This window comes from Notolepis coatsorum, assembly GCF_963971535.1.
Source record: "Notolepis coatsorum genome assembly, chromosome: 1".
Lineage (NCBI taxonomy): Eukaryota > Metazoa > Chordata > Actinopteri > Aulopiformes > Paralepididae > Notolepis > Notolepis coatsorum.
Window position 1 is genome coordinate 13,662,543 of NC_140165.1, and position 71,898 is coordinate 13,734,440.

Genomic DNA, 71,898 nt, shown 5'->3' on the forward strand with positions numbered 1-71,898 from the left:
ACGCGTTTGCTAGGAGTTGGTGCCTGCCGGGACATCATGGGTGACACATCGATGCGAGTGGCATGCGACACGCAGGCCCATGATGGAGACATATTCAACGCGCATAGAGCGGCGTTGTGGTACAAACTCAGGAATCAATATCCATCACGTATTAATCCGGCAAAACTGGCAGGCAACCCCATAATGGAGACGGAAGGGCCTGGCGCCTATGTGAACAAAGTACTGAAGGAGTGGAGAGGTGAGCTAGGACACAACCCAGAGATTGACCCGTTGCAGAGAACGATGTTTAGAGAAAGTGTGATGAGAGGGCTTCCAGAGGTGGTTAAGAATAGACTGGAAGACGTGGTGGGGTTAATGGACATGACTTATCCTTTGTTCTGTGCACATGTAACACATAGTGTGGAGAAGCAAAGGGCTCAGGAGCAGAAACTCAGGGATCAGGATAGAAATGACTCAAGGAAGTTAACTCAGCAACAACTGCAGCCCCAAAGGAGGTTGCAGGCAGTAATGGTGTCATCTGCGACCTCTCCACCCATGCAGGACCAGGGACCCCCGCCTGCACCTCAGGTAGTGAGAAGCTATGGCTATAGTTCACAGAACCAGGCGTTCAGGCGGCAGGCAGGGAATGGGCAATCAGGCCCACGGTTTACACAGGGACCGGGGAACGAACAACAGTTTCCCCGTTTCCACTGTTGGAACTGCGGCATGCAGGGACACAGGGAAATGAGATGTAGGCAACCATACCGTCCCGGCTCGGAGTATGGAAGACCCGTGCGCCAGGGGGAGTCACAAGGGCCCCACGACCAGGGGGAGACAGGAGGGCCCCGAAACCAGGGGGGTAATCACTAGGGGTGCCCAGAGAATGCGACGGGGGGAAATCAAATGATTGTGGTTTCCAAGGGAGCTGAGCAAGAACCTATTCTGCAGGTCCTAGTGGAGGGCAAATTAACAGAGATGATGGCAGACACTGGAGCAGGTTTTTCCTGCATAAAGCAAAAATACGCCGCTCACTTACCCCAGTCTGGACAGTATGTTCGGACGGTCGGATTCTCGGGAAAAACACAATTAATACCCACATCAGATCCAATCTCTATGACGTATAACAACAAGACCATAACAATACCTGTATTAATTTCGGACAGCACCCCGCGCAATCTCTTGGGACGAGATGCAATGTGTAAACTAGGCTGTAAAATCCTATGTACGCCTGAGGGGATTCAAATTGAACAAGACGTGTACCAAATGATGCTACAAGGGACGGGGGAGAAAGAGGCCACTGTGTTCTGGCTGGGCAACATAGATGCAGAGCTGCAAAGGGTCTGTGCCCCCTGGGAGCCATTTCTGAAAACCCAACTGCCTCAGTCTAGACAAACAAACATGGAGGCACATTGCACACTACAATATTTGACGAATAGTGACCTAGTTAGGAACAAGGCATGGTTGCAGGGACAGCCCGAGCAGGTGCAGATTGACTCATCTGCGATAATTGTAGGGAGACAGGGCGCGGCGTTGAGGGTTAACACGGGTAAGTATCTACGGGAACAACATAGACTAAGAGACGCCGCCCCACACATCACTCTGAGAATAAATCCTGGTTACGAATCCGAACATCTAGGTTCAATGATACAGGAATCCGAGACTCAAAGGTGGGTCTCCACGGAATCTCCGCTAATTTGGAACAGCGCAGATGGGAGTTTCATAAAAATAATGATTTCCTTTTCAGTTTTGGCAAAACCGCAAGTAATCAGATTACCAGGAGACCCTTGCGTTATTCCAGAGGCGGATGCTTTGCTGGAACAGGACATGTTGGCGCGCACCCCGGAACGGTTGTGGTCAAAACACGACACAGATGTGGGTCTAATATTGTCGGCACAGCCAGTGAAGGTCAGGTTAAAGAAGGGTTGTAGACCACCCTTTATCAGACAGTATACAATGAAGCCAGAGTCGGATGAAGCTATATCACATCAGATTGAGGGACTGTTAAAGGGGGGAGTGCTCGTCCCTTTCAAATCCAGATGTAATACACCTATCCACCCAGTGCTAAAGGCGGACAGGGCTAGGTACAGACTGGTACACGATTTGAGGGCGGTGAACGACGTGGTGTCTGGACCAGAGGCGGAAGTCGCTAATCCACACACCCTCCTGACAAACATCCTGAGTAGCTCGCAGTACTATACGGTCATTGATCTCACGCAGGCATTCTTCAGTGTTCCATTGGAAAAAGAGTCTCAGTATCTGTTTGCTTTTACCCACAGGGGGAAACAATACTCTTACACCCGGTTGCCACAAGGGTTCGCGCACTCGCCGCATTACTTCTCGAAGGCGCTCAAGGAAGACTTGCAAGGAGTGTGCGACACACTACTCAGCACGGTTTTACTGTATGCAGATGACATTCTAATCTGCTCGGATACACGTCAGCAGTGCCATGAGGACTCCATCAAAGTTTTGAGTGGATTAGCCGTGGGAGGCCACAAGGCATCCCGTTCAAAACTGCAGTACTGCCAGCCAAAAGTTGAGTACTTGTCTCGCGTCATTCAAAAGGGCATAAAAAGCATCTCACCCACGCAGCTCGAAGCTGTATCCAAGGCACCTAGGCCATTGACGGTCCGACAGATGATGACGTTTTTAGGGATGACTGGGTACAGCTCTGAGTGGGTGGAGGACTATACGATAGCGACAGCGCCGTTGAGGATGATGATAAAAGAGGCGGGTACAGACAAGCTTCGCGCTCCCTTGACATGGACCGAGGAGGGGGAGGACGCGTTCATAAACATTAAGCGTCTGTTGTTACAGGCCCCTGCCCTGGCGCTGCCGGATTATGAGAAGTGTTTCCACCTATTCGTCTCACATAGAGCGCAGCATGCGACAGCTGTCCTGACTCAAACACAGGGGGGGAGTGGGAAAAAACAACCGATAGCATATTACTCTAGAGCTCTTTCGCCGGTAGAGCAGGGTCTGCCACCTTGTTATCAGGCCCTGGCCGCAGCACATTTGATGTATGAGAAGGCAACGGCCGTGACAATGGGATATGACATTTGCATTTGGACACATCACAAATTGGCAAACTTGATTGAAAGAGGCAAATTTGTTCTGACCAGCCAACGGCAACAGGCTTACATGAGGCTCCTGCAGTACTCGGACGTTACGATAAAAACATGCCACGGCAGTAACCCGGCGGATCTGGTACCACTCCCGAGCGAGGGTCAACCGCATGAGTGTGAGGTGGAGGTACAGGCTTTCGTGAAACTCCGTCCTGATTTGGGAGTCGACCCGCTCGCGATAGCAGAACTCTCACTTTTTGTGGATGGGTCCTGCTATCGGGAGGGGGAAAATTTAAGGTCAGGATACGCCGTCGTACAGTGCAAACCTAACGGAGAAACACTAACAAGAAAGGCCGAACAATGCATGCAACCATGTTCGGCCCAGCTTGCAGAACTAATAGCACTAACAGAAGCATGCATAATAGCTAAAGATCGCACGGTTAACATCTTTACAGACTCTGCGTATGCGCATGGCGTATGCCACCTATTCGCGGCCATTTGGAAGGCAAGAGGCTTTAAGAAATCGGACGGCTCACCGATCCTTCACCACAAGCAGGTTGTGGCGCTTATTCAGGCTGTAAAGTTGCCCAAAAGCATTGCTATCGTAAAGTGCCAGGCACACAGAAAAGACCTGTCCTTTGTGACGACGGGAAACAACGCGGCGGACGAGGCCGCGAAGGCGGCGGCTGCGGTGCCGTCCACGGCTGTTCTGATGTTTGCGGCCGAACTGACGACTGAGGTAACTGAGGATAATTTGAGTGATCTTCAGGACTCAGCCACGCAGGCCGAGAAACAGTCGTGGACGGAGAGGGGGGCTGTAAGGGGGGCAGATGGTCTGTGGAGGAGTCATAACGGTTTGATAGTCGCCTCCATCGATCTTCTGTCCTTAGTGATACCTGAGGCTCATGGGGTTGATCACTGTGGAAGAGCAGAGACCCTGAAACGAATCACGAAAATGGGATTTTGGTCCCCAAAGCTTCAGGCACAAATTGACGTTACACTAGCCAGGTGTTTAACATGCTTACAGGGCAATGTGCGCAAAGGAGTACCGACAGTGGCGGCTTACACACCCCTCCCTGAGGGACCATTCAGACATCTGATTATGGACTATACAGACATGATAACGCCAGTGCAGGGCAAACGATACCTCCTGGTAGTAGAGGACTGCTTTAGTCGCTGGATTGAGGCCATTCCATCTAAACACAAGAACGCGGACACAGTGATCAAGTTCCTGTGTCGCGAGGTCATTCCGAGATTTGGAATTCCCACGATATTACAAAGCGATAATGGCCGCGAGTTCATCGACAAGGTGGTTAAAGGGCTGATGCAGAAATTAGGTATAAGACAGCGCCTTTCCTGTGTCTATAGTCCCGGGTCGCAGGGGAAGGTGGAAAGGGCCAATCTGGTCATTAAAAACAAACTGTTGAAAATCTGTATGCAAACTAAGCTTAACTGGATTGATGCTTTGCCACTTGCTCTGATGGCTATTAGAAGCAGCGTAAACCGCCAAACACAGCTAACACCGCATGAAATGCTTACAGGCCGCAGCATGCCAGCACCGCCATTTAGACACCTGGCTAGGGGCCCGGCATTAGATATTTTTGAGCAAGATCTGAAAAAATATCTTCAGCAAGTGACTAAAATACATGAAGCTGTGTTTCGACAGGAGCAGAGAAAGGAGAAAAAGGGGGTGAAGGAGGCGGAGAAGGAAGCCACCAAACCGAGACTGATCCCTGGGGACTTGGTCTTCGTAAAGGTCCACAAGAGAAAGTGGTCATCACCCCGGAGAGAGGGCCCGTACGAGGTGATCCGATCGACTGGAACGGCAGTCCAAGTCAAAGGATCAGCGACCTGGTTCCACTTCAATCACTGCATAAAGGCCAGCGGCGATCTCTTGGGGGATACAATCGATCGCAGTTATGCAGAACCCGACATGGAGGGTCCGAGACGGCAACTGGAAGGTGCAGTGCCTGCTGATGCTCCCGCAGATGTTGGCAGCAGTGTGCGGACGGTCGGCCGGGCACAACGACGTCATTGAGAACCGTCACGGTCGACCCGTCCTTGAGGATGACGGGTTTGAGTGGGTAGGAGTCCCACAGGGTCCCGCTCAGGCTCAAGTACCAGCAGGCTTTCATGACCAGGCTCAGAATCAGGGGCCCCCTCTTCCCTCCATCGAGGAAGGGGGGGAGAAGATAAGACTACAACCAAAAGGGGTGTTTCCCGTAGGACCGCAAGGGCATGTTTTTGATTTTGACCATTCCCCCGTTACAGGCGGGGATACTTACCATTATACTAACGAGGATCGGGTTGTGGGGGTAGATAGGAGGGTTGAGCCTGTCCCGAACCAATCACAGGGGACAGGGGTGAGGGGAAAAAGGGAGGTCAAGGACACTGAGTCGGAAGAGGTGGGGGGACAGGATATGTTCCAGAGGACAGCCGGAACGTTGAGGGACTCAGTGGGCTCACTCTGGGCCAGGTTGAGGGGTTTGCTTCCTTCCGGGGAACAAGATGGGGGCGACTATGACTATGACGAGGAAGACCCGGAGGCTGACCCGATGTATAGGGCGGCTTTAGGGAATGAGTGGTTTAAGTGGGTCCAGTACACGAGCGCGCAGAATCAGATAGAGGATTGTTATGTCTGCTCCAAGGCACGTCCGGATAGGCTGCTGGTGAAGGGCACGAAGTTCAGTTGGGCTCAGTGTGACAGGGACGCAGAGGCATGGGAGGGGCCCCATAATAGTCGCCCTTGGTGCGAGGCAGAGTGTTTGGGGTTTCTCGGCTCTAGTCGTTTTAAGGCGGCAGGAAACGTCACGGATTTCAAGGATGTCACTATGCAGGAACGTTGTAGGAAAGTGGATGTACGTGTGCAAGGGGTAGCGACGGGGTTGCCAATACCCAGAGGTGTCAAACTATGGCTGACCAAGGATTTCGAGTGCTTGCAAAAGGAGGGGACCCGGGATGTAGGGGAGGTGGCAGAGGGGCGGTGCACTACTATTTGGAGCATCACGACTAACTGCACGAAAGAAGGAAAGTGTGGACACGGGGTCGTGTTAAAGGGAGTGGATACCAACCCACGGCCTGTAGCTTGCCCTTTTCATGTCCAGGATATGGCACTGGCGGACCAATACTGGCTCTGCGGCGGTAGGAGGTTGAGGAATACACTTCCTTTAGATTGGTCAGGTAGATGTGCCCGGGTTCAGGCGATCATGCCAATGGTGGTCCTACCATTATCAGTGACGGAAGGACCTTCTGAGTCTCCTATCTCTCGAACGAAGCGTAGCTACAAGGCAGACCCAAGGGTGTATCTGGACAGCATAGGACAGCCAAGGGGCATTCCAGCCGAGTTCATGGCTAAGAATGAGATTGCGGCAGGGTTTGAGTCTATTCTGCCATGGATATCGGTCAATAAGAACACCGGGTGGATCAACTATTTGTTTTACAATCAGCAGCGGTATCTCAACTACACCGAGGAGGCGTTGGATGCAATGGGGGACCAGATGCACGCAACCAGTACGGTGGCGTGGCAGAATAGACAGGCTCTGAACTGGTTAATGGCGGAGAAGGGTGGAGTCTGTTCCATGTTTGGACAGTACTGCTGCACATTCATTCCGACGAATGTGGGGCCAGGGGGAAAGTTCTCCGAGGCCATGGCTAAGCTGAAGGATTTGAGGGAGGAGTTGAGGGGGAATTCTGGCCGGAATGAAGAATGGTGGGGGAGTGGGGTGTTGGAAAGATTGGGACAGTGGGGAAGCATAGTGATGCAGACGGGGATATCCATTGGGGTGGCAGGGTTGATATTGGTTCTCCTTTTCTGTTGTGGTATGCCTCTCTTGGGTAGGCTGGTAACTTCACACGTAACGAGCCAAATGCTGATGGTGGGACAGAAAGAGATTGAGCCACAAATCGGGCCATATCCTCAGCTTTATGCTGCCTTAGAGGGAGACGAGGGGATAGAGGATTAGGGGTATGGTGAGGTAGGGACATTTTCTTTTTGTTGGTTCTTTCCTTTAAGAGTGACGGGGGATGGTCTGAGTGCAGTTTTGTTGGTTTATTCCTTTAACTAGGAATTTTAGTCTGATTTTCTAATGATCCTTCGGCATAGAGATTGCAACCATTGAAAATCATTGCATTATTTTTTATTTTTTTTATTATTATTTTTTGTTTATTTTACTCGTGGTCCTGGTCAAACCGGAATGGGAAGGGGCATCGGCAGAGTGTCGGTTCTGAGCCTGAGGAAGCATTGAGAAGAAGTGGTCTGGGGATCGGTTCTGGGGACTGGAGGGACAAAGGGGGGGGCTAACGCAGTGGGCAAGATGGGCACCTCCCGTCGAAGATGGGGGGACACGTGGTGAGGTCGGTACCAGCGCCTCCCGTCCAGGCATGGGGACATGCTTCTACGAGGACTGGAGGTGTGGCGTGGTGGTTGCTGTATTGGCAAAATGTGACTTTTTGCAATACGGTGAGGAGACTATGGCGTGGGCATGGAAGGGGGGCTGAGCGATGGACACTGGGACTCAATGTTATGGAAGAGACAATGTCATTTTTTTTTTTGGGAGGGATGTTCTATGTTTAGTTCTGACGGTCAACTTCTCCTTTCCCTGATGAGAGTCGCGGTTTCCGGCCGGAACTGTGGCTCATTTGGTAAGCGGTGGAGGTTGGGGGGATTTGTCTGTCAGGTTAGGATTATAAATTGGGGTATTTTTTTTGATGTTTTATTATTACTCTTGTTTTGAGCGGTTTTGTGTTTATTGTGAGAACGGTAGTCAGCCTTTGTTGGTCCGTTAGGGGTCCAGTGAATGAAGTAAGGTTTCTTGTTTAGTTAGACATTTAAAATGTATTATATGGCTAGGTTTCTTGTTTAGATCAGCCATTTAAACTTTTATTATATAAATATGGTTTCTCGTTTAGTTAGACGTTCACATTTTCTTGGTTATATGATTTGGGTGGGACTAGGGATAGCCCCAAATGGGGGAATGTTGTGGAAAATGTGTATGGGGTGGACTAGTTTAATATAGGTCAACTAGCAGTGCTGAAAGACGGTCTGGCTGACGTTCTTAAAACAACTTGGACAGATGGACATTTCAGTACGGCACGTTGTGTGCTTGTAATCTCGTACATCGTATCGCTTTCATATCTTGTTCTTTTCTCTCTTTCATACATACACAGCACACACACACAGACACAGCACACACACACAGACACACGGACACACACATACACAGCACACACACACAGACACAGCACACACACACAGACACACAGACACACACAGTCACACAGACACACACACACACACACACAGACACACACAGTCGCACAGACATACACACCGACACACACACACACACACACATTCCCTGTGACACAATACACACATACAATACACATACGTCTGTACGCAGACGCACACACACACAGACACACACACACATACACACACACACACACACACACACACATCTCACTCTCTCTTCAATGTTCTTAATGTTTTACATCATATCGTGTGTGTACATCATATCTTGTTTATCTCTCTTCATGTTCTTAATGTTCTTATCTCTCTCCGATGTTAAATCTACGTATCATCTTAATGTACGTCATGTCAGATCTGACATGATATGATACGTCATCATATCTGTCATGGGGGGGCAGGACTGAGAGGGGATTTAGGGGACAGGCAGAGGGATTGGGAGTTAGAGGGTTTTTTGTTCAAGCTGTGGTGATCCTCTGCTCGATCCATAGCTTTTGCTGTTAAGAACTTCTTTTCCTAAATAAATTACCTACTTGTTACAATTGGAAATATCGTCTCTTGCTGTGTTAAACAACCATCAGCCACAACAACACCTTACACATGCAATTCTCGATAATTACCAGAACATACCCCTTAAATCCGAGTACTCAAGGAAACACAGGGGGGTTACACACATTATCCTATATTCAATACCCCACTCGCATAATTACTTTATAGATAGAAACAAAAAACGCTTTTAAACAGAATGGCTACTCTACAGATAACCGCTTTTAAACAGAATGGCTATTTTATAAATAACCGCTTCTAAACAGAATGCCCAGCTCACCGAATATCTCCCCCACGCGCTCCCATGGATTCTAGCCGTAGTTGGCAGCCAAACGGACGCTAGCAGGCGGTTCCTCACTCCCTTCCCATATGCGGGGGAGTACTGAGAAGAAGAAAGCGCTTTCCCTGAAACCCAAGTTTTCAACCTGCCCGCATAGCGCCTCGGCTCGTGGCCAACTCGACCCCCATCGCTCTAAAATATATATTAACCTAATTAAAAAAAATACCCCATAATTCTTCTCGTCGCCATCTGTAATGGGAATTATTAATGGACAAACGATGAGCCGTTTACATTAATCATTCTGAGTCACGTTTGATAATGATAAGGTTTATTTAACAAATAATAATAGAAAAGTGATTAACAAATAATAATAGGAAAGTAATTTACAGATAATAATAGAAAGGTGATTTAAATAATATAGAAACGTAATTTCCATGTGGCCACGTTGAAAGGGCAGTCACAGAGCCAGAGGCAGGTATGTCACCATTAGCGTTTGGCTGAGGACTGACCCAGAACGCTGTCCACATGCCTGTCAAATACACAGTTGCCAGACATAACAATATATCAGATATGATGACTTAAGGTAAGCAGAATGGTTTTCTCAGAAACTAGAAACAGACAACAACTCTGTTATGACTAAGATGTTAAAGAGACATGCACACATTAACCAGTGTAATGGGAATTCTCTAACCTTGGGTTATGGCTGGGCTTTATAACAGAATACTCTGTGTGTCCTTTAAAGAGACACACACACATTACGCAGATCCTAGTGTAACAGTCTGTAAAATGATAAAACCATAATGACATGATAATATTTCCACAACAATATGTAGGTTGTATATTATTAGTAGAAATGTACAGTCTCCCACCCACCCCCTCCTAATGTACAGTCCCCTCCCCATCATATGTATATACTCTGTCAGGATCTATGGGTAACAGTACTGTATATTTGAATACCGTTTATGTCACAAATGTATCAGTACTAAATACCTGTATGTCCCTATGCCATAAATGTCATGTATGTTGTGTATGTCATAAATGTCAATATGAATTGAAAATGGGGGACCCTGATGTAAGGTACATTTTATTTATATAGTGCTTTTCCAGATTAAAATCACAAAGTGCTTTACAGGCAGTAAAAGGTTAATCAGAATAGAATAACCACACATGTTACATCACATACAAGATTGTAGAATACTTCAAAAAATAAATGAAGTAAAATACAATCACACATACACACGTTATACCACATACATGATCAATTAAAATCCTCACTGTATAAAAAGGTTTTTAGACCTTGTTTAAAAGACTGCACACTAACAGCAGACCTGATTTCATAAGGTAGCTGATTCCATAGCTTGGGTGCTACGAAGCCCGGCGACGAGCTCTCCTTGGTCGGAGGAGCGGAGAGCCCTATTAGGGCAGTAAGGGGTTATAAGCTCAGCAATGTAGCTTGGGGCTTCACCCTTTAAAGCCTTGTAGGTGGTGAGCTCAATTTTAAAAATAAAAATGTAAACAAGACAAACGTCTTTCTCTGGTCTGCATCCCTTTAACAATTGTGTGTATTGAGCCGTACTGTATTGTACCCATTCTGCAACCTGTTAAATAAAGTTTTCATTAATTCCAGGAGCCATGCTGTTGTCTGGTAAGATGGAGGTCGTTGTTCCTGCTCCACCATGAATTTCAGGCCAGCACTTGTTGCAAAGAACCCGGACACATTGAACCTGTTGTGGAATATTTTAAATTAGTCAAACAGTGAAACTGTAGAAATTCAGATGAGTCAAATTGTATCAAAAATAGAATAGTTTATTATCTGTTTTTATGGCCATAGAAAGATTATGCACAAGATGTGTGTTGTTGTAGAGTGCATGAGCAACTCCATAACTCTATCTCCCTGTTTTGTTTTATAGGATAAATTACCACTATAATGACGTGCATGTGTCCAGTCTGAGGTGAGCAGCAGTCGTGACAGAAAGGCCCTAGCACTACAAACAACAGGATTGGAAGACTGGACCTCTACATGGACATATTATAGGCCTATAATAATAAAAAATGTGTGGAATGCAATTGCTTGCCTTGTATTTTTTCTACTGTTGACCAAACTTCTTTCTTGGCTTAATTGAGTAGTATCAATGGTTACAGTATGAAATGTAAATGCTAAGAAATGCAGAGTAAACAGCTTGATATGATATTCACTGCATTTTCACATGTGCATGTATGAATGTCTTATATAGCATTAGGATGTGTAGAAGCACAAGTCTATCTGCCACTCCCCTGAAATGCTATTATATATATTGAATATAAATAGCCCACATATAATGTGGGCTGATTAATACAATGATGCTTGATTGTGTAACAACTGGTGATATGGCTAATGTAAAATAAGTCAGCTAGCACAGCTAGCATTTAACGTTCGAAATTGCCATCATCGCCTAGTGATATAATGTAAATATTAAAGTAGCAGATATGTAAATGATATATCGAAACAGTGATCAATGCACATTGTATTAATAAGTACCATAAATTGCTGTAACAGTAGTAGCAGAGCCATATAATTAGTTCTGCACCGTTGAAATCAAGTTGACAGGAAGTCAAATTGGAACTACCGGTAGCTACGTGAGCCACGTGATATCCTGTCGGCGAGATCAAAGCGTGTCGTAACTCTTATTAAAGGGCTCTGCCTAAACCCTATAACCATGTTCCGTTTCCGGTGTCTGTGCAGCAGGATCTAACCCTAACACTCAACCCTTGACCTTTAACCTAACCAAAAACCTCAATTTCACTTCCAAAATCAGTTAAGCCTAACTTCAAACTTCTCCAATTTGAAAATATATTGGAGGCTCTTGTTCCACCTACTAGAGCACTTACTCCATCTGGTGGCAAAACCCAATATGCAGCATGCTTGAAATGGTCCAGGAAAAACAGAATACATAAGGAATGTGTTTATTTATTTGTCACCTGAACTGGGATAGAGTGGGTAGCTCTGATGATTATTTGCCGATTGCTGACACTTAGAATTTAGAATTACACCCCCACCCCACTCGTGAATGACAGGAACCAGGAAAAACAAATGCATAAAGGGATATGCGTTTAGTCATTAGTGACCAGAGCATGGTTGATCATTGGGATAACTCTCTCAAAACAAAGTGGGTGGCTCTGAAAAGAGCCTTTGGGTGAATACGGGTTAGATGGACAGGGAAGTTTACTTGGAGCTGGTGTACTTGGTCACAGCCTTGGTTCCCTCGGACACTGCGTGCTTGGCCAACTCACCGGGGAGCAGCAGGCGGACGGCGGTCTGGATCTCCCTGGAAGTGATGGTCCTACGCTTGTTGTAGAGAGCCAGTTTAGAGGCTTCACCGGCGATGCGCTCAAAGATGTCGTTAACGAAGGAGTTCATGATCCCCATGGCCTTGGAAGAAACGCCGGTGTCAGGATGGACCTGCTTCAGGACCTTGTAAATATAAATGGCATAACTCTCCTTCCTGGACTTTCTGCGCTTCTTGCCCCCCTTGGCGGTTGTCTTGGTGACGGCTTTCTTGGAGCCCTTCTTGGGCGCTGGCTTGGCTGGCTCAGGCATGATGATCAGTCGGGACTAAACAGCAATGAATGTGGAAACAGAAGCGCACTGCTGCCTCTTTATAGGCCAAATTATGCAAATACAGCTGCCTGGCTTCTTGTATACGATTGGTTGAGAGGCTTTGTCGCACATTTCCCGCTCACAGGAAACTATTTGCGCGCAAAGCCATGATAACCCAATTATTATTTTAGCAAAACTCCATAGCCACACTTGATATTAAGCCAAACAATAATAGACATGAAACTGCATTTTTCCAAGACAATGATTTTGTGCACATTAAATTTAGCTCTCTGGGTGACATCTGTCACTGCTGTCACTGCTTTGACTTACAATATATATATATATACAGACACACACATTCATACATATACACGTCTGTACATACCTGCATATACTCCTTTTTACATGTATTTGGCATAATTTTTTGTAAGTTGATTAATTTGATGTAATCTATATATAACCCTTACTATTTATATCGCTGTCCAGTATGACTTACTACCCATATCGTTTTTTTTCAGTCAAAATTAATCATCACTTGACCGCATTTATAATTTTATATTATATAGTTAAGCCTTCAAAAACAGGCACAAAAACACTGCAGACAAACACATTAAACATTACTTCTAAACAGCACTGTACAAGTGTAACCATTAGTGGACACGGTCAAATGTTATGCATTACGTGTTTATAGTCTTACATTTATGTCCGAGGTAGCGAGACAACAACGTAAGTTACACAACCAAATTGTATTTGGACAAACGGAATTATTGCATCTTCAAGAAGAGGTGGGTGGCTCTGAAAAGAGCCTTTGTGGAGTTTGTCGAAGAGGCTAAATAATTTACTTCTTGGCAGCCTTCTCGGTCTTCTTGGGCAGAAGGACAGCCTGGATGTTGGGCAGCACACCACCCTGAGCGATGGTCACTCCTCCCAGCAGTCTGTTGAGCTCCTCGTCGTTACGCACGGCCAGCTGCAGATGACGGGGGATGATACGACTCTTCTTGTTGTCACGGGCAGCGTTTCCAGCCAACTCCAGGATCTCAGCGGTCAGATATTCCAGCACAGCCGCCAGATAAACCGGGGCACCGGCTCCAACACGATGCGCATAGTTGCCTTTACGCAGCAGTCTGTGGACACGACCCACGGGGAACTGAAGCCCGGCGCGAGAGGAGCGGGTCTTGGACTTAGCCTTCACCTTTCCTCCTGTCTTACCTCTTCCAGACATGCTTCAGTTTATTCTAGAGATGAACACAGAATAATGTGGTAAACACACCGAAGAGCCGTCTTTATATCCTCACTAAGGTTCGTGCTTATTGGTCAAATATGGCTCCGTGCATCATCACCCAATCAGAGAAGGACTGACAGAGATAATAGGGTTTGGTTTACATAGTTGGCGAACTTTTCATACGATCTCTCCACCAATCATACACGCAAATGTAGGCGGTGAAGGAAATTATAATAACAACGTGGATATTGTTATATCAGCGTATAAGGCGCGCCCCACAGAGCCGACAATATAGAACCATGTCACTATACTATACTATGAATAATAACCTCATAGACAAGCTTATTGGAATGTCTTATAACATCTAACATAATACCAGGCCTGTTATGATGCCTTTATAGCAGAAGGAGGAGAGATGTTTTTCGACCTATTCTCATTATTGGATCAGCACTCTGCCTGTTGGACAAACCGTCATAATTGTGGGCTGACATAACATGTTGTATTAAACAAATAAAAAGTGACGAAATGCAGATACTTTCTATATACCAAATTTCAAAATCACATATTGTCAATTTTATTTGCTATAAATGCACCCAAACTATTTAAAAATGCATGTATGTCGAGTCAAGGGGGCACTTAGTGTCACGATAAAAGAGTATGCAGATTACATGTCTCGCATTAAACACAACACCAGAATTATGTTAATATTATGGAGCACACCAAGAGCTAATAACTCAAAATGATTTTTAGCAAAAGCAATTAGATTACGGAAGGAACTAGATAATAAGTTAATAACCCAACGCCAAGTCTTCATTTGAGTGGAATGGATGCTTTGTTTAAAAGTACCACTTGCATTAGAACTAGTCTTACTTTGTGCCATTGAAAGAAAATCCCAATTTGGCTAAACAAATCAACGTTCCTAATTTGTGTAGTAATTTAAGACGGTAAGGCATGTTATTTCAGTCTGTTCAAAATGTTATCAAGACTGGATTGACGTTTACATATTACAATAAATGTAATGTAATTAACTTTAACAACGTATAATTGACTCATTCGGTGACTAAGTGGGCGGCTCTGAAAAGAGCCTTTGGGTGTTAGGATAGTTGGTTGAATAGAAGTCTAGCCGCCGAAGCCGTACAGAGTGCGTCCCTGTCTCTTCAGAGCATAGACCACATCCATTGCGGTCACAGTCTTCCTCTTGGCGTGCTCGGTGTAGGTGACGGCATCACGGATCACGTTCTCCAGGAAGACCTTCAACACACCGCGGGTCTCCTCGTAGATCAGACCCGAGATACGCTTCACTCCACCACGGCGAGCCAGACGGCGGATGGCGGGTTTGGTGATTCCCTGGATGTTATCACGGAGCACTTTGCGGTGACGCTTAGCGCCTCCTTTTCCCAGTCCCTTTCCTCCCTTTCCGCGACCAGACATGTTCACGAATAGATGATGGTCCAATGTCTCAGTTCTTCTTCTTCTTCTTCAATGGTTTAATGGCAGATCGCAACCACCAAAGGCGCATGCCGCCACATACTGAACAATCCATTTCAACCATATCCTCTTCCTCCTTCTTTTGGGATTTGATGGCGCATACCGCCACCTACTGTACAACCCAGCAACTGGAGCAGATCAAGCTAGAACCCGATAAAGAAAGGAAAACAACAATAACCAAACAATTTTTAATTAAATATAATTCAAATCAAATCCTACCCCCCAAACCAATTGAAAACACAAACCCCAAAACCAAATCCCGCACCACTTTACTGCCCACCTCATCCCTCAACAATCTGCCCAACGTAAACTCTGCACCCCCCCTCTCCCTCACCTGATCCCGCAAGATCCCCCTCTCCCTCTCATACCGAACACAATGAAGCATCACATGTTCAACTGTTTCCAGCTCCCCACAAGCAGGACAACCCCCAGTCTCATGCCTCCCCACCCTAAATAACGAGGAATTAAGCCCCGAGTGCCCCAACCTCAATCTGGCCCACACAACCTCTCTCCTCCTATCCAGCCCCCCCACCGTCGACCTGAACACAGAGGCTTGACTCGCATACAGATGCCGCCCCCTCACCTCCCTATCCCACTGCCTTTGCCACTCCACCGCAGTTGCGGCCCTGATGAGGGCTTTCGCCTCCCCTTTACCCAACGGCACAACTAGCTCCCCCCCCACCATCCCAAGCGCCCGTTTCGCCAATCCATCAGCCACTTCATTTCCCCTCACCCCCATATGTGCCGGCACCCAACAAAACCTGACCCTAACACCCATCCTATCCAGCCTATAAACCGCTATATGTACTTCAGTAACCAGGTCCTCCCTACATGACACAGGGCCGGACAAACCCTGCAGGGCAGACGCAGAGTCCGAACATACGACCACCCTATCCGGCCTAACCTCCTCAACCCACTGCAAGGCCATGATTATGGCCACCATCTCTGCAGTAAAAACAGACAGGTTATCAGTCAACCTCTTGGACAACCTAACCCCAAACACTGGCACATACACGCCCGACCCCACCCGACCTGTAACCGGATCCTTGGCCCCATCCGTAAACACAGGGATAAACTCCCAAAACTGCCGACCCACATAATCATCCACCCACACACCAACATTACCAATCCCTGCCCCTTTCCTACTCTCCATCAGCCCCAAGTCCACCTCAGGTGTCAGAAAAAGCCACGGTGGGACCTGAGGCACCACTATGGTCGGCCCAAACACAATTTTATCCATACCAAACTCCCTCGCCTTCCCATTCACCGTCCACCCAAATCCCCAACCTGGCTTCACAGCATATTCCCAACATTCTCTCAGGACAGCTACAGTCAAATGACTATCCAAATGCCCTTTCAGTGTCACCCAATAGGACAACGATAGTTTGTCCCTCCTTAACCCTAACGGCAACTCCCCCACCTCAACCAGAAGTGCACACACCGGCGTAGACCTAAAAGCCCCACAACACAGCCTCAAGGCCCTCGCTTGTATTACGTCCAATCGTTTCAGTGTGGTCGGTGCCGCTGAGCTATACACCATGCAGCCATAATCCAATGCCGACCTAACCAGCGCACAATATATAGCCAACATGGAGGACCTATCAGACCCCCATTCAAACCCCGAAAGACACCTCATCACATTAAACACCCGCTTACATTTCTCCACCACCTGGCCTATGTGCACACTCCACGTTAGCCTTGAGTCAAACCATAGCCCCAAATACTTAAAAACCCCTACCCTTTCCACTGGCTGACCATACAAAAACAGCCCCCCATCCCCACCCACACGTCTCTTTGAAAAATGCACACATTTGGTCTTCGCCACGGAAAACCGGAGACCCCACTCCTTTGACCACTCCTCCACCACCAAGATAGCCCCCTGGACCTTCCTAATGACATGCGACAGGTTCCGCCCCCGCCCCCAGATTGCCCCATCGTCAGCATAAAGTGCCACTTCCACATTCTTATCCACATTCGCAAAAACATCATTAATCATTACATTAAACAAAAGAGGACTTATAACACTACCCTGCGGAGTACCATTCTCCACCACATATGCTGCCGACAGCTCCACCCCTACCCGAACCTGAATCGAACGGCCACTCAGAAAGGACCTAATCCAATTATACAACCTCCCCCCCACCCCCAATCTATCCAACTTCAACAACAATCCCTCCCTCCACAACGTATCATATGCCTTCTCAATATCAAAGAACACTGCCACCAACACCTCTTGCATCACCTGAGCCTTCTTAATGTCAGTCTCCAGCCTCACCAATGCATCCAAAGTAGAACGTCCCCTCCTAAAACCACTCTGGACCGGCGACAGCAGGCCCCTCCCTTCCAAAAGGTAAGTAAGCCTCCCCACCACCATCCTCTCCATCAATTTACACAAATTGGAAGTCAGCGCAATAGGCCTATAACTAGAGGCACTAGTAGGGACCTTCCCAGGCTTCACTATCGGAACTATTACTGCCCTCTTCCACACCCCCGGGACACATCCCTCAGCCCAAACCTTATTAAAAACACTTAACACCGACAACAGCACTTGTCCTGAAACATGCCTTAGCATTTCATAACATATTAAGTCCTCCCCCGGGGATGTATTTCCAGCCCTACCAATAGCGGCATTAAATTCAAACATAGTAAAATCCATATCAACTACACTCCCACACATCTCCTTCCTATCCCACAACCCCTTGTTTGCACCTAACATCTCCCTCCGACGCTGCAAACACTCATCACTTAAATTCACCCCATTATGCACATCAGCCAACGAGCGAGCCAATACTTCCGCTTTCTCACTGTCAGATTTGGCCACCACACCCCCATCCATCAAAACAGGGATCTGACGCATTGAACCCCCCCCTCTCATCTTCTTTAAAATGTTCCACACATCCCTCAGCTGAGTCTCCCTACCAAACGTAGAGCAAAACCCACGCCACGCCGCCCGCTTAGCCTGCTTTATAACCCTCCTCACCACTGCCCTCTTTCTCTGATACTCTATAACTGCCTGCATGGTCAGATTTTTTCTCAACACCTTAAAGGCCCGATTTCTTTCCCTAACAGCACTATCACATTCCTCCGACCACCACGGAACCGATTTCCTACCACCCCTACCTTTCTTTACAGGAATGGCCTGTAACGCAGCCCCCAACATAACACTGCACAACCTACCCACACACTCATCCACCGTACCCACCACATTAAAGTCCTGCAGCCCATCCTCACACAATTCATTAAATTTACCCCAATCTGCCTTCCCAAAACACCATGCTTGGGGCCTCACACCCTCCCTCTGATACACCCCTACCACCACTGTACAAAACACCGGGAAATGGTCACTCCCTACCGTTGACTCCTCCCACACCTCCCATTCACATCCTACAGCCAACACTTGAGACACCAGAGTGAGATCTAAACAAGATAACTGTGACGTCCGAATATCCACTCTAGTACCCCGTCCATCATTCACACATACCAAAGAGAGAGCATCCATCAGCTCCTCCACCACTTCCCCATTCCTATCAGTACGCCTACTCCCCCACAATGAATTATGGGCATTAAAATCCCCACACCATATCATATGTTTACCCCCAACCCCCACTATCCCCCTAAGCCCTTCCATGGATAACGGTTGACACGGGTTATAAAAATTAATCACCCACACTGGCCCCACCTCACTATACACCTCCACCACTACACATTCAACCTCAACATCCACCCGTATCTCCCGATATCCAACCCCCTCCCTTATAAACGTAGCACACCCCCCACCCCCCAGACCCTCCTTTCTATCCCGTCTCACTGACACATACCCTGGCAATACAAAATCCAATTGAGGCTTCAGCCAGGTCTCCTGCACACACACCACCATAGGCTGCTGAGGTGCATCTACCAGAAACTTTTTGAACTCCTGCCCATTGGATATCAGGCTACGCGCATTCCAGTGAAGGACTAGAAAGGAACCGATGCTATTCACCTCCCTGCTGTGACAACCTTGCCCCGGCCTGTACATTCAGTCTTTCATGCAGGTCCTCCACTGAAATGCCCGTGACACCCAAATATCTCACTGCCATTTCCAATACCATGCCCATCTTCTTCCCCCTACTATCAGCCTGAGCCGTGCAATTGACGACAGCCGCCACAAAAGCCACCAAATCCAACTTATTCACCAGCAACATATCAGGAGCCACAACCGCACACTTATGGTTACACTGAATAACCCCACCCCCTGAAGCACCGCCACCAGCCCCCACCTCCATCACCTCTCCCACCGGCCCCTGCTCCCTAGGCACCAACTTCACTGCTTCAGCATACGACACATTGTGGACTGCCCTAATCCTCAGTACCTCCTGAGCCTGCTTCTGTACTTTACAACCCCCGAACGCAGCACTATGAGCCCCCCCACAATTACAACACTTCAAATTCCCCCCATTGTTGCACTCCTCATATCCATGTTCCTCCCCGCACCTCACACACCGCTGCTTTGCCCTACACACAGCCGCAACATGCCCGATTCTCTGGCACTTAAAACATCGTAGCGGACGAGGCACAAACGCGCGCACCGGGAAACTCATATACCCCAATCGAATCCTCTCTGGCAAGGACCCCCCGTCGAACTCTACCAGTACAGACAAACTGTCCTCCTTACGACCATCCTTACTTCGCTGCAGCCTGTTGCACATTACTATCTCTCCCCCCCTTACATTTTCCTGTAACTCAGCCATCGTTACTGACAACGGAACACTAGCAATAACCCCCCTATTCCGAAAATTACGCGGAATACTCGCTGACTCTACTTCATGCCCCCCTAGCGTTCTACTCTTCAGTGCTTTATTTTGCTGCCTCTGGTCCTTACAAAAAACCAGTATTCTGTCGTCACTCAACCACTTGGCAGAATTAAGCACCCCAATCTCATTCTCCAAAATTTTAGACATTTTAACAGGACTAGGTAACGACTGATCCCCTTGTTTCATTTTCAACATCACCTTAAACTCCACTTCCACCTCTACTCTCGGTGCTTTCGCCCCACGCCCCTCCCCACCCCTACCACCCGAGGTCTCCCTTCGATTTGGGAAAGCCCGTTTCCCCCCACTCTCCAGCCTCCGCTGAAACTCTAAGTCAGCATCCGAATCCCCACCAGAGCTCCCCGCCATCTCCACTCCAGTTGCCAGTGTTGTACCTTCGAAAAACCTCAGTTTATTTAACCCCCAACAGCGAAACTTGCCCGCCTCCACTCAGCTAGCTCAGGCCTGAGCCAGCTGTCACCCAGCTGTTTACCAGCTGTCACACTGCTGTCCTCCTGTCAACCTGCTATCGCGAGACTTCCGACTCCACCGAGACGCGCCAACGACCGCATGGAACCCTTGCCGAGAGCTCACCCAATGTCTCAGTTGGCCAAACCATGCGTATTTCAAGCGTCTCTGAGGACGTTGTTGAGGCCAACGAGCGCCGAGACAAAGTGTGGGGGGAGGGTTTGAGGTTTGGCCAATAGGGTTCCTCTGCAAGTTTGTCTTCATGGCCCCAACATTTACACAACATGTCTAGCCCGCGTCTATATTAATCCCAGCCGAACCTGTCTGGAACAAGGCAATAAGGCGGCTAAACCACCTGAAAGTGTTCTGCAGAAGGAGGCACAGTGATGGAATATGAAAGCTGTTTTTTTTTTATATTTTTTTATTTATTAATGTATTTATTTGTACGCCCCTTCCCCAAGCATAGCTGTCTCTTAATGACACGGTACATATAGGATGTTAATTGAGAACTAGTTGTAAAATATATCTGCATATCTGTACTGTCTTGATTTTGTGCTGAATAGAAAAAATATATGAACGGGAAAAAGGATGCAATCCTAACTGCATGCATTTACATGCTTTTAACTTCTTTCATGCAACAGTTGAGTCTGTCCTTTTGTATGGCAGTGAATGCTGGACCTTGAAGCCCACCCTGCAGAAGTCCTTGGATGGGTGCTACACCAGAATGATGCGTGTGGTGCTCAACATCAACAGGGATGAGCATGTCACTAATGCAAACTTGTATGGGGGGGTGCTAAGGGTGAGCGAGAAAGTGGCAGTCAGGAGAATGAGGCTGGCAGGTCACTGCCAGAGACATCATGAGATGCCAACCAGCAAACTTGTGCTGTGGGAACCAACACACGGGCATCGATCACTAGGACGTCCCACATTAACCTACATGGACATACTCAGGAGAGATGTGGGAACAGAAAGCACCGGCGAGCTAGCCAGATGCATGGAAGATCGGGATGACTGGAAGCACCGATGGAGGGCCCGTCCGAGGACGACCTAGATAGATAAGAAGGGTCAGTGATGGAAAATGAAAAGTTAGTTTTATAATGCAATGATGGTGATACAACCAAAGCTCTGGTATAAGAAAATGTTTACTACTACTGTACTACACCCAGAGAAGAGAGGTTGACATGTAGTATATTCTGGTTTACCTGTTTATTTATTTATTTTATTATTGATTTTTGTGTGTCCCCCACGCCCCTTCCCCAAGCATAGCTGTCTCTTAATGATACGGTACAGACATGATGTTAATTGAGAACGTGATGTAAAGTATATCTGCATATCTGTACTGTTTTGATTTTGTGCTGAATAAAAAAAAATATGATAACAGAATATGAAAGCTACTTAAAACCACTGACTATTCTACCCCCACCTGGAGCAATGTGGCAAATTCACACGTAAAAAAAAATCCAAATAATACAGAATCTAGCTATAAAAAAAGACAGGCTATATAAATATACAATAATGTTCACCAGTCAACTGGGCTGAGAACAGTCAAAGAAAGAATGGTTGTCCTGGGAAGGAGATTTGCATTAAAAATCAGTTGATAATCCTCACTGATGCAACACACCAATCTCTGTTTAACAAATATGGAAACGATTACTTTAGATTTAGATACAGATTGCAGAATGGGTACAATACAGTATGGCTCAAAACACACAATTGTTAAGGGGATGCAGACCAGAGAAAGACTTTCTTCTTGTTTACATCAGGGTCCCCCATTTTCAATTCATAGTGACATTTATGACATACACGACATACAGATATACAGTACTGTTACATCCAGACATTTATGACATACAAGAACAAGAACAAAACAAGAACTTCATGATTTATTTATTCAACTCTCCCAATCTCCCTTTTTCCTTTATATCTTTAATTTTAAAATTACTAATCAATAAAGTTGTTTAAAGTCGTGATGAAGAGGAATCATCATCACAGAGTTACAGCTCATTGTAAAATTGTGCTCTGAATAATGTATTTCCCTTGCCTGGCTCCACTTCAGAGTATTATACTAACACGGAAACCTGCCACAGCCTCTACACAACCAACTGGAACTACATTGATGCTCCAAAAATAATAAATATCTGTAAAATAGCAACTGAATGAATGTTAAATACTTGGAAATAAATGTACAAGGCCGGCATGATTGATATTTTCTCCCGAGTGATGTGTCAACGTTTGAGTCTGTTAATCACATTATGAATGAAGCCACTCAAACTAGTTCAGCATGAAACCAGATGGAAATCTGTGGTCACTGAGCTGATTCCTCTCACTACCTGCCCTCAATGAGAGAAGGGGCAGAAAAAGGCTTAACTCTGAGTTATATGTATGATTGGAACATGTATAATTATGGGTGTATGGTCATGGGTTACTTTTGAGCTGTTGTTGATTGTTGCAACATTGAGTTGAAAACCAGTTTGTCATCTTGAATTTTAAACTACCAATAAATTATGTCCTATTGTCTCAGTGTATGAGTGTATTACATTGTTGCTCCTAAAATAAAATATGGGCAAAATAGCAAAGTTGATATGACATAAATTAAGCACCTCGTACAGATGGAAATGTATTGACTCCCGAGCTAATTCCTCCCACTATATCTGCCCTTGAGAGAAAATCCTTGTTAATTACAGCACCATGAAATATAAATGAAAATATAGCAATACCGCGCCTTATGGACTGCTACCTTATTTCATTGAGCTGTAATCAACACACAAGACACAGATGACCATATTCAAACTACTTTACCCGACTGGAAAACTTTGAATTTCGAGGACAATGTAATGTGTTGCATCATGGGGGTCAGCCCAATGGTCCCAAGAAAATCTGGGGCTGTGGGTCCCACAGCCCCAGATTTTCTTTTCACTCAAATTTGGGCCTATGTTCCCACATTTCTATGATGCTTCTCAAAATGAGGCCCCATGTTCCCGGACGAACCTACTACGAGGACAACCTTGTTGCCCATATGCGCATGTCCAGAGTTAATTATATTGTTTACACTGACTATTTATTAAATGTTTACTTCTCCACTGTAATATAATTCTGTGACATGTATGCATTATATTACCTGTACCTCCCCTCCTGTTATGATAGCAAATGACCCGAAGGGGATCAATAAATATGTTATATGGCAATTTGCAGTCGGTTCTGCTTTATCCCTACAGTAGCCAACAAGATTATGCTAGTCTAAATATTTTAAATATCAGAATTAAAGTGATGATTTTAGTATAACTGGCATGTTGAAATAATGAGTTAATGGAATGTACTTTTCATGATAACGGTGTTGGCTCTTAAAAGAGCCTTTGGGTTATGAATGTAGGAAAACAAAGCAGATTTAAGCACGCTCTCCACGGATGCGGCGGGCCAGCTGGATGTCTTTGGGCATGATGGTCACCCTCTTGGCGTGGATGGCGCACAGGTTGGTGTCCTCAAACAGACCGACCAGGTAAGCCTCACTGGCCTCCTGAAGAGCCATGACGGCAGAGCTCTGGAAGCGCAGGTCGGTCTTGAAGTCCTGGGCGATTTCTCTGACCAGGCGCTGGAAAGGCAACTTGCGGATGAGCAACTCGGTGGACTTCTGGTAACGACGGATCTCTCTCAGCGCCACGGTACCGGGCCTGTAACGATGGGGCTTCTTCACACCGCCGGTAGCCGGTGCGCTCTTACGGGCAGCCTTGGTGGCGAGCTGCTTCCTTGGGGCTTTTCCACCGGTGGACTTACGAGCGGTCTGCTTAGTTCTTGCCATTATGAGAAACTATATTATCTTCTTCAATAGAACAAGAATAATACGCTGCTGTGCCGAAACTCTGGCCTTATATTACTAATGTGGAGGGGCAGTCGTTTCTGATTGGTCTCCACTCTGGGAGCTCGTTATTCCGCCTACATCTCACTCGAGGATTGGAGGACTCGTCTTTTGGAAAAACCGCCAACAAAACGTCTTTCCTGATTGGGTGAGAAAACACAAGTCCGAAGATAAAACACGACTCTCCAACTCGCTGCATTCATTTTCTAACTTGTTTAGCTAAAGAGAATAATAAACATGTCTGGAAGAGGAAAGACCGGAGGAAAGGCCAGAGCTAAGGCCAAGACTCGCTCCTCTCGTGCCGGGCTTCAGTTCCCCGTGGGTCGTGTCCACAGACTGCTGCGTAAAGGCAACTATGCGCATCGTGTTGGAGCCGGTGCCCCGGTTGCGTGTACCGGTTCCGCAACAGTAAGTGACTTCCGGGTAGGCCTGATTGGCCCCGACAGGCACGTGACGCGGCAAACTCAGGACGCGCAACGAGGCTGCTGAGAGCTGTCGCGCGGAAATAGGCTGTCTATTGCCATTCTCTAACACAAACTCTAACCTTAACCAGCTCCTTAACAGCGCCTAAACTTAACCGTTCTAACCTTAACCAACTCCGAAACAATGCCTAACCTTAACCTTAACCATGCCTAACCTTAACCATAGAAAGAATATTGCCATTCTCTAACACAAACTCTAACCTTAACCAGCTCCTTAACAGCGCCTAAACGTAACCGTTCTAACCTTAACCAACTCCGAAACAATGCCTAACCTTAACCTTAACCATGCCTAACCTTAACCGGCGAAAGAATACACGTTAAAAAAAAAATCACGTTAAAAAAAAAAGATTTGATGGGATTCGAACTCACCAACAACGGACCGCAGGATCGCAGGACCGCTGCTCTGCGAGGTGAGCTATAGCGCCGAATGAGAGTCATGGCGTATTTGGACGGTTACGTAATTCCGTAAGGGCTCCGCGGAGCGTGCCGCGCGGCAGAGAAAGTTGCACGTCACGTGCCTGTCGGGGCCAATCAGGCCTACCCCGGAAGTCACTTACTGTTGCGAAACAGCTACACGCGCCCCGGTTTATCTGCCGGCTGTGCTTGAGTACCTAACCGCTGAGATCCTGGAGTTGGCTGGAAACGCTGCCCGTGACAACAAGAAGAGTCGTATCATCCCCCGTCATCTGCAGCTGGCCGTGCGTAACGACGAGGAGCTCAACAGACTGCTGGGAGGAGTGACCATCGCTCAGGGTGGTGTGCTGCCCAACATCCAGGCTGTGCTTCTGCCCAAGAAGACTGAGAAGGCTGCTAAGCCTGCCAAGAAGTAAATTATTTAGCCTCTTCGACAAACCCCACAAAGGCTCTTTTCAGAGCCACCCACCTCTTCTTGAAAATGCAATATTTCCGTTTGTCAAAATAAAATTTGGTTGTGTAACTTACTTTGTTAACTCGGGCATAAGTGTAAATAATAATAATAAGGCGATAAACACGTAATGCATAACATTTGACCGTGTCCACTAATGGGTACACTTGTACAGTGCTGTTTAGAAGTAATGTGTTGTCTGTCTGCAGTGTTTTTGTCCCTGTTTTGAAGGCTTAACGATATAATATAAAATTATAAATGGTTTGATTGATTGAAAAATTTAACAGATTGCAGATTGGGTACAGTACAGCTCAATACATACAATTGTTAATAAGGGGTTGCAGACCAGAGAGAGACTTTCGTCTTGTTTACATCAGGGTCCCCCATTTTCTATTCATCATTGAACTACCCACCCCAGTTAGGACAGCCGAAACACGCCCAATCTTTCGCCGTCGACTAAAGACACTTCTTCAACCATTATCTGAATTTAAAAAATAATAAAAATGTCCTAATAAACTAACCTACACTGTAGCACTCAACACTTTGATGAACATTGTTGCTCAGCTAATAGAGTTGTGCCCTTCCTGATGACTTGTCGTACAGAACTTGTAAGTCGCTTTGGATAAAAGCGTCTGCTAAATGTAAATGTAAATATATATGTCAAGTGAAAGTCATAGGTACAGGCGGAAGAAGTAATAATAGCAATAGTAATGAACATATAACATAGTAATAATAGTGATAATAGTAGTGGAATGGCAGCATTCAATCAGTGTATATGTATATAGTACAAGTACACACATGAGAAAGAGGGGGGCACACCTGCACACGTCAGCTAAATGACTAAATGTAAATGTAAATACCAGATTTGCAAATACAGTACTGTTTTTGATACGAAAAGAGTCCAGAAAAGAGAGTATATACATTTGACGTAGAAACCGTACATTGGAGTTGGGTGGGAGGGGGGAGGTTGGGTAGCAGGGGTGGGTGGGGGACACTGTACGGCTGTGCTCCAATTCGCAAAACTGTACATTGGAATATTGACAAAACCATACATGGTCATTTACTGTACATTGGAGGAGGTTGTGTTTGGACATTTACAGGGGCCAGTTTCAAATGTCAGTCTCCCATAGGTGTTCTTTGAGTGTTTTTGAAAGTGGGTAGTGATTCACATTCCTTTACAGCTTTGGGTAGGGCATGTCATAGCGGTCAAGTGATGATTAATTTGAACTGAAAAAAACATAAATAGTAAGGGTTATATATATATATATATATATATATATATATTACAGCATGCACGAACATAAATTGACCATAATGACACCAATTTGTGTATTTCCACAATTGTTGGGGCTCAACTCGTAAACTATCTGAAGCGGTGCGACTCATTGAGACCATTTTCTTTACCTGCCAATGTTGCTGGTCTGGATCACTAATCACATAAATAAATGGGTAGAACTACAAGTACTGTTTTGTAGCCGTGCCTGTTTCATATAAATAGTGGGGGTCCATAAAAGAGCCTTTTGTGAGACAATGTTCCACTTGTTCTGTATAATATAATGGTTGCTTGTGTAGATATTTAATGTGAGGTAGTGGGGAACATAATTATGTGCCAACATATGATCTAAACTGGTCTGAATAAATAAAATTACATTAATCTGCTGTGTCCACTAATGGGCCATCACCCGTAGTCATTCCAATAGTGTCATAGCGGTCATTTACGCACGGACATAAATGCACCATGATAGCAATTTATGTATTTCCACAATAAAGGGCTCAACTCGTTGCGGTAAAGTATCTGAGTTAGTAGGACCCACTAATCAAACAGGACTTAATAACAATCAACATTGTCCAATTAAGAACCTATATCTGATCTATATTTTATATTCGTTTTTTTGTGGTATTCTCCATATTTATATAATATATAAAGTTGCGTTTGCTTTGTTGCCGTGCTGGAAGTAACTCGTGGAAATCAACCATCCCATAAGTAATACTAAGTTATATACTTCGATAAGCCCCTTTACTTCCACACACACTAACAATATTGCTTTTCATGGAAGAGGTGGGTGGCTCTTAAAAGAGCCTTTTGTTGAATTAAAGACAACATTCTGTTCAAACGCTTATCTCTTCTTGGGAGCTGCTCTCTAAGCTGCTATGGGCTTGGCAGCCTTCTTAGCTGGGGCCTTCTTGGGTGCAGCGGGCTTTTTCACCTTCTTTGGGCTCTTGGCTGCTACCTTCTTGGGACTGACTCTTGGCCGCTACCTTCTTGGGACTCTTGGCCGCTACCTTCTTGACTTTCTTGGGAGACTTCTTGGCGGCAACAGGCTTCTTAGTTGCTGCCTTCGTGGGCTTTTTGGCCACGACAGGTTTCTTGGCTGCTGGCTTCTTGGCTTTCGGAGCGGCTTTCTTTGCAGGCTTTTTGGCTTTAACCTCAGCCTTGTTGATCTTGAAAGAGCCGGAGGCTCCGGTACCCTTGACCTGGACCAGGGTTCCCTTTGTCACCAGACTCTTGACAGCGGTCTTTGATGAGCAGAGTAACATTTCAGCCAGATGTGGAGGCTGCGTATCCTGCTAAACATGAAGGGAGAGGGGACCGGCGATGATCAGTATTGCTGAAGTCATATTTTAAAATGCTAAATAAAGACCAATAATGTATTATTGATCAGGGTTCTAATACAGCAGGTGATATATTAATTTACTGTATAATTGTGATGTACAAGCTAGAACTATATCCAATCTAGCTACTTGTCAACAACCTAAAAATCACAGGATTTTTACTAGCAAATATATAATTTGCAACATAATAGCCATCCCAACTATGATTACAGTTGCTAGTCATTTATTAATCAATGTGTAAGATATACAATTCCATCTCCCAACAGACGCCCCTACCATGATAATACCTGTACAAACGAAATGAAGGACATTTTTAAATAGAGAATTTTAATGAAATGGCCGGCAGCGTGTAGCTTTATGCCAAGCAAGCAGTGCAAAAATGTACCGTAGTGGCATGCAGTAATGCGCCTTTCATTTTCCGCCGCCCAGCGCCCAGGTCGCGCGGAAATAGGCTGTCTATTGCCATTCTCTTTGACAAACTCTAACCTTAACCAGCTCCTTAACAACGCCTAAACTTAACCGTTCTAACCTTAACCAACTCCGAAACAATGCCTAACCTTAACCTTAACCTTAGAAATTATATTGCCATTCTCTTTGACAAACTCTAACCTTAACCAGCTCCTTAACAGCGCCTAAACTTAACCGTTCTAACCTTAACCAACTCCGAAACAATGCCTAACCTTAATCGGCGAAAGAATACACGTTACAAAAAAATCACGTTAAAAAATATTTTCGATGGGATTCGAACTCGCCAGCAAACAAGCCATAGGATCCACAGCCATGTGTCCTTGCCAATTGAGCTATTTGCTAGATACTGAATAAGGGGCGGTGACTTATATATATTGAGCTCCGCTCGTGTCGCATGCGCGGGCACCTCGCGCGAGCACGCCGGCGCACGCACGCACCTGAGCGAGCACGCCGCCGCCGGTGCACGCACGGTAGCATTTGTCTGAAAAGAAGGGCGCTTTACCGCACTAGCGTGCGGTGACGAATGCGGACGCATTTTTGCACTGCTTGCTTGGCATTAACGTACAGGCTACCCGGCACTCTGAACAGCGCGATCATGTGACTAATAGGAATAAGTCTCTCACGACAGAGTGGGTGGCTCTTAAAAGAGCCTTTGGGTTAATAGTCAGTGAACAGCGTAGTTTACTTGGAGCTAGTGTACTTGGTGACAGCCTTGGTCCCCTCAGACACAGCGTGCTTCGCCAGCTCACCGGGGAGCAGCAGACGCACAGCGGTCTGGATCTCCCTGGAGGTGATAGTGCGGCGCTTGTTGTAGAGAGCCAGGCGCGAGGCTTCTCCAGCGATGCGCTCGAAGATGTCGTTAACGAAGGAGTTCATGATCCCCATGGCCTTGGAGGAAACGCCAGTGTCGGGATGAACCTGCTTCAGGACTTTGTAAATATAGATGGCATAACTCTCCTTCCTGGACTTTCTGCGCTTCTTGCCACCCTTTGCAGTTGTCTTGGTGACGGCTTTCTTGGAGCCCTTCTTGGGCGCTGGCTTGGCTGGTTCAGGCATATTCGACGGCTTATCAGAATCGAATGGTGACTGTTGCTTACGTTTCCTGCCTTATTTATAGGAGGTCGATGCAAATAGTACTGCGTGGCTTCTACGATACGATTGGTTGGGCGTGGCGCACGTGTGTAGAGCTAATATAACATGCATCTCTCTCGTGGGTAAAAAGGGAATGATAAGAAAATGTACACATTGACAATATTTTGGTTTATTATTTGGCAGTACTGGGAAAAGTATTGAGCAAAAGTACAAATACACTAATAGAATAGTACTGCAAAAAGTCCTCAATTTAAAGTACTTCTCATTTAAATAGTTTCTAATCAAGTAAAAGTATACATACAAGTATATATATAATCAAAAGTAAATATATTTATATACAAAAATAACTATGGAATAAGATAATTTTTCCAACCAAACACTAACATTTGGAACGAGATCCCATTCCACATCAGAGCAATAACCTCCATATCACATTTCAAATAGGCCTACAAACCACATCTGATGCTAGAACACATCTGTAATCATTGATCTGACTCTTTCATATAGGACTTAATCTGGTTGATACTGTCGATTTGTATTGACTGCTATGACTGTATGTTTGTCCTTGCTGTCCACAATGACTATAATGCAATGTCTTTGTCAGGATTATATGATTGTATGTAGTGCAACTGCCTATTTGTTTTGTATTTAAATTATTGTTTCATGTGCTGCAGAACAGGAACCTGCTGAAAAACTGTTTGTAACTGAGTCAGGACAGTTTAAATGTACATTGTGAAATGTCTTGCTTTTTTACCATTTCCTGTATAAATAAAGTAAAAGAAAAAAAAATGAAAAAAAATTAAATTGTATGTGGATTTACCTCAAAACTATTTAAATACCTTTAATTGTCCACATAGGTAAATTGTCTTGCACTCAGTCCTGCAGTAAACATAGTCTTATTCTAAATTTGGAATGTAAGAGATGGTCTTGGTCTATAGTCTTACATGTGAAGTGTTGATTAAAAATATATAATATATAAACTGTATGTTAGCAATGTACAATAACACTGTACACACCGTATAAACACTGTTTTTGGACTATATTACACGTAAAACGTATGTGTTAACAATACCGACCAGGTATTAGTGCCTCGCAAAGTGCAGATATGAAGTTTTCCCCTTTTTTGTATGCATTTAGGAGGTTTTGTTCTTCATCAACGATAAAGTTCTCTCCACGTTTGATATATTGGCCATTCAGACTGTAATTGTGATGGGGAATATGCTTATATTTTTGGAATCATAACCGATTAGGCCAACAATGACTTGTTAATTAAGCAATATCACAGCTATGGGGAGTATTTCGGCCCTGCGTCTTGCTGACAGCCCTGTGATATAATAACAGCATGTCACAAAGTGAGCTATTGCTTTTATAAAACGGTTACCAAGTAGCCTAATATGAAAGTAAGATTTACACTTACATTTAATTTGTTTTTATTAATACATAATAATGTTCAAAATATAATTTACTTTGATTTACATTAATCTGTATGCTGCCATTTATTGTGCACCAACTGGCACAGCCAGAGATGGTATAAACAGCAGACTTATTTCTTGAAGAGGTGGCAAGATGGTACAAGGCAGAGCAGATTGCTTTGAGCTACCCCATTTTATAATTATTGTCCATGGCCTTGGTGAATTATGTTATTTCTTAGCCAGCAGGTGTGCGTCAAAACTTTAATAAACACGTAGTTTGGCTCAAGATGAATCACCATTCTAAATTATTCTGCTATCCAACACAACCCATATAGCTCGCTTGTTCGACAGACATCTCATGGACAACTGCATGAGACTTGGATTGCAAGTTGTAAATTAGTTTGTAAACAGATGTTTTGCTCCAAATCTCCATTAACTTCAATTCATCAAGTATTTTGACCATTTATGAAGATTATCACAGTGGAGATATGCGAGAATAAACCAACATATTTATGAATTCAAGGCATCACAGTATGACTTGATAATCAAGTTATACCTTTTGGGTTTTAAGTTCTCATTTAGCCAGTAGAGGGCAGAAGAGTTTCAGCCATGAGTTTGTTCTGGTTTACTCTCTTCTCGACACAGGGCTTTCATCGAATTACATTCCAAAACTCTGTTGTACTCCAAGATGTTAAACTATTTTATATTTTAAAACTCGAGGGATGATTATCAACCGATTTAGTCTAGTTCTACATGTGTGATTTAGGAGTTATATACTCACAACTATAGTGAGGGCATGCATGCATGTAGGCCTACTACTTTGTACACCAACTCATTGTATTACACTGATACAGGCATTAGATCGCCATATATTTGTCCCTTTAAAATAAATCAAATAAACTAAAACGCGTAAACATTGTATAATAACTAAACGATGAGTTTTGTAAACATTTTAAAGAATGCGTAATATATATATATAATTGAATAAGGAATATACTTTCAGTTATTGAGGTGGCTCTTAAAAGAGCCTTTTGGTAGAGAATATACGAGGAGTATTATTTAGGCACGCTCTCCACGGATGCGGCGGGCCAGCTGGATGTCTTTGGGCATGATGGTCACCCTCTTGGCGTGGATGGCACACAGGTTGGTGTCCTCAAACAGGCCGACCAGATAAGCCTCACTAGCCTCCTGAAGAGCCATGACGGCGGAACTCTGGAAGCGCAGATCGGTCTTGAAGTCTTGCGCAATTTCTCTCACCAGGCGCTGGAAAGGCAACTTGCGGATCAGCAGTTCGGTAGATTTCTGATAACGACGGATCTCTCTCAGAGCCACGGTACCAGGCCTGTAACGATGGGGCTTCTTAACACCACCAGTAGCCGGGGCGCTTTTACGAGCAGCCTTGGTAGCAAGTTGCTTCCTAGGAGCTTTTCCTCCAGTGGATTTACGAGCAGTCTGCTTGGTTCTAGCCATTGTTATACTTCAGTTAATGCTTTCTATGATAGAAGGAAATAAAGTAACACAATACGACAAAACATGGCTTTATATTGTCGGTTCAGTGGGGGCGCGTCTTATGCTGATTGGTCTATATCTGTGTCGCCTAAATCGCCGTCTATCATTGGTGGAAAGGTTGTATGAAAAGTCCGCCAAAATGACTCAAATTCTCCATTGTTATTGCCCCAAACTACAGCTATGGAATTCTAACTCATCATGTTTAAGGCAGTTATACTTGTTTTTAACCCTCCTGTTTACAACCTTCCTCTGTCAGGCTTTATGTAGCTCATGATGAATGAAATCTACAATTACTTTCATGAACATAAAAAAAAAGATACACAAGGAAGATACATTTAACTTCCCTTTTGGGAGAGACTCGCCTAAAATGTCAAACTTCTGTGTGCTGCCAATTAAAGCCCAGGCGGAAAGCTTAACAATAAAAAAAAATACAATATGTTATAATTACATGTCAATAGTAATAATAGGCACAAGTTAGTAATAAAGCATACAAGGCATAATAACAGCTATCGCAACAGGGTAAAAAAAATGCTGTCATTACGCATGAACATTATGACATCAATTTTAATATTTTTACAGTTTATAGGACTTAGCTTGTTGTTGCAGGGTATTTTGCACTGTTGTGAATTGTGTTAATATGTCTGCTACATGTTATATCGTCTTAACTATTTCACTTGAGGATGCTGACACAGAGTGGAGTTCCAGTTGTGGGTGACCCTACAATAAATACTGTGTATGAACTGCATGCTGTACAGCAAATACATTCTTTCCACCCCTGAAAATACGCTGTATCTTTTATTTATTAAGTTCCTATTACTGCATATTCTGCACAGCAGTGACAATTCCGAGATTATATTTGTGATACTTGCCTCATTGCCTCGTAACATCACCTACAGTCTCATCATGTATATTATGGCAGTTATACTTGTTTATTAACCTCTGTCATACATGTGCTTTCATTCATCATTAATTCCTCCACACAGGACATACAATTAATGGTCGCAATTGTCATTGAATTTGAAGTGTTTTATTCAAATGTTGTAGTGTTTAAAGTTAAATCTGATCAGATAGAAAAGCAAGGGGGAACACACAGTTTAAAAACTCTTTAACACGCACACACTGTGCACTTTAACATGCACTTATGTCCGAGGTAGCGAAACGACAACGTACGTTTAGACAAACGGAAATATTGCATTTTCAATAAGAGGTGGGTGGCTCTGAAAAGAGCCTTTGTGGGGTTTGTCGAAGAGGCTAAATAATTTACTTCTTGGCAGCCTTCTCGGTCTTCTTGGGCAGAAGGACAGCCTGGATGTTGGGCAGCACACCACCCTGGGCGATAGTCACTCCTCCCAGCAGTTTGTTGAGCTCCTCATCGTTACGCACGGCCAGTTGCAGATGACGGGGGATAATACGACTCTTCTTGTTGTCACGGGCAGCGTTTCCAGCCAACTCCAAGATCTCAGCGGTCAGATATTCCAGCACAGCGGCCAGATAAACCGGAGCACCGGCTCCAACACGATGAGCATAGTTGCCTTTACGCAGCAGTCTGTGGACACGACCCACGGGGAACTGAAGCCCGGCGCGAGAGGAGCGAGTCTTGGCCTTAGCTCTGGCCTTTCCTCCAGTCTTGCCTCTTCCAGACATGTTTAATATTCTATTACGTTAAACGAGTTAGAAAATGAAATGCAGTGAGTTGGAGAGTAACCTTTTATAGCCAGGCTTGTGTTTTCTCACCCAATCAGGAAAGATGTTTTGTTGGCGGTTTTTCCAAAAGACCAGTCCTCCAATAATCGTGTGAGATGTAGGCGGAGTAACGAACTCCCAGAGTTGAGACCAATCAGCAACGACTGCGCCTCCGCGTTAGTATGGGCAGACTTTCGTCACACCAGCGTATTATTCTTGTTGAAGTGAAGACTAAAACATAGTTTCTCATAATGGCCAGAACTAACTAACAGGACTGATCTAATAGTTATCGATTACACTGCTGACAAGTAATACATATGACCATAATATATGGTTAAAAATAAATACAATCCGAACTATCATGTTTGCTCCTTGTCTGGAGTCCATTTGGGTTAAGCCTGCATGCTTTCCCCATTTCCAAAATGGTTTTCGTCAGTGTGGTCTGGTACTGTCCATGGTGCTGAAATAGGTTAGCGCCCTTTAGATTTCCAGTGCCTACAAGTAACGAATCCACGCTTCCAAACAAAAAAAAAATATTTTATTTTTTCCTTTAGGGATTTACATACCTGTATACTATATCTGTACATATTCCTTTCCTACTCTTACTGATTACCCTGCTTGCCAGTATGTACCATAGTGTCTTTATAGCTGTATCACTGTACATATTAATACTACAACTTTGTACAGTACATACATCTGCTTAGCACTATTACTCAGTTGTACTCATATTTTATAGCGAGTTTATTCACCTGTATACATAGCATATTACTATATTGCATTTAACTGTTATATTTGCACTATAGTTTGATGCCTTCTTTACATTGTACTGTAATTGCATTGTATGATGTCAATAGATTTGAATCTAATATATTACTTAAAAAGTGTTGTACGAATAATCTTGAGGCATATCAATTAAATTTTAATTATTCACATGTTCAGGAAGCCCCGCCGAGATGAGACTAGTGTACTTGTCACTGAAACGTCTTTCACTTTAGTCTTCACACTATTAAAATCACCATCAGTTATTAAGTTTTACATATATGTACACACTGTAGTTACACAATTCCAATGCAGGAATTACCTAGCAACGTCAGAAACCGTAGGCATTGCATCAGTGACTGGATTAAATTAAATGCTAAAACAACAAATTCAGTGCTATGCCTGAGACAACTCAGTTTAATACTTTTCACAAATATACGTATGTAGAGAGTGTGCTCATTCAGTGATAAGGTGGGTGGCTCTGAAAAGAGCCTTTGGGTTTTAGTTAGAGTTGAATAGAAGTCTAGCCGCCGAAGCCGTACAGAGTGCGTCCCTGTCTCTTCAGAGCATAGACCACATCCATGGCGGTCACGGTCTTTCTCTTGGCGTGTTCGGTGTAGGTGACGGCATCACGGATCACATTCTCCAGGAAGACCTTGAGAACACCACGAGTCTCCTCGTAGATTAGACCGGAGATACGCTTCACTCCGCCACGACGAGCCAGACGACGGATAGCGGGTTTGGTGATTCCCTGGATGTTATCACGAAGCACTTTGCGGTGACGCTTAGCGCCTCCTTTACCAAGTCCCTTACCACCCTTTCCTCTTCCACTCATTGTAACGTATGTAAGAAAACAAACGAATGCAGCAACTGGCTAACCGCCTGCTTCTTTGAACCCTCTCTGAGGACGTGGTTGAGACCAAGAAGCGCGCAGGGAAATGTGGAGGGAGGGTTTGATTGATTGAAAACTTTATTAACAGATTGCAGAATGGGTAAATTACAGTACAGCTCAATACGGGCATGCAGACCAGAGAAAGACTTTCGTCTTGTTTACATCAGGGTCCCCCATTTTCAATTAATCATAACATATATGACATACACGACATACAGATAGACAGTACCGCTATACATCTATACATTTATGACATACCAGATTTGCAAATGCAGTACTGTTTGTGATACAAAAAGAGTCCAGAAAAGAGAGTATACATTTGACGTAGAAACTGTACATTGGATGAGGTTGGGTAGGTGGGGGACACTGTACAATTGTACAAGCAAAACTGTACATTGGAATATTGACAAAACCATACTTGGTAATTTACTGTACATTGGAGGGGGTTGGGTTAGGACATTTACAGGGGCCAGTTTCGAATTGCAGTCTCCCGTAGGTGTTCTTTGTGAGTGGTTTTGAAAGTGGGTAGTGATTCACATTCCTTTACAATTTTATTTTTATTACAATATTTTCTTTTCTACTTTATTTTTCATTTATTTTAGGTATTGTGCGGTTATATGTAGTCATGTATTGTATGTATGTTTGTGCGTATGTATATAATGTTGTTGAACCTTTAAAAAACCAATAAAAACCATTTAAATAATACCTTGTTGTTGTTGTCCTTATAGTATGCTATGCTGTAATTTTCCCAGAACAAAGCTTCTTTGTGGGTAGTGTACTAATATTTCATAACTGTCCTGTAGCTTCTATCCCCAGGCCATCAGGCTGCTAAACGAACAATAAACACTATGCAACAACCATCAAATGCACACAGCACACACACCCGCACACACTCACTCAAACAAACAACACACTGCAGCACCCACTCTCCACACTTTAGATCACACAAACACACTTTACACTTTATATTTATTGATAAAGGATTTGCACTACAACTCGTACACCTACTGTGAATTGTACCTAAATTGCACCTCGTCCCATTTCTGCCTTGCACTATATAGTATTGTATATTAGTACACTGCACAGTATTGTATATTGTATGGTAACTACGTCTATTCTGCATCGAACATTGTACATATGTCTAAACTGAACACTGTGACCTCGTTTTTTTACTTCTAATTTTACTATGTTATTCTATTTCATACTTATCTTGTCTTGCACAGTCTCTGGAGCGTAACAGTAAGAAGCATTTTGTATAAAAGTATTCTGTACTTCTGTATGACAACTATTAAAGAAACTTGAAACTAGTGGCCGACTCCTTTCAGAAAGCACTGAGCACACTACAGGTAATAGTTCAGACCTCCTTCTTGAGTGTTATAGGGAGAAACATATCTAAATAAGATGAAGAGGGTGGGGTATGCTATTGACCTAAATAATACATCTGTATTTTAGATTTGTTCACTGGAAGAAGACGTATCATCCCCCGTCATCTGCAGCTGGCTGTGCGTAATGAAGAGGAACTAAACTAACTCCGGCGTGTTGCCCAAGAAGACGAATGACTAATTACATGCGCAACATTGACAAGACAAATTAACCAAACCGGTCTGAATACATGCACCGTTTCCATAATGAGAAGAATGAATACTTAAGTATTTATGTTGACGAGGAAATGTGTTGTTTTGTAATCCATTGTAACTAAATGCATCGTTCTGCCGTGGTTTGATTTGATCAGTCCGCTAGACTGAAAGTTTAGCAATATATTGTAACTATAACTATTATAATTATACAATAATTGTGATTCATATCATCCCGCCCTCCGGCTAATTGAAACAGTACCATAGCTGTCATTACGCGGTAACAAATGCACCATGATGGGAGCAATTTATGCATTTCCACTGTATGGATGTGATATGCAGTCTGATCTATATTTTAATTAATCATTAATATGCTTATATACAAATTGGCTTGGGACTCGTTCCCCGTCTGGTTCAAATAACTACAGATCGAAAAATTAAATACATGTTTTGTATAATTAGAAGACCCCTTCCCCTCAATGTAGACTATTACATTAGAATGCATTGTTCCTTCATGGGAAATGGTGGTTGGCTCTTAAAAGAGCCTTTTGATGTGAAATTATGTTCTGCTTGGACGCTTACTTCTTCTTGGGAGCTGCTTTCTTCGCTGCTTTGGGCTTGGCAGCCTTCTTCGCTGGAGCCTTCTTGGGAGCAACAGGCTTTTTCGCCTTCTTTGGGCTCTTGGCTACTACCTTCTTGGGGCTCTTGGCTACTACCTTCTTGGGACTCTTGGCTGCGACCTTCTTGGGACTCTTGGCTGCGACCTTCTTGGGACTCTTGGCTGCGACCTTCTTGGGACTCTTGGCTGCGACCTTCTTGGGACTCTTGGCTGCGACCTTCTTGACTTTCTTGGGAGACTTCTTGGCTGCAACAGCCTTCTTAGCTGCAACAGGCTTCTTAGGCTTTTTGGCGGTGACTGGTTTCTTGGCCGCTGGCTTCTTGGCTTTAACCTCAGCCTTCTTGTTGAGCTTGAAAGAGCCGGAGGCTCCGGTACCCTTGACCTGGACCAGGGTTCCCTTCGTCACCAGACTCTTGATGGCAGTCTTCACACGAGCCTTGTTCTTATCCACGTCGTAGCCACCGGCAGCCAGAGCCTTCTTTACGGCAGCAAGAGACACACCGCTCCTCTCTTTAGAAGCAGACACTGCCTCGACGACCAAGTCACTGACGCTGGGACCTGCTTTCTTGGGTCTGGGAGCTGCCTTCTTCTTGGCAGCCTTAGCCGGAGCGGCGGGAGCTGGAGCTGGGGCGACTTCTGCCATTATTCTCTCGTTCTCTGCTGCGAAACAAAAGCTGAAGTAACTAGGAGTGTCAACAGACTGATAGTGTGGCCGAGGCAGGGGGCTGGTCTTAAACACTGCATGAGAGCCATGTAGACTCAACCAGCCCGGTCCTCCTCTGTACTGTCAAAATGCTCTGTCGCTTGTGTTTTCTCTTCGCATAAAATTGTTAAAATACACAACTATGAATATTGCAGAAATCTAACGCCAAATGGCCCAGCTAGTAGACACATGTCCCGTCAGAATCAAACTATTTTGGAGAAACGTGGTTAATTTGTGGACGCTCCAAAACAATAATGTGTGCCGTCACCACTGTTGTGCAGCTACTTTTTTCTTGTATTTATCTCTTACAATTCTTTAGAGTAAATTATAATCCGACAAAATCTCGTTTTCCAGCGAGCCGAGCTACCTGACAAGGGACTGAAAGAAAGATGAGTCATCTGGGGTGACGCGTTTTGTTTTAAATGGGTGACTTTTCGGTGTTGGTAAACACAGTCTTTTGTTGGTGGTGGCCTGTAGTGGGTGACCTCGACTTCGTTTGAGTAAGTGGAAGATTTAATGTGGCCTATATATGGATTAAAAAAACTGAAATTAGTCCTACCTTTATGAGTATGTACCGTATACAAGAAACATAGCTACATTTAGCTTTTTGTTTACAATACAGGCTTTAAAAGACAACTGAAACAACATCTAACAGCCCTACGCCTGCACATTATTTACATGTAGACACACATACCCATAGTTACTTTTATTTTTACTTTATTGTATTTTTTGTGACAGGAATATTAGTAGCATATCAAATAGGTGGTAAGAGTATATGGTTTCCCACTGCTTGTGAATTGAGTGCATATTTAATATATAGTGTTATGTAATCTATATTGTACTATGTATGATTCCATTGTGTTTAGGAATGCGGTATCATGTAATATGTTTGATAGAAAGTATATTGTCACTTTCTGATTTTTTATTCCACTTGGTTGCTTGTCTGAACATGTCTTATCTGTAACATGTTTATATGTTATGTGTGGACCCCAGGAAGAGTAGCTGATGTTTTGCATCAGCTAATGGGATCATAATAAAATCATACTGTAAGAAAGAAGTACACAAACAGTCCATGCAAGGCCTCTATTGTTAGTCTATTGGTTTAGTACATGATGAAATGGTTCAAGGAATGAAACATACTATGTTTCTACTACCTGTACCATAGTGCGGCATTGGTACACATGGCCCATGGTGAGACCCAGTCCTGTGTAAATGTTGATGTCTGTTTAGTAACCCAAACAAGAGGAAACCATCGGCTCAACTCAGCATCATCAGTAAACATCTCTTACAAAAATGTATCCTGGCATTCCTATGATAAAAATGATGCCATGTACCATTGATATCATGGTTTTAAAATGGACTATACCATGTTATTAATGGTTCCATTACATTTACTATGGCTGTACCATGGTACATCATTTATATAATGACTGGTACCATGGTAAGAAAAAAAGAAAAGAGCAGCTCGTGATTATTATTATGGTAAATAATGTATATGACTGGTACAATGGTAAAACAGAAAATAAAATTGTATAGGGCAGATTCAGAGCACCTCATGAAACACAAAAGAAACGATTGAGCTGCTGATCAGTTTGATCAAATGTGTCCTTATTGGTAAATACTGCTCAGAAAAGTTAGGCCCAAATCTGTGATTTTATGTTGTATGACAGAAACACATCTAGAGAAATTGTGACTAGATTTGAAGCATTAACATTACGAGTGGAAAGAGTGGAGAGAGCATGGTGTGGTGTATCAGTACATTTGTTGAAGTCCAAACCATAGGGGATGCCTGATGAGCAGAGTAACATTTCAGCCAGATGTGGAGGCTGCATATCCTGCTAAACATGGAGGGAGAGGGGACCGGCGATGATCAGTATTGCTGAAGTCATATTTTAGACTTCCGATTGCTGGAGTTTGATGTCAACAATGTTATAAAAGCGTATTGTTGTTGTAATAATGTATTTAACGTAGGTATGGGGTGGTTCATCTTTTTCATTATAATTATATGAGCCTGGAATGTATTATTTTTCGAATAGCATTTCCACTTTGAAAATGCTAAAATAAACATTATCCATGTGTATTATAAAGACCAATAATGTATTATTGATCAGGGTTCTAATACAGCAGGTGATATATTAATTTACTGTATAATTGTGATGTACAAGCTAGAATTATATCCAATCTAGCTACTGGTCAACAACTTAAAAATCACAGGATTTTGACTAGTAAATATATAGCCATCCAAACTATGATTACAGTTGCTAGTCATTTATTAATCAATAAGTAATATATACAATTCCCTCTCCCGACAGACCCCCCTACCATGATAATACCTGTAGAAACAAAATGTAGGACATTTTTAAATAGAGAATTTTAAAAAGGAAATACCCGGCAATCAATAACCACTTTGATGAACAGCGCGATCATGAGAATAATAGGAATAACTCTCTCACAACAGAGTGGATGGCTCTTAAAAGAGCCTTTGGGTTAATAGTCAGTGAACAGCGTAGATTACTTGGAGCTAGTGTACTTGGTCACAGCCTTGGTCCCCTCAGACACAGCGTGCTTCGCCAGCTCACCGGGGAGCAGCAGACGCACAGCGGTTGTAGAGAGCCAGGCGCGAGGCTTCTCCAGCGATGCGCTCGAAGATGTCGTTAACGAAGGAGTTCATGATCCCCATGGCCTTGGAGGAAACGCCGGTGTCGGGATGAACCTGCTTCAGGACTTTGTAAATATAAATGGCATAACTCTCCTTCCTGGACTTTCTGCGCTTCTTGCCACCCTTTGCAGTTGTCTTGGTGACGGCTTTCTTGGAGCCCTTCTTGGGCGCTGGCTTGGCTGGTTCAGGCAATTATATCTACTTTGTATTTAAGCCTGGGCAGGTTCTGTATCGTTAGTGGCTTAGCTTGGCATCGCTACTGCACTATCTCGCGTACGTGCACGCGTACTGAATAAACCACAAATGTACCTCTAATACCAGTATTAGTCTGACCACACCCCTCATCAGCTTACCTTCATAAGCAGGTGTGTGGTCACCTGCTCTCCTCCTTCTCGCTTTCACCACAAGGAAGAGGTGCCTCGGTAGATCCCCACACTTGACACCATGATGGAAGAAATTGGATTAGGAACAGCTTGGGAAACAAGGATACGTTGACATCATATCTTTATTTTCTCTCTCACTATTTTCGAGAAAATACGGCGATATTGTCTTCGTACTGGAGTGTCTAGAAGATGATGATCATTCTACAAACCCTCCACCGGTTTTCGTATTGGGAGCACGCCGCTGCATGCTTCTCAACTGCAGTTCCTTGCTGTGTTTGTTGGGGTGAAACCTGTCAGGCCACAGCTGAACTGTCGGACATGCCGCTGTTGTGAGGAGCGGTGCGTTCCAGGTTGGGTGAGTAGTGTTTGCTGGCGGGCTCCACTTGTCTGTTAGTGCTATGGGGGCTACTTGACAAAGTTTATGGAAACCGGCCCCAGGCTAGGGTCCTTTGTTTAGCCGTCTAGGCGACAGAAGGCCTTGGTCTGGCGACCATTATAGTTTTAACTAGTGGGCCGCGACCATTGACACTGGTGATCCCTGTGTGTTCTGGACGAGTGGATTCTCTCTGTCACCGTGTTAAGACCCCATCTTTCATATCCAAATGAGAGTATTCCTTCACGAGGGGATATGTGCATGTAATGTGCGATAGCGGCAGATTCATGTTCAAAGTCAGCTATACAGGCCAGTTGGTACTGTGCTGATTCCGCCGGACGTGTTAATGTCACCGTTGTGAGCGGTGTTGACGTCTTGTTTTCTCTTTTCTCTTAAAAAGTGAGGAGGGTTCAGAACGGCGGCCTGTCTGGGTGAGTGTTATGTCATTGTTTACATGTTCATAGCTTACGGTTAGCCGGTCGGTGGCCTGGCGCGGGGTAGCTTGGCTTCTCGCGCGCCGCCGGGAGCTCGCTCCTGATCGCGTGCGTCGTAGATCGGCGTCTCGCGAGCGGAAGCAATAGCACCCGAACGGTTGGAGCAGCCGTTAGCTTGATGCTATTCTGTTGAACGTGCTTTGATTTTTAACATGTTTTACACTCTTGACCACGACGTCATCCTTGACAGGGGATGTTCGTCGACCCTGCCTGAGCCTAGACGGGGATTGCGTCAACAAAGAGGACTGTAGCGACTGGTGGAGCGGCGACGCTGCCCGGATCGAACAACACGGGACGGCTGTGTTCTACGGTGGCTTGTGACTGCACTTCGCTGATCTGCGTTCCGGGCAGGTACGGGGTTGGCCAGACCTCATAACACGTCTTCTGGTTTTACCTTGCTAAATGTATTGTGAATAACGGTGTTTTTTCCCAAAACGTGTGTTGTTGCAATGCATTTGAGATACGTTGCGGGTTGTGTGTGAGCTGTTTTTGTCACTGGCAGTAGCTTCTCCGTGCAGGTCGTGATGTATTGATCTGGTTGTTGTGTGAGAAACATCATGGTGTTTATGTGTACCGTGTACTCACTACTAAGGCAACTAACCTATGAAGCTATGCTTGGTGACGAGTGAGTAAAAGAATGTTCTTTCTCAGACTGTAATGACAATGAACAGTGAGTTCACACATTAACAGGTTTTCCTGTTTTAACTGGCCGTATTGAGGGTAAAATAGGAGGATTGTGTTTCCCCCCCCGGTTCCCTGGGGACTTTATCACCTCCTATCAGACATGTTGTGCATTAATTGTGTCTTTTGTGTGGTAGGGATACGATGTAACTCTCAGCTTGATTGCTGAGGTTGTGCTAAATCTGCTGGAGAAACTTATTTCCTAAAGGGAAATTGGTTTGGTTGCTGTCATGTGTGCTTAGCAAGGCCTGTGGTCGATACTAATCAAGAATGATGTATTCTCTCATTGTGAAAAAAACGGCGTTTTTGCCATTTTTTGTAGGTGATGATGGGTTGTGTGTGTCATGTGACCTACAACTGGGTTGTACTGGCCACAGAAGCACATGTGTATGTTGGACCGGGGTTCTTAGAGCCCTCTCTATTCTGTGTTTTTCCTTAGTAAAAATCAGATAGCAGGTTAGCTCGTGCGCTGTGTGGAGCTGTGAAACGCTTCATAGAGCTGACTATGACTGTGTCATATTCTCTTTTTGTCGTTACGTCGTATCATGGGTGTGGGGTCGTAAAGGGGTGAACTGGTAACCTTTCCTCTCCCCATTGTTCTGTCGGTCAGGGGTACACCCCCTGTCCTTCAAGGTTCCCGTCACGTGGCGGTTCGGCACGTTACGGGGGGGGGGGGGGGGGGGGGAGGGAGTTCCTGGTCCCACGGCCTGGTATATTGGGCGTGTGCACCGCAGGAATTCCCCCGCCATAGAGTACGTCACCGTGCGCGTCTCTGTTGGTAGGACTTCCGTGTGCTGTTCAGGTCCATGTGATGGATCTGTTTTCAGGGGGGGTGGTCAGGGCTCCTCCTCACCAAGCGCCTACTCAGGCCTTCTGTGAGTTCGGACTCCTTCTTCCATGTGAGGAAGCCTCCATCAGAGTACAGAGCCTTCCTCCTCAGATTGTCAAAGTGAGTGGACCCTCTAGAAGGGTCCTTTTTCTATTGTATGTATATTCGATTCAATTCGTTTATTGAGTGTGTATGGGTTCGGTGCCTCTTCCCCGGAGGCCCTAAAACCAGTTTTTTACATGGCTCAAGGTGCAATATATTCTTTTCAATCTGTACAGCTCGCGTGGGAAGTCTCTCTGGGGATCCCCGTCTCTTTCCTATGGGAGGGTGGTGGGATGTAAAAATGTGAACATTTTTTACCCCGGCTGTGTAGACTGGGATACATACTGTTGATGCTTCCTTCTTTCTATTCCAGAAGTGTTGGAGTTAGGGAGTGTCACACCCCTCTTGTCGTTCCCCTGGGCGCCTTGGGGATTCAATGACAGGTCTAAATAGCCTGTTCATTGATGGGGGTGTGTCCCGACGCACGTATAGTGCTAGCTCGCTGTAAACAGGCGATTGACTGGCACGCCTTAGTTGCTTGTGGTTGAAACAGCGTTTTTATAAAGCAACTGAGATGGGGGTTTTTCCTCTTCCGGCGACCACATCCCATGACCTGGGTGGGTTGTCGACGGATTCTCGTTCATGTCTGGGGGATGATGACGTGATGGATCTGAACATATGTAGTGGGGTCTCACGCCCTTGGGGTGGGCCACCAGGCGCGGTTCGTCCCGACGTCTGGGTGGCGCCTTCTTTTCATGTTAAGATCAACACGCATATCTGCCCTTCTCCTGGAGTAGGCATGTCGGCGTGGTTAGGGCACGGGACTGGTTCTGGTCACGCTGGTCCAGATCAGTTGAACCCGTTGTCCGCCGGGGATGCAGATCTGCTGTTCTGGTACCCTGAGGGACTTGGGCTTTTTTCAGGGGGAAAAATGCCAGGTCGGTCTGGGTGTCACAGGGTTAAGCGCTATGGAGACCCTGGTTGGGTATGTTTTTACTCAGCACTGTCGTCATGGCTTACAGCCATGCCATTCTGTACGCGCTCGATCTCGTCGGATCTCGGCCGCTACACAGGTTGGTCCTGGTTAGTACTTGGTTGGGAGACCGCCGGGGAATACCAGGTACGGTGTGCTTAGGGGCTGGTTCTCCATTATTTTTCGCTCCTCTCTCACGCATGGCGAAGAGGGGCCTGTGGGGGTGGTTTTTTGACCTCCTCTGGTGACCCTGTGCTTCCCGTACCGCCAGGCCCGGTCCGAAGTGATGTTTGCGACCCGTAGGCCTGGGTTAACCCTTTTTGGAAACTGAAACACTTGTACTGCGGTATAGCCGGTGTATACCCGCAGGTGTGTTTTGGAGTTTTTTCTTGAGGGGTTATAGGAACAACCACCGCATTGGGTAACACCGAGGTGGTTGATTCCCTGGTGTGTTGGAGCAGTGTCAACTCCCGGGTTCACCGTTTGAGGGTGCCCCTGCACGTTCATGACGTCTGCCAATCGTGTCAGCCTTCTCTGCCTCGACCCCTCTGGGTGGGGGTTGTTAAATGGAGGCTTGGTCATGCAACACCGCCAGCTTACGCTCCTTCCGCCGGGGCGGCTGTGTTCAGCTGTCCCCTCTGGCGCCTGTCTCGTCCGCAGTCTCCAGGCTAGGGTTAACAGCCTGTTGCCTGGTTTTTCCCCGGTGCGCTGCCTGCTTCCGTTGGTTAACCTTTTTTGTGTGCTTACGGCCATGCTGACTGCCTATTCTGCAGGGTCAGTGTGCCAGGCGGTGTACTATTGGGGGGACGGGGCCCGCTCGGCTTACGGCCATACCGACCTGAACACGCCCGGTCTCGTCCGATCTCGGAAGCTGGGCAGGTTCTGGCCTGGTTGGTTCCGCCTGGGAATACCAGGTGCAGTGACTGAGGGGCCTTTGTCCGAATACGCTGGCGATGTGGGGGGCGGGGCACTACGTGCCCACCTGGTGGGGTCTTGATGCTGGCATCATGGACTTCTCCGGGCCCCCATTCCAGGGAGTCCAGTCCTTTTGGTGGGTCTGGGTCTTCCTTCGTGCTCCGCTGCTACGGCCTTGCCACGGGGTTGGGTTTGCCCTTGACCCCGTGATTCTGGGGGCAGTAACGAGGTTGTTCCTCCGTTCGTTCCCGGGTGGCATGCGGGTTGTGCGTGTGTGTAGTCGTGGGGTCAAGCCACGGTCTGCTCACCCTGTGCGTTGAGTTGCTTGAGTGCCTCTTCGCACGGTCGGGTCCGTCGCCCTCCCGTGACGTCCCTAATAGGGGGGCTACCCTCCATTAGGGGGGGTCGGGGGGGCTCGGCCCTCCCTGTTCTGATGGTTTTGGGGGGCTGTCAGCGGGGTGTATTTGTCAGCCAAGTGGCTCCGCTTGGCCTCCCTTGTGCAGTAGCGATGCCAAGCTAAGCCACTAACGATACAGAACGTTAGGTTATGACTATAACCAAGTTCTGTTAGTTAGGGGCGATGCTTGGCATCGGACGCCGCTGCAGCCCTTGTCCTCACCTTGTGGTGAAAGCTTGGGAAGGAGGAGAGCAGGTGACCACACACCTGCTTATGAAGGTAAGCTGATGAGGGGTGTGGTCAGACTAATACTGGTATTAGAGGTACATTTGTGGTTTATTCAGTACGCGTGCACGTACGCGAGATAGTGCAGTAGCGATGCCAAGCATCGCCCCTAACTAACAGAACTTGGTTATAGTCATAACCTAACGTTATCAGTTACAGGTTGTACTTCAGATTTATTCAGATAGCACTTATTCATAAATGGCACCGGGTGCTCTCACTGATAATGTAGGGGAACACTATTCCCATCATAGGCACTGCGTGCTCAATACATTAATAACACCCCGCTTGTACTAGGGGAGACCCAGGCATAAAGTAGAGAAACATTGGGAATTCAAACAACAAGAATAATAAAAATACAAAAGAAACCAAGCAAATGTGGGCCCACGTTACCAAAATAAAACCTACACTAAAGCCGGCTTATATTGTTTGGGGTACCCCTTAGACACTGGTTGTTAGCGTTCACTTGAATGGACGTTGATGTGGCTACACGAGGTACCGTTCGTACTTAGCCAAGATGGCGGACCCACTCTTATCACCTCTCGTCCAGGTGACAAGATGGCGTCGGGCGATCCCGCGAGCACAGCCAGCGGGCTGGGCGAACATCATGGGCAGTGGTGAACTGGAGGAGCGTGCTGTGATGGCGACCTCTGCTGGTGGGAAGAGGCGTCCTCTGCGACGTCGGGGAGACGTCCACTGCTGGCTGTTGCTTGCTGCTGTCGCGCAAGCTAATACTGTTGGCTACCCTAAACACAGCTAAACTTTGGGTCTGGATGCACCCTCCTGCTATATCGGTTGTACTACTAACGCAACGTGGCTGACTGTACCACCGGTCTTCAGCGCCGCGCGCCCGGTAGTCTACTGGAGTCAGACGGAGCCGTTAGCAGCATGCTAATACACCACACACTTACTACTATAACCCGTTAACTATAGACGTTAGTCCCGTTAACTATGGACGTTAGTCCTTCGTTCTGTATCACTTACTCACACACTATCGCTGGTACTTATAGGATAACACGTCAACTAGCAAGTACTTCTTATCACCCGTCGCTCTCCAACGGGGCTCTTCCACATAACTTCTGCAACAGGGCTCTTCCAGAGCACACGCCCGCTGCGACTGTTCACGGTCGAGTTCACTGCCGAAGAGAGCTTCCTGGTCCTCTCGCCCCCAGGTAATTCCCTCTTCCTCGTTGCTTCCCTCTCTCCTCCGCTCCACCTGCCACCACTTCCACTCCGCCCCCTGCTGGCAATCGCCACTGATCCCACTCTAGGACCACTCCAGAAAGGGAGAAAGGTGCTTCAATGTTATTGTTAGTGATCCATACTGAAGCCGGAGAAGAGTAGCACCTCACCTCGTTATTAGACCGGGCGAGATATCAAAAGGAACACTGTTTATCACACTTTATACACACACAGGGAAAGTAACAGTTAGTTAGCACTTCTGAATACTTAGTAGAATATTCAGGCTGCTACACAAGTAAAAGTATACATACAAGTATTAAATTATCCTAGACCTACACTATATATATATTATATATATAATCAAAAGTAAAGATATTTGTTCAATAAAAGTAGACATGTGCTTAAGACTCTATATTGATCCAGTCTCCTGGTTGTACCACAACATCCAGGTCAACTAACTGGAGACTAGTTTAAACTAGTCTCAACATTGTAACCACCATGTTATAAACGGATGATTATGACTATTGATGTTTGTGCTGTCAGGAACACAACTCCCCAATGTTAGCCTCCTGTCTCCATTGACTTCCATGGTGAAATTGAACAAAGAAAAGTCACTGCAATTGCACTTAGTCAAGAAGGCAAATCAAAAACTATTTGTTTACACTAGCAAGATGAGACAACTTCTCACCATCACTGTTTCAAATACATATCTACATGCAGGGCCGCCTGGGAGAAATGCGAGGCCCTGTGCAAGATTTAAACGCGAGCCCCCCCCCCCCCCCCCCCCCCCCCAAAGGTTAAAAAAATAAATAAAAATATATATATAATTTTTTTATTTTTTTCATACAGTCAACATATTCTTAAATAATAGCGCTGCCCGAGGCTGGGCATGATACAGTCAACATATAGCAAGAGAGAGAGCGAGAGAGAGCTCCCGTTCTACAGTCAATATACAGTGTACAGAGAGAGAGAGAGAGAGAGAGAGAGAGAGAGAGAGAGAGAGAGAGAGAGAGAGAGAGAGAGAGAGACACATTGGAAATAAATTGAAATGCGATTTGGCCCTAAACAGAGAGTACACAGTGGCAGAATACCTGAGCACTGTGACTGAAGATCCTTGACTAGGTACAGACTCAGCGAGCACAGCCTAGCCATCGAGAAAGGCAGCCATAGGCAGACTGTGTGTGTTAGAAAGAGAGAGCATGTGTGTTTGTCGTGTGTGTGTGTGTGTGTGTTAGAGAGAGAGCATGTATGAGAGAGATAAGCAAAGATGAGCCCCTAAAAGGATATTCAACTTTTAATGGAAGAACAAAACAGAAGGAAAGATAACTTCACAAAGGCAACATGAATATACATAGATCCAAAAGGACAAAGATCAACACTTAAATCCAAAGAGAAGAGGGTCTATACCAGAGAAAACAGCTAAACAGCATTCAGCTAAATAGGCTAGCCAGGTACTGACACCAGGCCACACACAGCTTTGGCCAACGGCCCAATGCTACCCAAGCTACACAAACGACCAAGACAATTCACACACAGCACATGTCGTATCTCCAAATGTTGTGAAGTAACATATGTTTTGCCTGGAAAAAAACATTGTTATTAACAAAACATTCGGGAGGGGAAGGTAGGAAGAGTGGGGTAATGTCATGACATCTTACCTGCACGAGGAAAGCAGGGTGAAAGGCCGCAACACAGGTCTCCACGTTGACGAAAGGCCTCTCGCTGGCGGGACAAAAAGAAGCTATTCACGCCCCGCCCCCCCCCCCCCCCCGGCACGCACACAGACACACACAATGAACTCAACAGACGTTACCTTACCTGGCTGTAAACCCTCCCCTCATTGAAACCAATTCTGCTGCCTGCAAGTTTCAAGTTTCTTTAATAGTTGTCATACAGAAGTACAGAATACTTTTGTACAAAATGCTTCTTACTGTTGCGCTCCAGAGACTGTGCATGACAAGATAAGTATGAAATAAAAACATAGTAAAAATTAGAAGTAAAAAAAGAGGTCACAGTGTTCAGTTTAGACATATGTACAATGTTCGTAGACGTAGTTACCATACAATATACAATACTGTGCAGTGTACTAATATACAATGCTATATAGTGCAAGGCATAAATGGACGAGGTGCAGTTTAGGTACAATTCACAGTAGGTGTACGAGTTGTAGTGCAAATCCTTTATCAATAAATATAAAGTGTAAGTGTGTTTGTGTGATCTAAAGTGTGGAGAGTGGGTGCTGCAGTGTGTTGTTTGTTTGAGTGAGTGTGTGCGTGTGGGTGTGTGTGCTGTGTGCATTTGATGGTTGTTGCATAGTGATTATTGTTCGTTTAGCGATTATTGTTCGTTTAGCAGCCTGATGGCCTGGGGATAGAAGCTCCTTCTGAGTCTTTCTGTGCTCGCCATAAGACTCCGGTATCGCTTGCCTGACGGCAGCAGTTCAAAGAGGCAGTTGTTCGGGTGGCTCGAGTCCTTAATAATTCTCTTAGCCTTCCCCTTGCACCGCTTGTTGTAAATGTTCTGGAGGGTGGGAAGCCCCCCTCTAATTGTGCGTTCGGCTGAACGTGTCACTCTTTGTAGTCTGCTACGGTCTTGTGCAGTGCTATTCCCAAACCAGGAGGTGATGTTGCCGGTCAGGATGCTCTCTATTGTACATGAGTAGAAGTTCCTAAGGATCTTCTGACTGACTTGGAACTTCCTTAGGCGCCTGAGGAAGTAGAGGCGTTGTCGTGCCTTCTTCACAACACTGTCAATGTGTGTGGTCCATGTCAAGTCCTCGGATATGTGGGCTCCGAGGTACTTGAAACTGTTCACTCTCTCAACTGGTGCCCCGTCGATGCTGAGGGGGCTGTAGTCCTTGACCCCCGACCTCCTGAAGTCCACAATCATCTCTTTTGTTTTGCTGACGTTCAGGGAGAGGCAGTTCTCCTGACACCACTGTGACAGGTTCTCTACCTCTTCCAGGTAGGCCCTTTCGTCGTTGGCAGAGATCAGGCCCACCACTACTGTGTCATCAGCAAATTTGATGATGGTGTTGTTGTTCCGCTGTGCTACGCAGTCATGTGTGTACAGGGAGTAGAGGAGGGGGCTCAGAACACAGCCCTGGGGGGCCCCTATGTTGAGCGTGATGGATGAGGAGGTGCAGTTGCCGGCTCTTACCACCTGGGGTCTGCCCGTCAGGAAGTCCAGGACCCACTGGCACAGGTCATAGTTCAAGCCCAGGTCCCTGAGCTTGGCTATGAGTTTGGAGGGGACTATGGTATTGAATGCTGAGCTGTAGTCGATGAACAGCATTCTCACATAGTTCCCCTGCCTCTTGTCCAGATGTGATGCTGCTGTGTGCAGCACATGGGCTATGGCGTCCTCCGTGGACCTGTTGGGGCGATATGCAAATTGCAGAGGGTCCAGGTTGATGGGGAGGGAGGAACAGATGTAGCCCTTCACTAGCTTCTCAAAGCACTTCATGGCTATGGAGGTGAGGGCTACAGGGCGGTAGTCGTTGAGGCAAGCGGGCGTAGATTCTTTGGGTACAGGGATGATGGTGGACTTCTTCAGACAGGTGGGGATGACGGCCTGTTCCAAGGACAGGTTGAAGATGTCAGTGAATACCGGGGCCAGTTGGTCGGCACAGACTTTTAGGACGCGGCCGGGGATGCCGTCCGGTCCTGCTGCCTTCCTGATATCCACTTTTTTAAAGATCCGTCTCACCTCATGCTCTGTTACCCTGAACACTGAGTCTCCATCAGCAGACCCCCCCCCCCCATTGCCGTGGTTTGTAGGCTGGTGTTGTTATTCACAGCCTCAAACCTCGCATAGAAGGAGTTGAGATCATTTGCTAAGGAGATGTCACTGTTCAGTTTGAGGGGGGTTCCTTTGTAGTCTGTCATTGTTCTGAGGCCCTGCCACATGCCTCTAGAGTCAGCCTGTTCAAACTGAAGTTCAACTTTATCCCTGTAACGCCGTTTTGCCTCTATTACTGCTCTCCTGACGTTGTATCTTGCCATCTTGTGTTCTTCCATGTTGCCTGTCACCAGCCCGGTGTTGTATGCTGATGTGCGCACTTTCAGAGCCTCACGGACGGATTTGTCTACCCAGGGCTTTTGATTTGGGTAGATATTAATTTTGGTGGAGGGGATTATTATTTCTACCTGAGTACAGACATAGTCAATCACCGTTTCGGTGTATTCGTTAATATTGGCTGTGTTATCACGCAGAGCAGAGCCTCAGAGCCAGGAACGTGTCTAATGTGAAATATATAAGCATATAAGCAAAACTAGATTTTAGGTCTGTGATGAAAAAGGGCCTCGCGGGAAGGGGGGCCTCGCAAAAAAATAAATAAAAATTAAAAAAAACAATAAATAATTTTTTTTTTTTTTTTTTTTTTTTTTTTTTGTGCGAGGCCCCCCTTCCCGCGAGGCCCTGTGCGACCGCACTGCTCGCATACCCCCTGAGGCGGCCCTGTCTACATGCAATTTTTCTTTCAACAATAAAGATATTGTCGAAAGAAAAATTGCATGTAGATATGTCTCCCAATCTGGTCCCTCACAACAAACGAAATTACAGAACCCATAGCAAGACTTTACAATAGCGCTTATACAATTCATGGTAAATCTCCACCCTGTACTCACCACTGAACTGCACTCTCACACTCACTCCTCTGCTACAACTTTTCAGAACTACACAAAAAAATCTAGCCACAAAATTATATTTTATGCTCAGAAATAACTCTTCCCCAACACTCACAGCTTTACTCCGAAGACACAATATAAGTCAAGAACGCATCACAAGATCAATCTCACATGCACTCATTCCAGTACCGGCTTACAAAAATAACTATGGAATAAGATCATTTTCCCACACAAACACTAACATTTGGAACAAGATCCCATTCCACATCAGAGCAATAACCTCCATCTCACATTTCAAATAGGCCTACAAACAACATCTGATGCTAGAATGCTGGAATATCTGACCGCTGAGATCTTGGAGTTGGCTGGAAACGCTGCCCGTGACAACAAGAAGAGTCGTATCATCCCCCGTCATCTGCAGCTGGCCGTGCGTAACAACGAGGAGCTCAACAAACTGCTGGGCGGTGTGACCATCGCTCAGGGTGGTGTGCTGGAAAAACTGACTGCATCCTATACTGTGATGTCTACTCGTACAAAATATTGGGGCTCACTCTTGACTATAGGAGTTAACCTATTGAGGACATGCCTATTTTAAATGTACTGTCCTCTCCACCTACAATTTCCACCTGGGAGCAACTGGTGGGCTGCCTCGTGCGCATGCGCTGTGACACCAATGGCGGAAATACACGGCTCGCTCTGTAATTACCACTCGTGGAGTAACAATGATTTAAACTGTTTATTAGCAACTCCGAGCTTCCAGACCCCACCGTAAAGCTGTGTTAAACCTATTGTACGCTGGGTATCTTTGAAATTCATATCTGATATATTTTTGACCCACCCCCAGCTCAGAATTCAGCGCTTGGTACTTTATTTGAGCGTGGTAGCGGCATAGCTGAGAGTGACTGCGGTCACAAAAGCCCCTGGCTTGCACATCGCAGTCACGTAAGCAGTGTTGGGACTAACGCGTTACAAAGTAACGCGTTACAGAAACGAAGTTACTTTTTGCCGCAACTAGTACTCTAACGCATTACTTTTGAAATTCAGTAACGCTACTTACGTTACTGAATGGTTCGTCACTGCGTTATTTGCGTTATATACGGCGTAGATTGATAGCGAGCGGTAGTGATTATTATTATTATTATTATTATTATTATTATTATTATAATTATTATTATTATTATTATTATTATTATTATTATTATTATTATTATTATTATTATTATTATTATTATTATTATTATTTTTATTATCCTCATATCCTGTCAGCCTGGCTGCGAGGAACGCTATGCCACTGGCCAATCAGAAATGCGCAAACCAGAAATGCGGCTACGGAAAGAAATAGACCCTCTCTATTGTAAACAAAACAAACGCTCGCTATGAATCTACATAAAAAGAACGCAGTAACAAACTAACAAACCATTTAGCAACTACTTGGAGAGATAATTAATATACAACATGGAAACGAGATAAAGAACATGTTTGAGGCGCTGCTGGAGTCAACTGGACTAACGTAACGTTACTACATCTCGACCACCGCAGACTTTGGTGAGTGCAATGTGTTCACTGAAACTCAAGTTGATCAACGGATTTTGACTGTACGAAATCTGCCAGGGAATCTCATAATACTAATCAAACAATATAAATATAGTCCTTTCATGCACAATTGATATCCTAACTATTCTAACGTTGCAATGCTTTGATTGATATCTTAAACAACGTTGCAACTTGCAAGATGGTGAATGAATGAATGAATGAAAACTTTATTTAACAGATTGCAGAATGGGTACAATACAGTACGGCTCAATACATACAATTGTTAAGGGGATGCAGACCTGAGAAAGACGTTTGTCTTGTTTCCATCAGGGTCCCCCATTTTCAATTCATATAGACATTTATGACATACACAACATACATGACATTTATGGCATAGGGACATATAGGTATTTAGTACTGATACATTTGTGACATAAACGGTATTCAAATATACAGTACTGTTACCCCTAGCTTTGGGTAGGGCGTTCCACATTGTTGTGGCATAATTGCGAAACGTGTTTAGTCCCTTGTTTGAGCCGAATCTGGGTTTTACATGATTTGTTGAGCTTCCTCTGGTGTAGTGGTTGTGGTATTCACTGACCTTTGGGAAGTATTTTGACATGTACATGGGTACCCCGGTCGTATAGTGTATCTTGTAGACCAGGCCCATTGCAAGTTGCTGTACTCTGTCATCTACTCTAAGCCATCCTAGGTTGTCAAAGTGGGCAGGGGTGAGGTGGGTTCTGGGGTTCAGGTCAAGTAGTAGTCTGACCAGTTTGTTTTGTGATGTTTGTAATTTTGTTTTAAGCGCCTTTGAGGTGCTTTGGTACCATGAGGTGCACGCATAGTCGTAGTACCCTTGAATTATAATGGTTATAATGAAACGCTCCGGCGACATCAAGGCTGTTCCTTCAACCGGCGCACTTCTTATTATATCGACTCGGGACAACATTTGTTTGTGTCAGATTTGTGTTTGTATCTAGACCACATTGCTTAGCAGAGTTCGGTGATGTGAATGGAAACTGTCAAGTTGATCAACCGATTTTGAGTACTATCTGGGTCATGGGACTCGGGAGCAATCTTTTTTTTTATTCTTTTTTTAAATAACTAAATAGTTACTTTTCACAGTAACTCATTACTTTTGGGTGTAAGTAACTAGTACAGTAACGAAGTTACTTTGAAATGAAGTAACTAGTAAAGTAACTGAGTTACTATTTTTCAGTAACTAGCACAACACTGCACGTAAGGGGCTAACAGTGACGCTGGTGCAGTTATGCCTCTGGTCCTCTCACTCATGTCAACCAAAGATCTTGGGTAATCGTTTCTTCAAATCTTCAACAGCCTCCAATGCGTTGTTGTATATATATTTCACCTCATCAATGGTGATGATAAGCCTCGCTGGGTAAAGTATACCATAGCGCAGGGACGTTTCTCTGCAGAGTTTCCCTCTGATCATCATATTCTGCTCGCTTTCTTTTAATCTCCGTTGGTAGATCCTGGAAGACTCTCAGTGGTTGTCCTTGCCAGGATAGTTGCCTTTTCTCCGCCACGGCCTGGAGGGTCCTCTGTCTGTCGCTCCATCTCCGTATGCAGCGCACCAGATACGGCCGCGGTGGCTCACCTGGAGCCGGGCGGGGACGTAGGCTACGATGCTGTCTTTCAATGTCTGGTATTGGCTCGTCTTCTTTACCATCCAGGATATATCTTAATATGTCGCCCATCATCTTGTCTGGGTTGCCAGCCAGGCCAACAAAGATCAGATTATTTCTCAGATTTTGTGCTTCCAAGTTACTAAACTTTGTTTGTAGCGTGTTCAGTTCTTTGGCTTGGACTTGCAGGGTTTTACTATTGGCCGCACACTGGTCTTCTAGATCTCTGATTATTTTTTTCTGCATTAGAAACTCTGTTCAGAATAGCCTGTGTTTCTTTTTTTTAAGTCTTTCATTGAATTGCCAAGTTCATCCAGTCTTCGTTCAACCGATCATTTAAGGTTGCTCTCCCTCACCTCCATTAGGAGTAGCTGCGCCCAGGCAGATGTATCCTCGCTTGACATAATTAGTTTGATTGCAGCATGCCGTTCACCTTTCTTTGTCTGGGTTCTGGTTTCTCGGCAAGAGCCAGAAATAGACATGCAGACAGGCAACTATGTTTGAACAAAAGAATCCAGTTCTTCAGTTTAAATAGGGAGGGGCAACTGGCGGCCCGCGGGCCGCATGCGGCCCTCACCGACGTTCCATGCGGCCCCAGGCCAATATTAAAAAAAAAAATTATAATTTTTTTTTTTTTTTTTTTTTTTTTTTTTATTGTATTCGACTAAGAAGAGTTGGCAGTCGACTATGGCTCCTTTCGATCGATTAGTCGACTATTTGACTAATAGGGGTCAGCCCTAGTGTGGACATATGAAACGCTGTTGAAAGTGCCGTGCAGCAATATGGGGGTTTTGATAAACTGTCGGCTGTTGTTACCGATGGAGCACGGGCAATGAAAGGAAAACGCACAAGATTTGCCGGGCTTCTAAGGCAGAGTGGCGTTGAGTGTCCAATGCTGCACTGCATTATACATCAGGTAAGTTCGCTAACATAATTTCCATCTATTGTGGGTCACTATAATGACCAATGCGAGTCGAGTGTAGTAAGTGAAAAAAGTAGTAGAACGCGCTCACCTCACTAGACTTGACACTGGGTGCTGTAACCTCTGATATCATACATAAAAAATAGGGAAACAATGTCCAGGCACGCACTCCAGGTTTTTCCAAATTTATTGGCAGCCTGTAATCATGACGTTTCGGTGTGAACACACCTTCTTCAGAATGGCTTGCATAGTCGAGTGTAGTCAAATTATATGCGAGAGTCGTTAAATCGTTTTTATTTTTTTTTATCTGATATAGGAGGCTCTCTGTGCCAAGAAGCTTGACTACTACAGCCATGTTTTGGATTTGGTTACCAAGGTTACCAATCTAATTCGTGGAGGCAACAGGTCACTAAACCATAGAAAGTTTGTCTCCTTTTTGGAAGAGATGGACACTGATTATGGCGACTTGCAGCTACACACAGAAATCCGATGGCTGAGCCGTCGGAAAGTACAGGAGCGACATTGAAACACTGCAAATGCAATTCAATGATCGGTTTGAAGATTTCAACGGCATGCAGTCACGGATAGTGCTGTTTGCCGGCCCCCTCACCGCTACGGTGTCAGAGCAGCCCCCACCGTTGCAGCTTGAACTGTGCGAGCTACAGTCAGATCCTTTTTTTTCAAGCAAAGAGAAATGAGAAGGGGATTTCGTTTTGGAAACTGCTACCTGAGCCCCGCTTCCCACTCCTCAGGGACTTTGCCCTCTATATGGCCAGTATGTTTGGGAGCACATACATATGTGAGCGCAATTTCTCAAACACGAAGCACATCAAGTCAAAGGAGAGAAACAGGCTGTCGGATGAAACATTATTTCATCTGATGCAGATTGCATGCACAAACATTGAAGTTGACATTCCTGCTATTGTGCGCCAAATGGAGAGACCACAAAGGAGATGATGAAGAGGTGTAGAGGGGGGGAAGGAGATGATGAAGAGGTGTAGAGAGGGGGGGGAGATGATGAAGAGATGTAGAAAGGGGGGGGGGGGGAGATGATGGAGAGGTGTAGAGAGGGGACCATTATTATTATTATTATTATTATTATTATTATTATTATTATTATTATTATTATTATTATTATTATTATTATTATTATTATTATTATTATTATTATTATTATTATTATTATTATTATTATTATTATTATTATTATTATTATTATTATTATTATTATTATTATTATTATTATTATTATTATTATTATTATTATTATTATAACCATTATTGACCCACTGTGGGGCGAGGGTGAATGTCATGCCAGTTTGATAAAGGGTCAATGTTGGGAGGCATGTAGTATTGCACTTTACTTTACTTGCACTTTACTTGTTTACTTTTGTAGTGTTCAGATAACACTAATAACACAAACACAAAGCAGCATTCCTGCTGCATTTCACTACAACAGTAAATCAAAAGTGCAATAATAAATGATTTTGTTAAATGTATACACTTTTATCCTGCTACTAAACAAAACATTCCTGAGTGCTTCATATCCATAACATGCATTTCAGTGTTATAATGTTTTGTTTAGTAGCAGGATAAAAGTTTATACATTTAACAAAATCATTTATTATTGCACTTTTGATTTACTGTTGTAGTGAAATGCAGCAGGAATGCTGCTTTGTGTTTGTTGAGCAGTGGGCTTTAAGTTCATACATTTATTTTATTAGAAGCCTTAATTATAATTTATCATTTTTGTATATATTTGGGGTTACACAGCAATACTTTTAAATTCAGCTCTTTATAAATTCATAAAGTTGAAATTGCATTACTAAATGCATTTGAAATGGAATAAAAACAAAGTTACAACAAATTATAATTGTTTATATACCTTGTGACTATTAGGGCTATTTGAGTGATGGGGTACTACTGGCGGGACTGCCGATAAACAATGCGGCCCCCCAGATTGATTGTGGACATTTTGTGGCCCTCACCATATACAAAGTTGCCCACCCCTGAAATAGATGATCATTTAGAAGCAAAATACTATATTGTAAGGACAGAGCTGTGCAGAGCACTCAGCACGCCATTCCTCTCAGTCACGTCGTGACGTCATCACACACTGAGTCCAGCTGGTGTAACGATGCATTGTGATACTATCCAGTGGTTTAACTAATATGAGTACATATTGAAACGGAGGGCTAGGGCCTCCACAGGGTGCGTTTGATGGAACTGGCGGACACTATGGGGTTGTAACACCCGTTAAAGAATTACACAGAGGCGTGCTGCAGTTACTGGTTGTTATTTGATAGATTTCCAGGTGTGGTTGTCTACAGAGGAATACAATACAGTATACATTAATAACACAGTAGTGATGTACATAAACAAGAATATCCATTAGTAGTATGGTGCAAATAGTAACTATAGCATTCACTTAACCAGAGTTAATATACATAACTTACATAACCTATGCAGGGAATTACTCCTTCAGTGCATGTAAACAGTATAGGTAAGTGGACTGTAAACCAGGTGTAAGATACATTCAGTTCACTAGGGGTAATGAGTGAGTTATAGTTATAGCTTAGGCTAGCTAACGTGCGTCTAAGCTAGCCACGCAACGCAGCAGCATATCATAGGAGGGGGAACGTAGGTTGGCTAACATGTAGCTAAGCTAACAGCGCGGTGTTTCAATAACGGGGGGAATGACGTCAACAGGAATGGATCAGCGGGGACGCACTAAGTACAGAGTAAACTGAATGAACGAACTAAACGCAGGTAAAGTACTCACGTTCATTGACGCACACGTTATCCCAAGGGGACAGGGTAAACTACTACAGCACGTCGTTAGACGGTAACACTGAGACCGGCTCGCTCACGTTAAAGGGGAGGAACTCTAGAGGACCGGTACAGAGCAAAGTAGTCGTCAGACAATAACACTGAGACCGGCTCGCTCATGTTAAAGGGGAGGAACTCTTAGAGGACCGGTACAGAACAAAGTAGTCGTCAGACAATAACACTGAGACCAGCTCGCTCACATTAAAGGGGAGGAGCTCTTAAAGGGTCAGTACAGAACAAAGTAGTCTTATTAGCAGGGCTTTCCTACACAGCCGCACCCAAAAGTCTACTTAGACATTTTGAACTAAAACGGGAAAGTCTCTGGGGTCCTCGGTATCCGGGAGGCTCGGGAGCTGCACCAACCGGGACACAGGGCGCAGGTATGTTCGGTCCTTCACTTGGACAGCGGCGGTGCGGATGCGCCCGTCAGCTCCAGGGTATGTCTGAGTGACCTTCCCGACAGGCCAGAGTGCCCGAGGGAGCTGTGGGTCAACGATTAGGGCCACCTGGCCTAGTGACAGTTCCTTGCCGTCCTTCCTCCACTTCTGCCTCTCCTGTAGACCCGGTAAGTAGTGGCGAATGAATGCAGACCAGAAGTGGTCGGCCAGCACTTGACTATGCCTCCAGCGACGTTTCCCAAGGAGGTCACTGGAGTCGTAAACTGCTTGAGGTAGAGACGAGTCACGGCGTCCCATGATGAGGAGGTTCGGGGTAACGGGATCAGGGTCTGCAACGTCCGAGGAGAGGTAGCCCAATGGCTTTGCATTCATGATGCCCTCCACTTCGATGAGGACTGTGTGGAGGACGGTCTCAGACACTATCTGATCTTTCAGGATGACTCTGAGGGCAGTCTTCACCGACTTCACCTCCCTCTCCCAAGTTCCACCAAAGTGCGGTGCGCTCGGCGGGTTGAAGCGGAACGTAATCTTCTGCTTAGCTAACTGTTCCTTCAGTCTGGGTTCCATCTCGGCAAAGGCTTCCTGCAGCTCTCTGTTTCCTCCGACAAAGTTTGTGCCATTATCGCTGAGGAGCTCGAAAGGTGTGCCGCGGCGTGAGATGAAACGCCTCAGGGACATCAAGAAGGCGTCAGAGTCCAGGCTTTCTAGGAGGTCAAGGTGTATGCAGCGTGTAGTCATACACTTGTAGACGATCCCCCACCTCTTCTCATTCCGGCGCCCTATCTTGATGTGAAATGGCCCGAAACAGTCTACTCCTGTAGAATAGAATGGGGGCTTGTAGAGACGCAGGCGACAGGGCGGAAGGTCGGCCATTTTAGGCATGTCGGGTTTTGCTCGCCACAGATGACATTCTCGGCAGGTGTGTTGATGCTTGCGGATTGCTTCTCTTCCTCGTAGAACCCAGAATCGGGATCGAAGATCAGCGAATACCCTCTCAGGCCCGGGGTGGAGAAGGGTTTGATCATAGTCTTGGATGATCAGCCTTGTCAGGGGGTGATGTGGGTCCAAGACGATTGGGTGAATGGCATCCATCCCCAAGTTCTCGGCTCTGCGCAGCCTACCGCCTACTCTGAGGAGACCTGTAGCCTTGTCGTACTCCGGAGATAGGGAGCTCAAACGACTGTCTGAGGGAAGAGGTCGGTCAGACTGGAGGGCCTTGATCTCCTCGGGGAATGAGTCCAGCTGGGCTCGTGTAAGGAGGACCTTCTCGGCATTGAGGACGTCAGCTGCTTCGTAGGGCTGATCTGTAGTCTGGGCGTCAGCCACACCGTGAAGGGACCTGGCTGGTGCTTGGACGAGATCCTTCCATGAAGTGAAGTCTTCAATTCAACGGCAGGGAGCAGAGGACTGGGAGAGGTGGTTACATGACAGATTATGGCAGACTTCTTCGTCTCGTGGCCGTCAGACTCGGGATGAGCAGAGGGCATAGTAGGCCACTGGTCTTCGGGTAGGTAGAGGAACTCTGGACCTTTGTGCCATCGATGTGGTCGTACCAGTTCCTCCAAGGTTAGGCCCCGAGTGATGTCATCTGCTGGGTTTGAGGGAGAGTTCACGTATCTCCAGTTATCGGGCTCGGTCAGGTTCTGGATTTCCGCAACTCGTGTGCCCACGAAGACCTTATATCTACAGGACTCTGACTTGATCCAATGGAGAACTGTGGTGGAATCCGACCACAAGACGACCCGTTGGATGGGGACGGTGAGCTCGGCTTGAAGTACATCATTAAGCTGGGCACCTGTGAGGGCAGTGCTCAGCTCGAGTCGGGGCATCGACAGCTGCTTCCTGGGGGCCACCCGAGACCTAGCGAGCACAAAGGAAATGTGGACTTGCTGTTGGTCATCCATGGTCCGCATGTAGGCGACAGAGCCGTATGCACGCTCGGACGCGTCACAGAAGATGTGGAGGTCCCTGGTCGAAGTAGAGGTGTTCGCATGTGGTGGAGCGTAGGCTCGGTGGAACTCCAGGTGTATGAGGTGAGGGATCTCTTGCTCCCAGGTGCGCCATCTGTCGAGCAGGCTTTGGGGTCGGATTGGGTCGTCCCAGCCGACCTCCTCCTTCCAAAGGTCTTGTATGATGACCTTGGCTCTTGTGGTGAAAGGTACAATGTAGCCAAGGGGGTCGTACTGGCAGGCAAGTACTCTGTAGAGGTTCCTCATGGTAGGTGCTGAGGTCTCCACAGGGTGATGCTTATAGCCCAGGGAGTCATTGAGGCAGTTCCAGCGTAGGCCCAGTGTAGGCTCCTGAAGATCACTACTACTCTTGGAGAGCCACAGTTCGCTGCTTTCGGAGCGGGCTTCGGGCGGAAGGTGCTCGATGACCATAGGCACGTTGCTTGCCGACTGGCGGACCTCAAACCCTCCCGTCTGTAGGTGATGGCGGAGTTCATCGACGAGACGCTTGGCCTCTTCGGCGGAGTGTGTGCTATGCAGACAGTTGTCGACATAGAAGGACTGCTCGACTGTCTTTATCAAGTTGGAATTGCCCTCTGTGTCGTTTTGGATGTGTTGCTGGAGGGCGTAAATGGCACAGCAGGGGCTACAGGTTGTCCCGAATGGAAGTACCTGCCACTCATAGATATCCGGCTCCTTCTCCCTCTCCATGTTCCTCCAGATGAAGCGCAGCACTGGCTTGTCGGTAGGCAGCAGGCGGATCTGGTGAAACATACCTTTGATGTCGCCACTGACTGCCACGGCATGCTGAGGAAACCTGAGGAGGACACCGAGCAGGGTTGGCCCGAGTGTAGGTCCAGGAAGCAGAATGTCATTTAGGGACAGGCCTTGGTACTGGAATGAACAGTTAAAAACGATCCTGTCCTTACTGTTGTGGGTCACCATATGGTGCGGGATGTAGTAGGATTCTGCAGACTGGTCAGCTTCTGCCGGGGTTATCCTTGCCACGTAACCAGCCTTCTCCAGTTTCCGTATCTCATTACAGTAGACCTCGGCTCGTTTGGGGTCCTTGGTAAGTCTTCTCTCTATGCTGCGGAGGCATGGCAGCACAGCTTCCTTAGGGACATGTAGTGGGGTAGCATTTGCTTGCCGAAGCAGGGGAGTAGCGTAGCGCTGGACTCCGTCGACCTTGACCCTGGTAGTGAGTGCTTGGAGCGCGACCATGGCTTGCTGATCTTGCTTGGAGCGGGTGACTGCCTTCGTGCTGATGTAAGGGAGAGTGTCGACTTGCCAGAGGCGCTCGACATTCCTGAAGAGCTCTGTGGCTGGAGAGGCAGTGGCAGTGTGGAGGCACTGTGAAGAAGATGTAGTCTGGGCAAGGTTTGTAGGGCCCTGGAGTGACCAACCTAGTCGGGTGCAAATACCGACGGGGCCGCCTGGTGGGCCTGCGCGTACAGGCTGTACTGGGGTCAGAAGGTGTGGCATATCTGAACCAATCAGAAGTAGTGGCTGGGCATGGTCGACTGGTGGTAGGGGCAGGCCGTGGAGGTGCTTGTAGCGTTTCTGTAGTGCGGCCACAGGATAAGAGTGTTCGGCCAGGCTGAGGCCTTCGGCGGTGAAGGCCTGGTGGATCCGATACTTCTGGGAAGGCGTGCACCATGGAGAAACGTCGAAGGAGACGGAGCTGCCCTGGAGCTGTTCGACATTCTGCTGGACGGTTTGTAGATGGAGAGTCTCTGGCGTTCTGGTTAGGTTCAGCCGCCGCACGGCTTGAGGCAGAACGATACTTCGTTCAGAGCCGTCGTCCAACACGGCATAGGTCTCCAGGGCTTGGTCCCCGTTCCTCAAGTTGACCTTGATGACCTTTAACATAACCTGTTGTGGACGGTTGGGCCGGTCGAGGTATACCTTAGTGGGTGGTGTAGTGACCATACAGACTGTGGTTTCACCCTGCTGTATGGAGTCGTGCAGAATGGTAAGGTGCTGTTCTTTGCATGTATTGCATGGGCGCGTCAGAGTACATGCTTCGGCAGAGTGTTTTGCGGCCACACTTCCAACACCGTTTCTCCTCTCTGATCCACTTCACGGCCTGGCTGGTAGATAGCGTCTTGAAGTCGTCACAAGCATTCAAGAAGTGCTCCTTGTTGTCACAATAGGGGCAATACGGTTTGGACTTGAAAGGGGTTTTGTAGCGAGTAGGCTCTGGGGTACTAGCGACTTCCCCAGCATTGAGGAGGATGGTTGTGGTCTTCTCCTTATAGTGGGTGACACGTTGGTCTTGCTTGGTTGGCTTGGGTGCGTCGCACTGATAGAGCGCTGCGGCTCGACTTGAGAGGTGCTTAGCCTGTGACTTCATCTGGAGCCAGGCTGCCAGGTCGGGCAGGGTGTATGTCAGGTCTGACCCTGTCCGGAGAATGCCGCGGCTGAGGCAGTATTCGATGAATCCGTCCCTGACTGAAGGGGGCATCTTGCTCAGGAGCCGGTCGACGTGGGATCCGCATCTCAACTCGTACCCGTTTTGACCTTCAAGTGTCCCGAGCATGCCCACCAGAGACTGGATGGACAGGGCGAAGGAGTCGAAGGCTTCAGTGTCACCGAACTTGATGGGAGGTGAGTTGAGAATGGCGCCTAACTCTGATTGGACGAGCTGTCTGGGTTGGCCGTACTTGTCTTGCAGGGCTTGCAATGCAGCGGTATACGGTCGAGGGTCATACATGTAGGCTCTGGCGAGGTGGAGAGCACTGGGGAGTTTCAAGTGGCCGAGGAGCACCTGGTACTTATACTGTTCAGACAGGTGCCCGGTACTACCCATCAAGTTATCCAAGGCTATCTTGAGTAGGGCAAAGTCACTTTCGCGGTCACGTTCAAGTTCAAGTTCAAGTTTCAAGTTTCTTTAATAGTTGTCATACAGAAGTACAGAATACTTTTGTACAAAATGCTTCTTACTGTTGCGCTCCAGAGACTGTGCATGACAAGATAAGTATGAAATAAAAACATAGTAAAAATTAGAAGAAAAAAAGAGGTCACAGTGTTCAGTTTAGACATATGTACAATGTTCGTAGACGTAGTTACCATACAATATACAATACTGTGCAGTGTACTAATATACAATACTATATAGTGCAAGGCATAAATGGACGAGGTGCAGTTTAGGTACAATTCACAGTAGGTGTACGAGTTGTAGTGCAAATCCTTTATCAATAAATATAAAGTGTAAGTGTGTTTGTGTGATCTAAAGTGTGGAGAGTGGGTGCTGCAGTGTGTTGTTTGTTTGAGTGAGTGTGTGTGTGCGTGTGGGTGTGTGTGCTGTGTGCATTTGATGGTTGTTGCATAGTGATTATTGTTCGTTTAGCGATTATTGTTCGTTTAGCAGCCTGATGGCCTGGGGATAGAAGCTCCTTCTGAGTCTTTCTGTGCTCGCCATAAGACTCCGGTATCGCTTGCCTGACGGCAGCAGTTCAAAGAGGCAGTTGTTCGGGTGGCTCGAGTCCTTAATAATTCTCTTAGCCTTCCCCTTGCACCGCTTGTTCCGAGGTCACCATTTGGCACACATGCGAACCATGCATACAATGCGTATCTGCGATTAACCCATCCCGTCGTCCTTCCCCCCCAAGGGCAGCCGGGAGCAGACAGGCGCCACGTGAGCCGCGCCAGGGGACCAATCCAAGTGCTCCTGTCCGTCTTCGTCAAGGACGCCACAGCGTTAGCGATCTTGTTGTTGTGCATGTTTTTCCATTGGGTTTATCTTATCGGGGGGGGAAACCCTTGCGAGCACGGGGAGAACATGCAAACTCCACACAGAAAGGCCTGGGAGATACCCCACCTGGGTAACTGGCATCATGGAAACCTGGTCCCCAAGCGGGATTCGAACCCTGGACCTTCTTGCTGTGAGGCGACAGTGTTAACCACTACACCACCGTGCCGCTTGTTGTAAATGTTCTGGAGGGTGGGAAGCCCCCCTCTAATTGTGCGTTCGGCTGAACGTGTCACTCTTTGTAGTCTGCTACGGTCTTGTGCAGTGCTATTCCCAAACCAGGAGGTGATGTTGCCGGTCAGGATGCTCTCTATTGTACATGAGTAGAAGTTCCTAAGGATCTTCTGACTGACTTGGAACTTCCTTAGGCGCCTGAGGAAGTAGAGGCGTTGTCGTGCCTTCTTCACAACACTGTCAATGTGTGTGGTCCATGTCAAGTCCTCGGATATGTGGGCTCCGAGGTACTTGAAACTGTTCACTCTCTCAACTGGTGCCCCAAAGACTGGCAGCATCGGCTGTGGGATGCCGTAGGGAGAGGTAATCAGCATATCTGATCCTGGGTGCTGTAAATGCCCCGATATAACCTGTGGCGGGGTAAGAGCCATGTGAGGTGCAGCAGGACTCGCGTTCTGGTATGGTGGGGCTGCAGTAGAGATGGTCGCACCGTAGGTAGGACTCTGGGTACTGTGTGTAGCTACAGAAGGTTCGTGTGAGGTCGTAGGTTGCTCAATTGGACCAGGCATGTTAGGAGCTGGGTACCATGACACAGGGGGAGCGGCAGAGCGAGACGTCGCCTGTGCTGGATGGTGCATCACTGGGGTGATGGCGGCTGGGTTAGCCGGCGGGGAATGCATGTTCTGTGGTATAGTAGGGGGTGCTAGAGGCACAGGTGCCACTACGTGGTGCTGTAGTCCAGGTGGTGGATAGGTCGGCTCAGATACTGCTGCGGGCACAAGAGGGGGTGCAGGGTGTAGGTGAGAGATGGGTTGATGCGGTGAGCCTGCGGGAGCGTTGGCAGGTGGGGCGTGCATCGCTGGTAGGGAGTAGGAGCCCCGGGGGGACGATGCACCGCTACGTGGTCCCGTCTCGGACTCTTGAAGAAGTGAGGTGACAATTTTGGCTAATTGAAGTTCCTGCTCCTTCTTCTTAAGCCGCCTCTGCCTGTCGAGGCGTGTAGCGATAGCTTCTCTTGCATCTTGTGCTTCCTGCTGTATGCGCTGTAAGCGTTGGCACTCCAGGTCGGCGTTGCCGTCTTCTTCTACCTGGCGCTGTAGCTCCTCGAGCTCCAGGGAGTGGATGTGCTCCTGGAGGATAGCTTCCTGGACTGGTGAGAGAGCATGTTGTGTGTGTACGCTCCCGGATGAACGATGGGGACCAATGCCTGACCTTATGGTGGGTCTAGGAATTGACCGGTATGAGGACCTACTACCTTCGGACGGGTCCCTTGCCTCATTCGCCGGGCATGAGCGATGGGAGCAGGCACCTGACCTTATGGTGGATCTATGAGTTGGTTGATGTGAGGGCCTACTACCTTCAGACGGGCCCCTTGCCTCGCTCGCCGGGTATGAACGATGGGAGCCAACACCTGACCGCTCGCTCCTCGTAGATGGGTTCCTCGTCTCGCTATCCCGGCGTTGTGATGCGTAGGGTAGGGCCTTTGGGGGTTCATCTTGTGATTGAGTACGGAGTTGAGTACTAGGTTGAGTACTGGGTTGAGTACTGGGTTGAGTACTGGATTGAGTTCTGGGTTGAGTACTGGATTGAGTACTGGATTGAGTACTGGGTTGAGTACTGAGTTGAGTACTGGGTTGAGTACTAGGCGGGGTGTTAGGTTGAGCGCTAGGTTGGGTACTGAGTTGAGTACTGGGTTGGGTACTGAGTTGAGTACTGGGTTGAGGTTCGTATCCCACTTCGAAGTCACGTAGGTGGCTTGGTAGGTGGCGCTCTCTCTGCGGGTGAGCGGTGGTCTCTGTGTTGTCCTGGTCTGCCATAGCGTCTTGAAGGAGCTCCATCCGGCTCGAAGGACCATGAAACGGAGGGCTAGGGCCTCCACAGGGTGCGTTTGATGGAACTGGCGGACACTATGGGGTTGTAACACCCGTTAAAGAATTACACAGAGGCGTGCTGCAGTTACTGGTTGTTATTTGATAGATTTCCAGGTGTGGTTGTCTACAGAGGAATACAATACAGTATACATTAATAACACAGTAGTGATGTACATAAACAAGAATATCCATTAGTAGTATGGTGCAAATAGTAACTATAGCATTCACTTAACCAGAGTTAATATACATAACCTACATAACCTATGCAGGGAATTACTCCTTCAGTGCATGTAAACAGTATAGGTAAGTGGACTGTAAACCAGGTGTAAGATACATTCAGTTCACTAGGGGTAATGAGTGAGTTATAGTTATAGCTTAGGCTAGCTAACGTGCGTCTAAGCTAGCCACGCAACGCAGCAGCATATCATAGGAGGGGGAACGTAGGTTGGCTAACGTGTAGCTAAGCTAACAGCGCGGTGTTTCAATAACGGGGGGAATGACGTCAACAGGAATGGATCAGCGGGGACGCACTAAGTACAGAGTAAACTGAATGAACGAACTAAACGCAGGTAAAGTACTCACGTTCATTGACGCACACGTTATCCCAAGGGGACAGGGTAAACTACTACAGCACGTCGTTAGACGGTAACACTGAGACCGGCTCGCTCACGTTAAAGGGGAGGAACTCTAGAGGACCGGTACAGAGCAAAGTAGTCGTCAGACAATAACACTGAGACCGGCTCGCTCACGTTAAAGGGGAGGAACTCTTAGAGGACCGGTACAGAACAAAGTAGTCGTCAGACAATAACACTGAGACCAGCTCGCTCACATTAAAGGGGAGGAGCTCTTAAAGGGTCAGTACAGAACAAAGTAGTCTTATTAGCAGGGCTTTCCTACACATATGGATATACATACAGATATGTATACATGTATAAACAGTGTATACCTTGTTCTGATGACAACAGCTGTGTGGGGCTGGGCTGGCCGTCTGTACCAAGGTCCCAAACCCAGGGGGGCAAGGTTGTTGGAGGGGCAGAGGTAGGCCAGGAGCAGCAGGCTCCACAACCAAATGCTCTAGTTGACCTGAAAGGCACACAGCCAGAATGAAGGATTTTTTATTGATATTAAATTACATTTACATGTTGTCATTTAGCTGACGCTTTTATCCAAAGCGACCTACAAGTTCTACGACAAGTCAGCAGGAAGGGTACGACTCTTACAACTGAGTAAAACAAGCGTTATTTTTTTTCGTAGCCGCAGTTTGCGGAGACGCTCTCTGATTGGCCACATACGTTTCTGGTCATGTGACATGTGCGCCCAATCGTGTGACGCCTGTTTCTTTCGCCGGTTAAGTTTAGGCACTCTTTCAAAGTTGGTTAAGGTTAGAGTTTGTCTTAGAGCAGGGCGGGGCGATAGAACACCAGCCCTGATTCCAAACTCTAACCTTAACACATTCGGGGCCATTGGGATGCGTCTAATAAATCTCTAGAGGACCGGAAAATGTAAACAGACGTGGGGCTGTTTGTAGAGCAAAATCTATACTTTATAGCAGGGGTCTCAAACTCGCGGCCTGCGGGCCAATTGCGGCCCGCGGGATGATATTTTGCGGCCCCCTACTGGACATCAAAGTTTAGTGTTAATGCGGCCCGCGCGCAACTGTTTGCCGAGTCGTTGCACGAGAGTTGGAAGTTTTATTTATTTGATCACTTGTAGGCTACCATAGCGCATGCTCATGACAGCAACGTTATGTTAGTGTCTTGGTTGAAACGTGATTCCGGAGTGATATCAATTAAAGTGGAAGCAAATGCATCCTCGCTATCTTTCTCCTCTGCGAGCACTGCTCTGCATGTCCGGCTGCAATGCCACTGTCTGTCTGTGTACGAGTCTGGTCCAATCACATACGCGTCCCGTCAGCATTTTTCCCCCTCACCCAGTCTGCGAATTAGAGGCAGAGTAGGGGAGTAGGGCGGGTCTTCACGGACTGCATGTCGTCTCTCTCTTTCAGTTCAAGTCGGAGCAGAGTTGACAGCGCATCTACAGTAAACTCGCTCCCAGTTTTATCTATGTGAGATAAATGTAGCTATTAGCCTATTTTCGCCAGCAGGCAGCCAGCAGAAAAATATGGCATTTTCAAAGATGGTCAGTAAAAGAAAAGTCGACTGCAATTCAAAGGTGAATGGACGGAAAAATATGCGTTCATCGGTTCATCCTGAGTCCCAACCAGGGGCGTAGCTGGAGATTCTGGGCCCCATGAAAGAATCAATTTGTGGGCCCCCAATCTATTAAAAAATGTGGGGCCCCCAATCTATAAAAAAATGTGGGGCATTTATTTATTGTTGAAAACGCATAATATGGTTTTTACCTATTTTTTTTATAATACAGGCAATTATACTTTTGAGTCATCTACATTAACTTACTTTAGGATAATAATAAAACCATATTAATAAAAAGATAATAATAGTGTTCTATTAGTTATATTAGTTAACCCCCCCCCCAGCCACTCCCCTGGTCCCAGCACCAAACCAATTATGTGACTATATGCCAAGAAACGGTAGCTATTTGAAAATAATGTATGACTGAAGTGATGGAGACCATGTTTGAAGGCAAACAAAAGCAAATCCCCCTCAGATCGCACAGCAACCAGAATAACTGAAATACTGGCTGGTGATTTGATTAAACAGCTTTGTGATAGAATAAAAAAAATGTACAGTGCATTTACATAGCTGTGGATGAGTCCACTGACACCACTGAGAAGCCTGAAGAACCGTTCATGTTCTGAAGAACTGTTCATGTTCTGAAATGTTATTGCTAAAGATTGAGAAGATTGGATCAGTTGTACTTTTTTTTTGAATACTTGAAACCCTTTTTTTGTGGAATATTTGATGCAGCCCAGCCTCACCCAGACTCTACCTCCAGCGGCCCCCAGGTAAATTGAGTTTGAGACCCCTGCTTTATAGTATTGCTATCTGTCCATTCTCATTGTCAATTGAGACCATAATGATGAGGTCCCTTCAAAATGGCTTAAAGAATATTTTTTTCATCAATACGTTCTCATTTTATAGCGCCGTGAATATAAGCGTTATACGGGATTTCGGCTAGTATATTTCCTGGAAAGCGAGATACAGGGCTAATAGCTACTACCGTTATATCCAATGGCATTTCCGTTACATATGCTACAGAAATAACTCAAACTGCATATGATCGGCACAATCCTAAAACATGTATGCATGAAAAGGGGGGGGGGGGGGGGGGGGGCGGGGGACGTCGTTTCTGATTATTGATTACCAATAACCGCATTAGCCTCATTAGCCTCATTCATTGATTGGATGGATGGCTATCAAAACAAGGCCCGATCGGGATGTACTTTACGTGAAACACATCTTACCGTGGGCCGGTGGGATTCCCCCGAGCATTTCCCCGTTATTGATCGCCATCTGGTAGATCGCTATGTCCATTGGCTGATGATAAATCCCCTTATTGCAGTGAAATCTGCGACCCAAAACGTAATCCAAGCTACAGGCTGCACATCCAGAATCAAGCTAACTGAAAACGTCATTGAAAGTAAAAAAAAAAATAGTCCACCGTTCAGCCACAGGGCACACTCCATTATCACGACAGCGCCCCTAAGAGGATCTGGCCGGTAATGCACGTTGGCGAATTCAATGAGTAGGGTAAATCTGCAGTGCCGCTCTGCGAACTTGAATAGGTTACTAAAATGGAAAAAAGCAATAACAACTTGCCACGGATATATCCGTGCTTCTGTCCACAACCGGTGGAATCGAAACACTGAGATCTCC

At 46.0% G+C, this 71,898-nt stretch overlaps 10 protein-coding genes across 10 annotated transcripts; 1 reads left to right on the top strand and 9 right to left on the bottom strand.

Moving 5' to 3' along the window:
* Positions 1-12,317: 12,317 nt before the first annotated feature.
* Positions 12,318-12,692, bottom strand: LOC311229398 (histone H2B-like; the record flags this gene model as incomplete). The annotated part of the gene is made up of 1 exon (XM_084315482.1): positions 12,318-12,692. One exon carries the CDS (start codon positions 12,690-12,692, stop codon positions 12,318-12,320), a length of 375 nt encoding a protein of 124 aa, XP_084171608.1.
* An 838-nt stretch (positions 12,693-13,530) lies between these two features.
* Positions 13,531-13,914, bottom strand: LOC311222928 (histone H2A-like; the record flags this gene model as incomplete). Its single annotated transcript, XM_084307595.1, has 1 exon — positions 13,531-13,914. One exon carries the CDS (start codon positions 13,912-13,914, stop codon positions 13,531-13,533), a length of 384 nt encoding a protein of 127 aa, XP_084163721.1.
* A 1,119-nt stretch (positions 13,915-15,033) lies between these two features.
* Positions 15,034-15,345, bottom strand: LOC311223106 (histone H4; the record flags this gene model as incomplete). Its single annotated transcript, XM_084307851.1, has 1 exon — positions 15,034-15,345. The coding sequence occupies one exon, from the start codon at positions 15,343-15,345 to the stop codon at positions 15,034-15,036; it is 312 nt and encodes a 103-aa protein (XP_084163977.1).
* Positions 15,346-24,045: 8,700 nt separating this feature from the next.
* Positions 24,046-24,456, bottom strand: LOC311230747 (histone H3.2; the record flags this gene model as incomplete). The annotated part of the gene is made up of 1 exon (XM_084317106.1): positions 24,046-24,456. The coding sequence occupies one exon, from the start codon at positions 24,454-24,456 to the stop codon at positions 24,046-24,048; it is 411 nt and encodes a 136-aa protein (XP_084173232.1).
* A 294-nt stretch (positions 24,457-24,750) lies between these two features.
* Positions 24,751-25,825, top strand: LOC311223019 (histone H2A-like; the record flags this gene model as incomplete). Its single annotated transcript, XM_084307712.1, has 2 exons — positions 24,751-24,921; positions 25,604-25,825. 2 exons carry the CDS (start codon positions 24,751-24,753, stop codon positions 25,823-25,825), a joined length of 393 nt encoding a protein of 130 aa, XP_084163838.1.
* Positions 25,826-29,622: 3,797 nt separating this feature from the next.
* Positions 29,623-29,997, bottom strand: LOC311223095 (histone H2B-like; the record flags this gene model as incomplete). Its single annotated transcript, XM_084307835.1, has 1 exon — positions 29,623-29,997. The coding sequence occupies one exon, from the start codon at positions 29,995-29,997 to the stop codon at positions 29,623-29,625; it is 375 nt and encodes a 124-aa protein (XP_084163961.1).
* A 2,507-nt stretch (positions 29,998-32,504) lies between these two features.
* Positions 32,505-32,915, bottom strand: LOC311231357 (histone H3.2; the record flags this gene model as incomplete). Its single annotated transcript, XM_084317915.1, has 1 exon — positions 32,505-32,915. The coding sequence occupies one exon, from the start codon at positions 32,913-32,915 to the stop codon at positions 32,505-32,507; it is 411 nt and encodes a 136-aa protein (XP_084174041.1).
* A 1,299-nt stretch (positions 32,916-34,214) lies between these two features.
* LOC311223190 (histone H2A) lies at positions 34,215-34,598 on the bottom strand (the record flags this gene model as incomplete). The annotated part of the gene is made up of 1 exon (XM_084307952.1): positions 34,215-34,598. The coding sequence occupies one exon, from the start codon at positions 34,596-34,598 to the stop codon at positions 34,215-34,217; it is 384 nt and encodes a 127-aa protein (XP_084164078.1).
* A 1,321-nt stretch (positions 34,599-35,919) lies between these two features.
* On the bottom strand, positions 35,920-36,231 carry LOC311236604 (histone H4; the record flags this gene model as incomplete). The annotated part of the gene is made up of 1 exon (XM_084324295.1): positions 35,920-36,231. The coding sequence occupies one exon, from the start codon at positions 36,229-36,231 to the stop codon at positions 35,920-35,922; it is 312 nt and encodes a 103-aa protein (XP_084180421.1).
* A 2,209-nt stretch (positions 36,232-38,440) lies between these two features.
* On the bottom strand, positions 38,441-39,124 carry LOC311238165 (histone H1.4-like; the record flags this gene model as incomplete). Its single annotated transcript, XM_084326178.1, has 1 exon — positions 38,441-39,124. The coding sequence occupies one exon, from the start codon at positions 39,122-39,124 to the stop codon at positions 38,441-38,443; it is 684 nt and encodes a 227-aa protein (XP_084182304.1).
* Positions 39,125-71,898: the final 32,774 nt, after the last annotated feature.